This window comes from Eptesicus fuscus, chromosome 1, assembly GCF_027574615.1.
Source record: "Eptesicus fuscus isolate TK198812 chromosome 1, DD_ASM_mEF_20220401, whole genome shotgun sequence".
Lineage (NCBI taxonomy): Eukaryota > Metazoa > Chordata > Mammalia > Chiroptera > Vespertilionidae > Eptesicus > Eptesicus fuscus.
Genome location: NC_072473.1, coordinates 17,965,577 through 18,037,665, shown reverse-complemented (window position 1 = coordinate 18,037,665; position 72,089 = coordinate 17,965,577). Strand labels below are relative to the sequence as shown.

The window sequence follows — 72,089 nt, the reverse complement described above, 5'->3', positions numbered from 1 at the left end:
CTCAGAAACAAATGTTTGATTAGGGTCTACAGAGAACTCCCCCCCTCCCCCATCCTCTCAGGTGATCTCTGATGAGATTCAGAGAAATCCCTAGAGAGCAACCCAGCACAATTTGCTATTCATTGCCCTAGGTGATCTGGTTCAATATTATTTGTATGCAAATTTCCCTCTAGTTTACATGTTTGTCAAATTCTGAGCTGACAAATTTAAATTCCCTGTACATCACAGCAGAGTTTTCCTACCACAGCTATTTGAAGTTTAGCTGAAAGAGGCAGAATGGGTGAAGTTATGCTGTTGTAACAAACATTCCAAGCCTCAGTGGCTTAACACAGCAAAAATTTAGTTTTCACTTATGCTATATGACACAGGGAACTAAAGGCTCTGCTCATTGTAAATGCTCGGGAACCCAGACTGATAAAAGTACCTTCTACATAACTTCTTCCATGATAGTCTTGATAGAGAAAACATGTAGGAAATCAATCATTGGCCTCCTATGTCTGCTGCAGAAGAGGAATATTTTATTTCCATTTCATACTTTATTGGCCAAATAAATTCATGCATCTATGACAAACTTAACCAGTGTCAGGGAAATGTAATCTTATCATGTACCTGAGAGTACAGAAACACTTAGCAAACCACACTAATGACTTCTATGCTACCCATGCCTATTCTTCCTGCTGATGAACTTCCTCCTTAGTTACAAATATATTTAATTGATATCACTTTTTTGGTTAAGAAAGACCTCATGGTTTTCTTTTTGAAAGAAGAGGCTCATAGTTCAATAGATAGCTAAATGGTTGACTTGGCCTGCCTTGGCTATGACTTAAAAGCAGTCAGATTGATGTATGGTAGATGATGACTGGACAGCAGGAAACGAATCGAGCCTAGCTGGCATGGCTCAGTGGTTGAGCATCAACCTATGAATCAGGAGGTCAGGGTTTAATTCCTGGTCAGGGCACATGCCTGGATTGCAGCTTGATCCCCAGTTGGTGGAGGGGCGGGGGGAAAGAGCATGCAGGAGGCAGCTGATCAATGATTCTCTCTCATCGTTGATGTTTCTATCTCTGCCTTCCTCTCTGAAATCAATAATAATAATAAAAAGAATCCAGCATATGTAGCGGGAACATAAAACAAGAAACAAAACTAGAGGGGAAGCTAGTCAATATAACTGTAGGATGCCTTTTTGTCAGTGTTGTACTTCCTAGTCTATTCTATTTAACACCAGATGTTATATGTACTTGGGTTCATCTGTTTAAACTGTATCTCTCTAACAATGCCTGAAGGCAATCCTTTCAATATGTATTTGAAAATAAAATTGTTAAAAGTTTTGCTGAGAGAATGCACATTGTGTGTGTATATATTTATCTGCATGTATACACAGGTATACAGTATACCAGTAGTTAACTAGTAAAGTTGGTCATAATTAAGTGCAGAATATTAGACAATCTATGTTTGGTGTAAAGCTTGAATTAATTCCTTACTTGCTTGTTTGTTTGTTTCTTAACAGAATGTTGAGGCTGCCTTATCCAGAAGGCATTAGAGCGTCTTCATCTAGATTGAGGTCTCAATCTTCAGTTGAGGTCTGTATCTCTCAAATGTTGTAACCTCTATGTTCCACATTTTTTCATCCTGTGCTAGTTGCTTTAGGCTATCAGAAATGTTAATTGCGGTAATTTATCAGTGTCCCTCTGTTTGCAGTAGCTTTCATTTCAGTCCTTAAATCTCTCTTCCTGGATACAGAATTAATCAACTGTACTACCAGGTCAGTCAGTGTTACTACTTCTTTTCCTAATTGCTGCCATGTTCATCTGTATGATATTGGAACTGCCACCGCCACTGGAATGCAAGTACCTCTCCTCTGTCACATCTTTCAATTACTCCTGTCCTTTTACTGTGGCCTTTTTACTGCTGCAGGAAGGATATTTTATAGCACTCTTATTTTGGGTTGAATAGCAGATATTTTTTTCCAAAACGTACCCCCCGCCTTAAACAGCAAATTCAATAAACATTTACAGAACCTCTATTTTGGCAGATACTAGATGCTAGAGATTCAGAAATGGATTGAATATGACCCCTGCCTATATGCCCCCAAGTACCTCTTAGGGGTCCCAAATAACATTACCTAAAGCAGTCCAGCAAATAAGAGAAGTCGGTTGGATGTAAGACGATAATAAGTAACCAGGACTATGGCACATCAGGAGACATTTATCCATTGTTGTCATGAGGGTAAATAATCAGAGATCTTCCAATTTATCATCTTGAATTTGAATTTTCAGGTGTTAGCAATTGGTCCAAAATTTTAAAATTGCTTTTGCTTGGAATGTCTTTCCCCACCTGAAATATTCATACACATAATCATTGATCAGCTTCATTGACTACCTCCTTTGTGAAGTCTATGCCAATCCCTCCTTACTCACTTTTTACTCCCCACTGTTTCCATGGAATTCAAACACTATTTCCATTACAGTATTCTGCATGCCTTTTTGTGTACTTGGCTGTCTCCTCCACTAATTTTTTTTAAAAAAATATATTTTTGATAGACATTTCAATAAACATTTACTCTTGTAATTACCGTATTTTCTGGCGTATAAAACAACTGGGCGTATAAGATTTTCCTGGGTTAAAAAGTCGTTTTATATGCTGGAAAATACAGTAGTCCAATATATCTAATCCATTATATCTAATCCCATCAACATAGTCCAATATAGCGTATTTTTCTGGTGTATAAAATGACTTTTTGACCCAGGAAAATCTTATACGCCCAGTCGTCTTATACGCCGCAAAGTACGGTACTGTATGAAGCCAATAAAACATAATCATGGGTTGGATAAAATGTTAAGACCACCAAAGTCAACTTTTTATGTAAGACAGTTACAAGGTAATGGTTTCTTTACTCTTCTGTATTTCCTAAAACAATGTTCTCTTATATGCAACTTACATGTTGAGCACATAATCCAGATAGCTCTGGACCTCACTGATAGAGGAAGAGTTAAGAAACTCATGAATTCAAAACCTAAGAAGGAAAAGTATGGCTTGGGATCTCAAAGATCGATAAGATAGCTTCAACTGAATCTAAGTATTTGCCAGGAACCCATGGAGGCCTCACCATTTTCTCAGGATCAGGAATTGAGAGAGAGAAACCAGGCAGCATGGCAATAAAACAGGAAAGACACAAATAATCAAATATATTCAATTGAATTACTCAATTCCTTTCCCTAAGTAAACATTTCTTCAGTTCCCTATGCCTTAACAGCACTAAGTTAGGTCCAGGGTTTACAAATATTTGCTGATGAAAATACCTGAGTCTCAGCTCAATAGCAATGGGTTTTCTTCAGCAAAATGACTTGTAAGGGAGAAAGGGAAGCAGAATGTGTCAGATAAAGAAACTAGGCAAGGACATGGTTTTAGGACAAGTTTAGTCTCAGTTTGATCTCATGAGGATTATGAGTTGTACCATAGGAGTTTTCCAGTGTACAGACAAGGGGTGGAGGGAGTAGTCAATTATGCGCACACCTTAGAGAGATTGTGGGTTCCAGACCACTGTAATAAAGTGAGTATCACAATAAAGTGAGTCATAATCATTTTGCTGGTGCAGGTGTTACCAAAGAATCAGATTTCTCCTTTGCTAGTGGGAGTGGGGTGGTTCTTGGGGTACGACTGAAATAAGCATTTTCAGAAGCCCCCAGGGGAGAATGAGATGTGGTAAAAGGCTCCATTTGTGTGCAGTTACATTTGTCAGGTTCCAAAGTCCCCTGTCCCTTAAGCCAGTCCTGAAAGAGATGCAGCTGGGGTTCCAGTAGAGCCAGAAGCAAGGCCAGTGTCCAGAGCTTCCTTCCATGTTGCAGCCGGGTGTGGTTCAGCATTCGGGCTAATTAAAGTCCATTAGTCCATGTGCGGAGCCCCACATGGCTGTGAGCCACGTGGGTGTAGGGGAGCACAACCCCTGCAAAAGGAGAGCCAGGAGCCCAATATGCGAGAGAGAGAGAGAGAGAGAGAGAGAGAGAGAGAGAGAGAGAGAGAGAACTTCCTTTGTTCAGAAGTTTAAATGTTCAAGATTTGAGCCCTTGCAGTGGCCATGCCTATTCTGGCCACTGACTCATTTCCAGGTGTGACTGACAGACAGGTTGGCACCTTCCCAGGTCACTCAGACCTCACTGGGCATGCGCCCAAACTGCCTTTGTCCAGTGCATTCCCCCACTGATCAGCAGGGAACAGACTTGGAGAGCATTACATTAGCAAAGCTGTATAAATGGCAGGCTGATATTATCTAGTCTTCCATTTACTCCTTTCCTGTTAGTAGTAACCAGATTATTGCAACAGTATCAGAGAGTTTTGCCTTCAGTTCGTAAAACACACAACACTCGTGGGATGCAATAAAGTGAAGTGCAATAAAACCAGGTCTGGCTGTATCTCCCTTGTTAGAGCTGCTGGAATGGGGACTATAACCTCCTTGTGCCAAGAGCAATCTCCCTGTGAAGAGTAACAATGGAAGTCAATAGCAACACCATAGCTACATGCCTGGCTCTATAGAGGCAATCCAGACAACAATAGAATATGTTACACCAAGTGTTCGAAGAGATTATAAATTAGTGGAGGAGCCTTGACGGTTTGGATCGGTGGATAGAGTGTCTGCCTGTGGACTGAAGGGTCCAGAGTTCGATTCCGGTCAGGGCATATACCTGGGTTGCAGGCTCGATCCCCATTGGGGGGGCATGCAGGAGGCAGCCAATCAATGATTCTCTCTCATCATTGATGTTTCTATCTCTCTCCCTCTTCCTCTCTGAAATCAATAAAAAATATATATATATTTAAAAAAATTAGTGGAGGAGACAGCCAAATACACAAAAAGGCATGCAGAATGCTGTAATGGAAATAGTGTTTGAATTCTGTGGAAACAGTGGGGAGTAAAAAGTAAGTAAGGAGGGATTGGCATAGACTTCACAAAGGAGGTAGTCAATGAAGCTGATCATTGAATATGTGTATGAATATTTCAGGTGGGGAAAGACATTCCAAGCAAAAGCAATAATGTGTGTAGAGGCCTAAAGGACTGAGAGCATATTCAGGGCCTAAGAGTCACTGAAATCAAGAATGTGTCTTGAGGAGCTCAATGTGAAAAGGTTGCCTTCACTAAAAATAATCTTTCTTTTTATTATTATGCCTAGGTATTTGGACTCTTTCTTCAAAGTGGTACATAAAAATAAAGGATTTTAGCCACAGAAGAGTAATTACATAAAGAAGAGTGATAAATACCCTCTGTATATGCACCATAAGAGATCCAAAACAGAAGCAAAACTCAAGGCCGCGGCTTCCTGTTTGCTGTGTGAAAGGCATCCTACTCCTCTGGGTGATGGCAGAAAAGTTCCAGCAGTAAAAACAGGTAATTATTTTTATTATACAACCAGTGGGAGGAAGCCTTATGTAGTGGACACTGCATTAATTAGTATATAAGAGAAATAGCTCTAATTTATCTCCTTTGCATTCCAAAATAAATCATTCTTTTTAAAAAATATTTTTAAATATCACATGATCTCACTTATAGGTGGGATATAATGATCAACATAATTTGATGAATAAGATTAGCTCCAGAGACAAATGGCAGGGGAAGGGGGGTTAGAGAGCAACCAAAGGATTTGTATGCATGCATATTAGCATAACCAATGGACACAGACATTTGGGCAGTGGGGGCTTGCCCGGGGTGGGAATGGCTGTGGGGGCAGTGGGCAATTGGGGAAAAAGGAGATATATGTAAAACTTTAGACAATAAATAAATAAATATATTTTTATTGATTTTTAAGAGGAAGGGAGAGGAAGAAAGAGATAGAAACATCAATGATGAGATAGAATCATGGATTGACTGCCTCTTGCACGCCCCTACTAGGGATCAAGCCTGAAACCTGAGTATGTGCCCTGACCAGAAATTGAACTGATGACCTCTTGGTTCATAGGTCAATGCTAAACCTCTGAGCCACACCAGCCGGGCATTCTTTTTTGTAAAAAAGTTCTCCTTAATCTAAAAAGTAGATGAATAGGCCACTTCCAATGCACAAGGAATAGGTAGTGATTACTTTTTCAGTTTGTGAAAAAAAGATTATTGATCACAAGCATCTTGAAAATATCTTCATGATGATATTTGGATAATCTCCATTCATGCCAGTAAAATAATAGTGGATAGCAGCATACTTACTATAGGAAGGATGATTTTAAGGAAAGAAATGTCAGTGAAAGTTTATTGTGAAATGTAAGGATTGCCAAGGCAAAGAATATTTGGATTGATAATTATTAATATCTTAATTAAACTTTAATACATTCCATATTGAGGCCAGAGATTTCAATGGCAACTCCAATAAATAAGAGGAAGCTTGAAAAAATATCACTGAGAGCAATAATTAAAGTCCCATTAATATAACTTTGTAAAAGTGGGTATACATATTGTACCATTCAGATAGCTTCTTAACACTAATGTATTGATAAATGGTTGTATTGGCCACTTCGGAGAGCCACTCAGATTCTCCCTTTAGAACTGAAGCACTCATTTCCCCAGGGGCTGGAAGTGTTATAGAGATATCCAAGAATTACTTTTAGCCAAATAAAGCTTCCTCACTAAAGGTCATGACCTTATTAACTTATTTCTTCTCAGCTCCAAATTCACCCTTCAATAATTTTTCCTTTACAATGAACACAATAGTAACCTTTCTCATTAGAGATCATTGTAGTAACATTGCAGGAAGAATAAAATCTACTCATTCCAGCTGCTGCGCCATTGGTCAGAGGTGTGAGTTTGAGGACATCTGGTGATGTTCTGCCCCAGCCATGTGCCAAGAATGTGTGGTCCCTTTGTTGACCTCACTGCTCTGGCCCCGACAGGTGATCGCTTTCTCCCAGCCCTCACAACACTAACATCACATGTTCCAGGCCTCCTTTCAGTACCGATGGCCCACTCTCTGCACACCCGTGGACTCATCCACCAGATGTTGCTTGGCTACTTGACCCAGTGAATATGGACCCAGCTCTGGACCAGAGAAACCAGAAAACTTTTTTGCCATCCAGTGAGCTGCAACTTCAACTTCTCCAATGCAGTCTGCTTGCCTGTCTTGGAAAGAAGGTCCCCTTTCAAGTATGTATGTACTTGAGTACTCTCCCCAGCCCTAGGTTGCCATAAAAAGTTCTCTTACATCTTATATTTATTCTTATATCATAGCTTAATATTTATTTGTGCTGCCCTAGCCGGCTTGGCTCAGTGGATAGAGCAGGCATCCTCAAACTACAACCCGCGGGCCACATGTGGGTGTTTTTGCCGTTTTGTTTTTTTACTTCAAAATAAGATATGTGCAGTGTGCATAGGAATTTGTTCATAGTTTTTTTTAAACTATAGTCTGGCCCTCCAATGGCCTGAGGGACAGTGAACTGGCCCCCTGTTTAAAAAGTTTGAGGACCCCTGGGATAGAGCATCAGTCTGTGGACTGAGGGTCCCAGGTTCAACTCCGGCCAAGGGCACATGCCTGGGTTGTGGGCTTGATCCCCAGTAGCGGGTGTGCAGGAGGCAGCCAATCAATGATTCTCTCTCATCATTGATGCTTCTATCTCTCTCTCCTTCTCCCTTCCTCTCTGAAATCAATAAAGAAATATATTTTAAAAAATATTTATATGTGCTAAATTTCCCCTGTTTAATTTCTGTGGTCCCCAGTATCTATATATATAAAAGCCGAGGCGACCATCCAACCATTCAACTGGTAGCTATGACATTCACTGACCACCAGGGGACAGACGCTTAACGCAGGAGCTGCTGAGCTGCAGTGACTTGGCAGCTGTGGTTCTCAGGTGATGCACTGGAACCAGAGAGGAGGGAGCCCAATTCTGGGGTGTGTCACCAGAGAACCACCCTCTTGCAATTGAGGACCCCTTGGGGGATGACAGAGAGCTGGTTTTGGCCCAATCCCCACAGGCCAGGCCAAGGGACCCCACTGATGCATGAATCTGTGCACCAGACCTCTAGTCTCTTATGAAACAGATATTAAAAACTGCCAAACATTATCACATGTTATTTCTGAGAATCAACTGATATGATGTATGTACAAACATTTTGTTATGTGTAATGTGCAATATAAATGCAAGCTATTTTATTTTTGTATCAATAATGGTAAATTATTGACTTTGAAAATTTAATATCTGATTATTAATATATATGTTTGGTTATTATGCCACCACCATTCCTGCTTCTGAAAAATGGTCTAGTTGTTTGTGGATTATTTCCAAATTACCATTCTTACTCATGCAGAAAAGTTGAAAATGCAAGCTGTGATATGATAAAACATCCCTTTCTCTATCATAAAATTTTACTTAGAGGAAGAATTCTGACTGAAGTGCCATAAGAACATGATAAAGAGCTGAAGCCTAGAAGTGCAAAATCACCCAAGCAACTTTATAAAGCTTCGAAATCCCAGGCAGTTGATATTTATCACACTGCCAAATGCTAATGCATCCAGGAAAATCACATCAACTCCAGATGCAGCTATTAGGCATGCGCCGTGGGACAGGTCATCTGTGCTTTTCATCTGCCAAGCATCCTTTAAAGAGAGTTCATGATGAACTTTGGTGAGAAGAGAAATAGGGAGGTGGGGGTAAGCTTCAATATTAACTTTGCCTTATCTCTGAAAATACTCAGACCTACCTAATAACCTAACTTAGGGTTGTTTTTCAGTTGGTAAATGGCTTTGAAATATTTTCAAGTATTCAGATCAGTAGTATAGAAAAAGATAAAGTAACAAACTGAAATGTAAATCTTTGAATTGTGCAAGTGATTTTGAAATATTGTTAAGTATTCAATTCAAAGGTATAGAAAACAGTAAAAATAGTCCAAAAACCCAAACATAAATTCTTGTATACCAAAGCTATTCTATCAACTTGAATGGTCAAAATAGCTTTTTTTTTTTAGTTAGATTATCTTGTTATTACACAACTTTCAATATTATTGTTTTTTTATATCAAACATGGTAAAAATGTGAAAGTTGAATTATTTAGCTTTGGTAACATTATACTTATTAAAAATTCCCATTAAAGCTTAATTTAGGCTAAGTAATAATTATATTTTCAGATATTAGGGGTATTTCACCAATTGAAAGGAATATAATGGTGCGCATTACTACTACATGTATTTCTGAATCTGAATAAAAATTACTATTAAATTTGTTGTCCCAGGTTGAATTCTCTAGGAGAAGATGTTGAAGAAAGAGTTTGGGGACAGGATGTTTGTTAGAGAAGAGGAGAGGCAGCAAAGGAACTATGATGTAGGAAGCTCTGGACTGAGTAATGCCTTTCAGAAACCTCATGTTGTTTTGTATTGGTTAGACCTTTATATTCCTGCTTTGCTTAGTGAGAGATGAGGGATATTCTAGGAAAAATGTGACCTCTGATGAAGAAGTTCTCTGCAAGTGAGAGAGACCCTAGGGGGTGATGGGGGGAGGCTGACAGCTGGAGGCCATCCTGTGTTGCTCCCCACAGCTGAACAGCAAGTCTTTCCTTGAAAGTGTATCTGGGTGTTGCATCTCCATGTTCATCTTCCACAGTTACATGCTATGCCACATAGATCCACACCTCTATGCATGCTGTGGTATAGCTCCTAGAAAATTCCAATGGGCATCTCTTTCTGAGGAGAAACATAGAAGAAGGAGGTTAGTGAAACAAACTACAGTCCCTGATGTTGCACTTGGGCCCTGGGATCACAGTTGCTATTCATCTCTCTTTTCCATTTTCAGTCTAGACAACCCCACCATCAGCTACCAAGCATGTTGTCCTTAGTGGCTGACCTGTTGACATGACCCAGCTCCTAACCCCTGAGGTCCCTGAGTACCTGGTCACTCTGCCATTCGCACATCAGGGTGGTCCTATGTGTCTCTTCACAGTCATGAATGGGCAAGGAGCACTCACGTGGATCACTTGGATTCTACACACAATTCTCTGTGCTCCCATGTGTAAGCAACCCTACTTTCTCCTAATAAGAGTCAATTGCTCCTGCCAAGACAGTGGCACCCTTTTCTCGAGTAGTTTATAATTCAACTAGAGGCCCAGTGCACAAAATTTGTGCATTGGGGACGGAGTCCCTCAGCCCGACCTGTGCTCTCTCACAGTCTGGGAGCTCTTGGGGGATGTCCAACTGCCAGCTTAGGCAGGCCTCAGCCATCAGTCGGACATCCTTAATGCTGCCGCGGGGGCAGGAGAGGCTCCCACCACCGCCACTGCTTTCGCCACTACCCTTGCCAGCCATGAGCCAGCTTTTGACTGAGCATCACTCCTTCTGTGGGAGCACACTGACCACCAGGGGGAAGCTTCTGCGTTGAGCATCTGCCCCCTGGTGGTCAGTGAGTGTCATAGTGACCGGTCATTCTGCCCTTTGGTAGATTTGCATATTAGCCTATTATTATATAGGATAGGATTTTGCTGTGTCTTGGAAAATTGTGCCCTCTTATGAGAAAAGAATTGCTCACTAAACAGAGCCTGGAGTTGCAGAAATGGGAGCACAAGAGACCCCAGTTGTTCATTGGAAATAATGGTGAGTGGAAACTCCTGATTCCACTCCTTGGTTCCCAGGTATTTACTTACTGGTGACACTGTATCATACAAAGATTGTTCATTTATGGTGTACACATCATCCTACGGCACGGCTTCTGAAGGAGAGATAAATTTGGGGCAAAGTAGGCCTCTTTGGGGGTATTGATTATTTTAGGCTGGTTATTTTAAGAAACAGCAGACAAGGGAGAAGCTCTAAAAGCCAATTAGAAGTTCCCTTTTATAAGAGACATTTATATTTGTAAGCTAAATCTCCATTTGTAAGGATGTCTCCTTCTCTATGGCAGGAGGAGGAGGATGACTCTGCATCTCTAGAAACTTACAATGGGGAAAGCCAGGGTTTAAATCTGCGTAACAATCTTACCCTTGTTTACTGTGCTTTTTCTTCCCAACCTCCCATAACTGACTCCCTATACCAACATTTTTTTTTTCCTTTAAGCTGCAAATAGTATTTAAGGTGATGACTTTGCCATTTGGGCCAGTTATTCAGTTTTCCTGGGTCTCTCCCAGGTAGACATGTTATTAAAATTTAATATTTTTCTTCTCCTAATCTGTCTCATATCAATTTGATTATTAGTTCAGCTAGAACCTTGAAGGGTAAAAGACAATCCCCCCCACCCCGACACTTCTGCAGTGGTGCTTAAAGTATTCATTTAGCAAGTTGTACCAACACTATCAAGCCTTCAGAATCTGAGTCATAAAATATGTGATATGATCAGTGGATTCCATGATCAAGGGCCCATCCCCATATCACATTTGCTGTAAAGAGACCACTGGTCTACCACTGTGTTATGTGGACTCACGTACCAGGAGATAAAACACTGCATAAACCCTTGGACAATGGTGCTGGCTGAGGCCTACAGGCAGTAAAGGCAAACTCATACCCGAAATAAGCATCTTTCTTTCTTCCTTCCTTCCTTTCTTTCTTTCTTTCTTTCTTTCTTTCTTTCTTCCTTTCTTTCTTTCTTCCTTCCTTCCTTCCTTCCTTCCTTCCTTCCTTCCTTTCTTTCTTTCTTTCTTTCTTTCTTCCTTTTTCTTTCTTCCTTCCTCTTCCTTCCTTCCTTCCTTCCTTCCTTCCTTCCTTCCTTCCTTCCTTTCTCTTTTATGTCTTCATTACTTTCTTGTTTATTTTAGCTTTTCTTCTTTCAAATTCCATTTTCTTTGTTAAGTAACCCAGGGCTTCTCCAGCCTTCTGAGATCTTGTTTCCTGTAGACTCCAATAATGCTCCTGTCTATACCATTGATTAGATGGTAAAAGTATCTGTAAATGCACTGTCATATCTATACTAATAAAAGCCTATGTGGTCATCATGCCCTCACGCCATGATGCCCTTATGCTGCAATGAGCAATCTCCAGGAGGCTGTGTGCGCAGTGGGCACGCATGGGTGGGCAGGGCTGCATGAGCTGCGAGGTGCACGTGGGTGGGTGGGGACTTGATGCTGCGTACCCAGCGGGGACTTGACCAGGAGGTGCATCAGGGGAACGGATGGTGGCTGCCACTGCCCAGGGCTGGCCCAAGGCTCAGGCAAGCTGCCGATGGCAACTGCTGCTGCGAGGGCCCGAGGCTCAGGCAACAAGGGTTGGGCCAAGGCTCAGGCAAGCCTCAGTGGCTGCAAGGGCCGAGGCTCAGGCAGCCTCATGGCTCGCAGTGGCAGCAGCTGAGTTGTGATGGGGGCATCACCTTCCCCTGATTGCCGGTTCACCTCCCGCAGAGGGAGGCCAGACTGTGGCTTAGGCCCGCTCCAGGCATGAAGCGGACCTAAGCCATTAGTAACACATCCCCTGGAGGGCTCCCGGATTGTGAGAGGGGTAGGCCGGGCTGAGGGACCCATTTATAATAAAGGAATGTATTAGGTAAGGTAGGCTAACTGTTGTAATAAGCAACCTCTAAATCACAATAGCTTTACAAAATATAAGTTTAAGTGTTGCTCACATAACAATCCATAGACAGAATTTTTTTTATTTGTTAATTTTATTTCAATTTATTGTTGACAGTATTACAGATGTCCCCCAATTCTCCCCTTTATGCCCCTGCCCCACCCCAGGCCTTTACCACACTATTGTCTGTGTCCATTGGTTATGTATATATGTATGTGAGTTCTTGGTTTAATCTCTTTCTTTCCCCTTCCCACCCCAAGATATGTCAGTCTGTTTCATGCCTCCATGTCTCTGGACCTATTTTGTTCTATTTCCATGAAAACAGGCCACTGGCATTTATAGCTAGAAGTGGCCCAATGTAGTCAACATGCCACCAAGTAGTCAGCTGTGCTCTTTGAATTAAATCATATTAAGGATAATAACTATCGTTTTGTTGCCACCAAGTTGAACAATCATTCATTACAGTTGCAAGATCATTTTTGGGCAGTGAGAGTCTACATTATTAGAAAAATGCATAATCTCCATCTCTGTCCCATGGTTACATTTTTGTTCAGTACTGGGATGGCTGAGGATAAGGACTGGCTGACATCGCCGGCTGAGTAGGTCACTGTCTATTTTGCTGTTTAGTGCCTCTCCCATGGCAGACGATTGCTGTTGAGCAGGCATCCTCAAACTACAGCCCACGGGCCACATGCGGGTGTTTTTGCTGTTTTGTTTTTTTACTTCAAAGTAAGATATGTGCAGTGTGCATAGGAAGTTGTCCATAGTTTTTTTTAAACTATAGTCCGGCCCTCCAACGGTCTGAGGGACAGTGAACTGGCCCCCTGTTTAAAAAGTTTGAGGACCCCTGCTGGTGAGTGTTCACATATGATACAAAGACCTTCTATGCACACTTCTTGCCCACCCTTGTATATACATCCATATACCTCTACCCCAGAATGACCTTTCCCTAACCTTCCAATCTTTCTGCTTCCAGGTCACTAAGGAGTTGGCCAGACTATTTGCCAACTTCCATGAGACTGTATATATTTTAAATGTGGAATACTTCTCTTTGAACACAAAAAAAGATAATCAGGTGAACTGCCTTAAGATCTGACCATTGGGAGGATGATTCTTTACCACTGTCTGCCAAGGTCATTGCTATGTGAGGCTTATAATTCAGCTACCATTCATCCACTTTTCAACTTGCGCCCACATACGAAGCCAATTCATGTGGAAACCAATCTTGAATCTTTTTCCCTCCTTCAACTGGTAGTATAGCCTTCTCTTGTGTAGCCATAGGAGTGAGTTGAGAGAGTGGTACTGACCGTGATGGCTATCATGCGGCGGCGGGGGGGGTGGCTGTGCTACCTGTCCTGCAGCTTACTTTCGGCCACTACTTCTATTCATGCTCAATCCTGGTTGTACCACAGCAATTTTATATTGCATTTTTGCTAGATTTATCCAACCTTATAATTTAGTGACTTTCACAGGCTCTAAATCATGATGAACAGTATGAGCAATCATTCCATCTCCATCAAGGTCAGTAGCATACCAGAAGTTGTTGTTTGTTTTAAATATATATTTTCATTGATCTTAGAGAGGAAGGAAGAGGGAGAGAGAGATAAAAAACATCAATAATGAGAATCAATTATCAGCTGCCTCCTGCATGCCTCCCACTGGGGATCGAGCTCACAACCTGGGCATGTGCCCCTGACCGGAATCTAACCCGGGACCCTTCAGTCTGCAGGCTGAACTCTATCCACCGAGCCAAACCAGCTGGGGCCAGAAGTTGTTTTTCAGAAAGAATATAATCATTTATTGTCGATTATTTATTGTTTGTTCTAGAACCTCAGGAGATTGTGTTGTGATTCTCTTACCAGGGCTTGCTGCAATATGCATCCAGCATCTTTTCCCATTATTGATATTTCCAACATGATAGTGTCTGCCAAATCTTTTTTTAAAATATATTTAATTGATTTCAGAGAAGGAGTGAAAGGGAGAGAGATAGAAACATCAATGGTGAAAGAGAATCATTGATAGGCTACCTCCTGCACGTCCCCCACTGGAGATCGAGCCTGCAACCTGGGCATATGCCCTGACCAGGAATTGAACCATGACCTCCTGGTTCATAGATCAATGCTCAATCACTGAGCCATGCTGGTCAGGCTGCCAAGTCTGTATGGCCTAAGCAGAAAGGCTGCTTGAACTGCACTATGGAACTGATGCAGAACCCTATTCTCTGGTTCCTGTTCAAAGCTGGCAGCCTTTCATGCCACAAGCTTTTTGTGTGGGAGCAGTATTCAGAAGTGAGGAATATGCTTCTTTTAGAACCCAAAGAGAACCACTTGTCTTTGACTTTTGAGGGCATGTCTCAGCATGCCCTATCTAGAAGACTCCTAAAATTTTAAGGATGTGGTTAGCCCTGGATATTTGTAGGGTTTATCTCCTATCTCTGGAGCTTGTGTGCCTTTCCAAGGCCTCTGTGTGCTAGACATCTCTTGCTTCTTTAGATGTTACCAAAGAAGTATGTGGGCTTTCACGCCTGGCCTTCAATTACCTGCTACACTTCCTGAATTGTTTCATATAATTTTGTACTGCAACCCTTCCATTTAGCTATAGCCACCTGATTCCATTTTTTTTCCATGAGGGAAACCCCTGTATTTTCAGGTTAGAATAGATTTAATCTTTTACTAACTTTATTGAGATGTAATTCACATACCATATAATTCACCAATTTAAAGTCTATATTAAATATTGTTTAGTAGATAGTGTTGTGCGACTGTCACTATAATCTAACATAATGTTTTTGTCCCTCTGAAAGAAACCCATGTTAATTTGCGGTAAACCTAACCCCCTACTTTCTACTCCTAGCCCTGAGAAACCATTAATTCTTTTGTTTCTATAAATTTGCCTATTCTGGACATTCAATATAAATGGATAAATACAACATGCAGGGTTTTGTGACTGGCTTCTTTCATTTAGCATAAATTTTCAAGGTTCTTTTATATGGTAGCTCATATCAGTACTTCATTCCTTTTTATTCTCGAATAATATTTAATTATATGGACACATTACTTTTTGTCTATCCATTCACCAGTTGTTGGACATTTAAGTTGGTTGTGCTTTTGGCTGTATGAATAATGTTGCTTTGAACATTTCCACACAAGTTTTTATGTAGACATATTGTTTTACTAGAGGCCCGATGCATGAAATTCTTGCAAGAGTAGACCTGCCTTCCCCCGGCTGCTGGCACCAGCTTCCCTCTGGCACCTGCATGCCTCCCACTGTGAAAGTCACTTGCAGCCCTGGCTTTGTCGGGAAGGTCCTCTGGTCTAATTAGCATATTACACTTTTATTATTATAGATTGTTCTTAGGTTACATACCGTGGAGTATCATTGCAGGATCAGATAGTAACTCTGTGACTAACTTTCTGAGGAACAGTTTTCCTAAGATACTGGACCATTAAACATTTCCACCAGCAAAGTATGAGGATTCCAATTTTTCCACATCCCTGTCAACACTAATTATTATCTGTCTTTTTCATTAGAACCATCCTACTTGATGTGAAATAGTATCTCATTGTGGTTTTGATTTTCAATTACTGTAATGACTGATAATATTCTGTCCTCCTTTATCCTTTTATCTACTTTTTCCATAACTATCACATTCTTAGTAAATTGCTTTGGCTAGGATGTTTCCTTCCACTGGTACATCCTCCTAACTCCTCACCAGTGAAAGTTTTAACAATTTAACAGCTACTTTGTGCCAACAGCTCACCATGCTCCACTTGCTGCCAGGAATCTTCAGAGCAAGTTGGGTGGGAAGTGAACTAGTTCCAGAACACCATCTTATTGCCTGTTTTCTCAGATCACTCTTGGTGCCAACTATTACTGATTGAGGTTTTTCAGAAGCAGATGTGAGACAGGGTTTATGGTACAAGATATTTATTAGGAATCAAATCTGTTCAGGGAGATAGAAGGAGGAGAATTGAGCAGAGGAAGAAGTCAAACTGAGATGTAGGCTTGACAGACTTGGCTAAGCTGGTGGAGAGCTCTGGAACAAACTTGCTCATCATAGTATTTGATGTCAAAATGGTCAGGTCTTTATACCTTTGCCTGACTCAGCCACCAGAAGGTTGTTCTCAGAAGGGTGTAACTCATATAAGGCCATACTCTTCAGATGAGGCAAAACCAGAAGGAGCTGACAGCTGTCTGGTGACTTCCTTCCCAGAAGCTTGGCATCACATCTTTCCTTCCAGAGCAATCTGGGTTATCACAGCATCATGTCTACCACATTTGTTCTACTTAGATGCAATTTAGAGGCCTTCCTAATGATTGTTATATTTTATTAAGTAGCTTTTGGTCATGTTGAATAATCTCCAAACATTAAACAATTAAGGGATGAATATGAAGTGCTAATAGATAACGTATGCAGGGGTTAATTTCCTCTTTTCAGTTATTTGTAAATATTTATGTTTTACTGCCTATTTATCATTCTGTAGAAATATATGTACAAACTGGTTTCTCCTGATGAAGCACATAAAATTGTATAGCTGAAAAGATTTACCTAGTCTTGAGTGAAAAATGAATTAATCTCTCATATATATATATATATATATATATATATATATGTCTTAAAATGTTTTTCTTTCATTGAAAACTCTTGTCTCCAACACACTTAATTTCATGTCAAAGAAGTTTATTATGAAATGAAAGGTAATATTTCATCCAGAGTTTCACTGGCCTTCAGAGAGAACCATAGACACATTTCTCACAGGTTTTTTTTAGCTTTTTCTGTAATTTGACATTTTGATATTAGGACAAGACTCTCAATATTCAATTGTTACATTGTAAATGCACTGATCTTTCATGTCTTGGACATTTACTCTTTGGTGTAGAATTGACTGAAATAAAATGTAATACAATTATACTTTGAAGAACCTAAATCAATTTAGGCAATTTTGCAACAGAGAAAGAAATTTACTTATAAAAGGCAAATTGTATTGGAATTCCTATCTTAAGTGGCAGGTACACTACCAATTTAAACTTAATACAAAGTAATTTCAAATATGCTGTGTAGAGGTGAATAACAAGAAGAAATCCTTTTTATATGCATTTTTATATCCCTATCTAGGCAATGACTTTCTCATGCAATAAGTATTTTATTTTTTCTCAACAAGTAGACATTTCATTCGATTTGCTCTAATGGCTTCTGTATTTTAATAGCCTGTATATTTATTTAGCTAAAGAGGGTCCAGTGGATGTCTCTTATTCTAAGTAATTTACACTGGTCTATGCTTTCAAACTTTAATTTCAATGTATCTATTTTTTGCCTGAAAATTTTAAATTTCCAATGAGTTGGAATGAAAGGCAAATGAAAGTGAACTTCAAGTATGAGAAAGAATGATTACGTTCTTATCACAATTGAAGCATACTCACAGATACACACAAAGACACAGGGACAACCATAGCATGGGCTTCTGTGCCACATGAGGATACTTGGGAGTTTATTTTTCTTGTCCTGTATAGAACTAATCACAGTGAATAAGGGAGAGACTGAAAATGGGTTGATGGGCCCATCTCAGCTATCAGAATAACAGGATTACTTTTAACCCAAAAGGCTGGAACCAAATTGTTGCCAAGGAACAGAATGGTGAAATTTCTTCTGTAGGAACACAAATGTCCATACAACTAGTAATTTTGGGACACGCTTCCTTTAAAAGCCTTTTTATACCTGGAAAAATCTTGTTTAGAGGTGACTTCTGTTCAGTGAAATCTTATAACTTCCTACTATTTCTTCAACCTTGATGTTGAGATAAAAAGTAGGGCACAACTGAAATAGGAAGAATAAGATATTGAGATATTGTCAAATTACCTGTCACTCATTCTTCCCCCTGTTGTCATGTCTGAATTTGTTTGTATTAGCATTAGAGGACAGCGTTGGTAGTAGAAATCATTGTTTTATGTCTCACCTATCAACAGGACACCTAGAAAACTCAGGAATATATATTTGGTTATGGAAAAAAACCTGCTTTCATTTACCAAGTCATGCTTCATGAACAACCATCATATATGTTAGGCATGTATATATGAAATCAGATAACTTAGAAAGCTTTCTTTGAAACTGTGATTTATGTCATAAAAAGGAGCAGTACGCTCCCTAAAGCGATCTAATAATCTTGCTTGAAGTTTTTTCAGATATAGATTTTCCTTCCATAAAACTCATTTCTTCAAATCAACCTTCAAAGCTTTTAGCAGAACTGGTTTACTTCTGCCCATGGCACTATTTTTAAGAACCATAACTTGCCCTTAAAAATTAATTTTAAATACTAAATTATCTAAACACATAAGTCATTTTTTTGTGAGTGATAACACTACAAATCTTTCTCTTTACCCAGTACTGTGCTTAAACTGAAACTCAGTAATAACAGCCAGAAACTGGATTTTCTATGTCTTTGTCCTCATGACATTTTTAGTTAATTAAGAGTCATGTGGAGCAAGGACAAGATACATGAATTAGTTGGCACTCAGCTCCTAATTTTTCTCTCTTTTCTTCATATCTCACCTCTTCTCTGGAACTTTAAATGTATGTACAGGGTAGTGCATTTTTAGCCTCTGCTGTCACGAACAGTTTGCTGCCTGGAAACCAATTCAATTCATCATGCACGTATGAAGTACGCATTATGAATAAACCATTGTGTTAGGGATTTCAAAATGAAAAAGACATTGCCTTATCCTAATGAAATTATATCTAACTGGAATTCCACATACTGCCTACAGTTAAAATGACTCCCTTACCACCATCAACCTCAAAGATGTGTTTTTTAATATTAAGAACTAGATGTATTCGTATGGGTCCCTGCTACTGCTGCTACTGCCTGCTCTCAGATCTCTTTGAAGTCATTTTCTGTTGCCTAAAGCTTGGATCTCTCTCCATTCTTTCTGAATGCCAGAGCCCAGCTACCTACTGTTAACATGAGAAACATTTAAACCTGTGAAAATTTTTTGTGAGTTTATTTGTGCCAAACTGTCGGCAAATGCCACGAAGCAGAATCTCAACGGCTTGAGCTAATACTCTGGAGAATGGCAGTTTTGCACCTTGTTTTATAAATTACCATCAAAGGAGGAGATGTTAGTGAAGTACATGAAATCCATTGGTGATAGATTAGGGAGGTGGGAGAAAGCAAAGTGGGGAAACCACTGGGATTGGATAAAAAGTAAAATGTTAGACACATGCTTCTTTAACGTAGGTGGATTCAGGATACTTAACAGTCAACAATGAACTCAATAACAATGAGGGGATTTGCGGTCTCCACAGAGTGGTGCTGTGCTTTGAGGGGTCTGGAAAAGGGAAAATTACTTTGACATTCCAACGATATGTTATCATAGATGCAAAAAGACAATAGAGAGGATCAGTTAAGGTAAAGATTGACCTTTCTCAGGGGAGATACAGCCTAGGACATGACTGTCCACCATAAACTGCTTTTAGTTTAGAAAGTTTTAATTTCAGACTGTTCTATGTGGTTACTTTAGGTCTCTGAGTGTTCAAGGCTGCCATGCAGGCCTTCCCTGAGCTAGTCAGGTTAGCATGTCGCCCCTTTTGGTCCACACTACAGGCACCATTTTGACTAAATGAATGAACTTGCTCTGAGTCCCAGTAGACAGGATGCATATCTATACTAATAAAAGGGTAATATGCTAATTAGACTGGACATCTTCTGGACGTCCTTCCGGAAAAAGCCATGGTGATGGGGCCTAGGCAGAGGTGGTTAGGGGTGGTCAGGCTGGCAGGGGAGGGCAGTTAGGAGCGATCAGGCCAGTAGGGGGGGGGCGCAGTTAGGGGGTGATCAGGCCAGCAGGAGAGCAGATAGGGGGCAATCAGCCCAGCAGGCAGAGGCAGTTAGGGGTGATCAGGCAGGCAGGTGATCAGTTAGGAGCCAACAGTCCTGGATTACGAGAGGGATGTCCAACTGCTGGTTTAGGTGGATCGGGCCTAAATCAGCAGTTGGACAAACCCTGAGGGGTCCCAGATTGGAGAGGGTGTAGGCCAGGCTGAGGGACCCCCCCTCCCCTGTGCATGAATTCTGTGCACCAGGCCTCTAGTCTATTATATATAATCACTAAAGGCCTGGTGCACAGAATTCGTGCACTCAGCGGAGTGGGTCCCTCAGCCCAGCCTGTGACCTCTCACAGTCCAGGAGCCCTCGTGGGATATCCAACTGCTGCGAAGGCAGAAGAGGCTCCCACCACCACCGCTGTGCTACCCAGCCTTGAGCCTGGCTTCTGGCTGAGCGGCACTCTCCCTGTGGGAGTGCACTGACCACCAGAGGGCAGCTCTTGCATTGAACGTCTGCCCCCTGGTGGTCAGTGTGTGTCATAGTGACTGGTCATTCCACCATTCGGTTGATTTACATATCAGATGTGTTCCAAATCAGTCAGGAATCCAAGTTTTAAATATATATGGCCAATATTTTTTCTTTCATTGACTTTATTGTTGTTTGGACTCTTTTGGCAGGATCCTTATACTTCCTTGTATAAGGGAGTGTCTAACTTCAGGAGGTTACATTCAAAGAGACTTAAGAATGTAAATGTTTAACTCTGGTAAGATTCTCTATTTAAAAATAGTGTATAAATTAGGCTTAACACAGGAGGAAGCCTTTCCAAAAGTATGCAAAATAAAACACACTTGATATAAAAATACCAATGTCTATCAACAAGATACAAGGTATAAGTATAATGGATAGTAGACAAGGTTTTGGAATTGAGTAAAACTATGTTAAAAGACTGGCTCCTTGTCTTACAACCTGTGTGATATTCAGCAGATTATCTGAACTCTCAGGGCCTTGATGTTGTTAAATGTGTTATGTATAAGAAGTAAATAATACCCTCTTCTGAGAGTTAATATAAGGATTGAAGCATAATATTTTTAGTTTAAACCTTATTAAAACTGCCATAATTCAATTTTTGGAACTCAAAAAATTGACAATTTTCTTATGGTTCACTGCAAAATATACAGGGCGGGGGGGAAAGTAGGTTTACAGTTGTGAGTATGCAAAACACAGAGTTTATGCTTGTATTATTATTTATTATTATATTATTTTCCATATGAACAACTGTAAGCCTACTTTTGCCCCACCCCATTTATAAAGCCCTTTGTACACAGAAACTACTAAATTGCTTAAAGCTCTTGCTCTTTCTGTGGGAAAGTGGTATGTTCAGAACCTCCCTTTCTACCACACTTACCCCTGCATCTCCAGAAGCTCGGTATTGGAAGCAGAATTAAGAGTAGAGAAGAGGTTTGTTGTCTTCCTTACCTCTAAAAAGTTATTGTTTCCAGAACACAAGTTTTTGGCTGGTGGGTCAAGTGTCTCTGTAGGGGAGGGGCCAAGGGAGAAGTAAGGGGCAAAGTAGGTGACACTTCTATAACTTAGAAACTTAGAAACACGATGTGAGCTAGTGTGTGTCAATAGTGAGAAGAGACTGGGATTGAGGGAGGAGAGGTTTGGGGCTTCTTTTATATAGAATTTTTAAAAATATATATTTTTATTGATTTCAGAGAGGAAGGGAGAGGAAGAAAGAGATAGAAACATCAATGATGAGAGAGAGTCATTGATTGGCTGCCTCGTGCACACCCCCCACTTGGGATCAAGCCCACAACCTGGGCATGTGCCCTTGACGGGAATCAACCTAGGACCCTTCAGTCTGAAGGTCGATGCTCTATCCACTGAGCAAAACCAGCTAGGGCAAGTTTAGGGCTTCTTCGTATGTGAAGATGCAACCAATTCAGCAGGTTGGGAGGAGGAATACCTATTAGCCATCTCTACCCTGATTTTTCCATATTGATTCTCTCCATAACTGCTTTAATGACTGACAGTCCCTCTCTTCTACAATTCCTCTCTTGCCCATGAGTGTTTAGTTGTCCAGTAAAGTAATGGAGAGGATTTGTGAAGAGTTCAAGAGAAACTCTCTCCCTTTTTCCCCTTTCTGTAATTCTTCCTATAACTAAAGGAAAGGGAAGCCTCTGAAGCAACCAAAAAGGAAGACAGAATGAATACTCCATAGAGTAGAAATAAATATGGGCCTGGGGTAGCCCATTCAGGGCAGCTCTTCCTAGGCTGGGGCTCAGATACGTTTATAAATTTTCTCTGTTACTTTTAATTATTCACTTAACAAGCATTTGTTGTCTTCCCAAATACACTGTCAGCAACCTAATTTCAGGGGGCACATCATGTTTGTGTGCATTTTACTTTCTCCCCTTTCATCCTGCTACTTTATTTTTCTCATAAATTTAAAGCAGTCAAGTTCAATAACAATATACAAACTCCAAAACCCAGTCAAGCCTCTTTTACTTGTAAAATATCTGGTTTCAAGCTCTTTAGTTCTCTAATAGACAGGAAGATCCTACCCCTGTTTTATCTGTTTTGATGTCACTTCCTCTTGCTTCAGCACTTTCTAAGTGGAGCAACTGCTTAATTTCCTTCTGAAAATATCCTCTCATACACTTGAAGACACCTATTAAACTTGGATAGCTTCCTTTGTTGTAGCTCAATAGCCTGAACACCTTCATTTTTGTTCAGAGATATAATTTCTTATCTTTTAATCTTTTCAATTGACCTTGTCTGAATCCTATCTAGTTTCTCCCATATATTTATACAAATGAGAAGATTTAAACTTTGTTTCCAAAGATTCCCAGGAAAAATTAATCATAATTAATCACTCCCTCCATCGAAGTTCAATTCCCCTTAGAACAACTAGAACAAGGCCATTGTTTATAGGTACAAGTTGACTCTTTAACAACAGGGGGAATGGAGAGCAAACCCTCTCCCTATCCCACACAGTCCGAATTCCAAGTATAACTATTAAATCCTCCAAAACGTAAGTACTTATATCCTGCTGTTGACCAGAAGCCTTACATATAGCATAAACAGTCTATTAACATATATTTATATATTATATGTATTATATACTGTATTCTTACAATAAAATAAGCTAGAGAAAAGAAAATACAAAATCATAAGGAAGTAAAAAATCCGTTTACAGTATTTATTGAAAAATATCCACACAATTCAAACCCATGTTGTTTAAGGGTCAATTATTTCTGGGTGCGGTGCAGTTCATGGTCAACCAGAGTGTACCTAAGGTTTTTATAATTAGTGCTAGAGTTCTCAAGTCTTTGGTGAGAGAGTCATCCTCAAGAATTCCAGCTTTGTGAAGGATTCTGACATTACAACTCCAAGTGCTAGGGCTAACGTTAGGCCTTGAGCAATCTCTACCAAAGATGGGGAGTTAAAGATGGACACACATTTTTTTGTTGTTGCTGCACTTGAAGAGGTTGAGTCTACATTTCCTCCCCTTAAATGTGGACTGGCTTGTGACTGCTTTGACCAATAGAATATGGAAGAAGTAATATAATGCCCAGTTGCAGGTTGCTTTGCTCAGTCTGGGCTGCTGTAACAAAATACCATGCACTGGCTGACTTCAACAATGTTTATTTCTCATAGTTCTGAAGTCTGGGAAGTCCAAGGTTAGGGTTCAGTAGATTCAGTTCTTGGGGAGGACTCTCTTCTGGGATTGCAGACAGCCATCTTTTCACTATATTCTCACATGATAGAGAGAGAATTCTTCCTCATTATTAAGGGTATTAATTCCATCATAAGGGCTCCACCCTTGTGACTTAATCTAATCTTAATTGCCTCCTCAAGGCCCCACTTCCAAATACCATTACACTGGGGACTGGGACTTCAACATAGGATTTGGGGGAACACAAGCATTCAGTTTATAGCATAGGCCTAACCTTGTAGAGGATTAGCAGTTACCACTTCTATCCTCTGGGAACCCAGAGTTGTCAAGCAAGAAACTCAACTTTTCTGTTGGAGAGAACTCATGCAGAGAAAACAAAGATAGGAAAATAGACACAGCTGAGCCCAGCATTACAGTTGTCCCTGCCAAGTTGGTAAGAATGTGAGGGAAGCCATCTTGGATCCTCTAGTTCAGTCCAACCACAAGCAAAATATCATGGATTGACCATGTCAATGCCACATGGAGCATTGTGGCATTGTCCTGTCTAAATTCTTGACCTACGATATTGTAAAAGATAAATTGTTTTAGCGAGTCAATAGTTTTGAAATGATTTATTATCTATACATACAAAAGCCTAAGTGACCATTATGACTGATGGACCGAACGACTGGTCACTATGATGTGCACTGACCACCAGGGGGCAGATGCTCAATGCAGGAGCTGGCCCCTGGTGGTCAGTGGGCTCCCACAGCCACCCTCCCATGGCCAGCCAACCTCCCACAGTCCCTCCCCCCAGCTGGCTGGCTTGATCGGCCCCAATTGGGGACTAGGTGACACAGCCCCAATCACAGGCCAGGCCGAGGGACCCCCACCTGTGCACAAATTCGTGCACCAGGCCTCTAGTATAACAATAGATAGCCAGCACAAGGAAGAAACAACATTTTCTCTCTTCACATTGCTACCTTTTCTCTATGCCTCTCAATATTCTCTTAACCTGTAAATATTGAGTACTCTGACTAAGTGGCTGTGGTTGCAGCTGTGACATATGGGGGTAATGTAGAGGGTTTGATTATCATACAAACAATTCTTAAGTATTTCTCTAAGAACTTAGATTTCTATACTTCTTCGCTACCACAGTTAGCTCATCCAGGGACACTGGGAAAGACCAAAATACTAAATAGGCAATTTTATCTCTTTACGGCAGTTTCTGATTATTTCATCTTGGAGCCCTGAGCTTCCATGTGAGAAGAATGACCACTGCTACAAAGACCACAGGGAGATAAAACATAACTTATTCATCATCAGAGGATAAATACAAAGGCTCTGCTCTAAACCGTTCTAATAAAAAATGTGTTTTGTCTCATATTTCTTCATGCAAGAATGATTCTTAATTTAGTTTTATTACAGAAATATGATGGAGAAGTTGGTTAAACATGCATGTACAGGAGGAAGAGAGGCAAAACTGCAGTGCATCCTAATATTCCTTAGTCTATCCATATGGGTCATGAAAACTGATTCCTAAATATCAAGGTCCTAAAACATATCTATTTATGGGGCCAGAGGGGTTGCTGTGGACATGTTATTCTCTTTCCTCATGGCTTGTCTACCTAGAGTCCCACTTCGGTTACATTTTCTGAAATCTTGCAAGTATGAAAGCATGATCTGAACAAGCTGATTAGGTGCTGCATTATTTCTAACTGATAAACAGGACTCAATCCTCCTAGAAAGATCTTCCTCTTCAAGGATTGATTTTTACAGGCATATGTCCCTCACTGTTACTGCATCAGACATAGAGGCTTATTTCTTTTTGGTTCACTTGTCTAAGGTGGGGGAATCAAATGATTTAGTTTACATGGATCCAATTATTTTATAAACTATTTCAAGGTATGTCATTATAGCCAACGACACACTTCCATTCGCAGCAGTTACCAATGCAAGATGATTTTCACTTTAACTACCAAAAATATAGTTGATATCTGCACTCTTTCCCCATTTCTTAAGGTGTGAAAATGATAGATATTTAAGAAATCACACACATACATATACACACAAAAGCAGACCTACACACACACCAGCAGTTAGTGGGGCTGGGAAATTGGTGTAAATTTCTCAGTGTTTCAATCCACTCTCTCTTTTAAAAAATACATTTTTATTGGTTTCAGAGAAGGGAGAGGGAGCGAGAGATTAAAACATCAATGGTGAGAGAGAATCATTGATCGGCTGCCTCCTGCAAGCGCCCCGCCCCCACCTCCTCTGGAGATTGAGCCCGCAACCCAGGCATGTGCCCTGACAGGGAATCGAACTGTGACCTCCTGGTTCATAGGTTGTTGCTCAACCACTGAGACACACTAGCTGGGCTCAATCCACTCTCTTATGCTGGCCTCTGGCTACTCAGAGGTATTTCAGGTATAACAGGAACAATGATGCCCTGGCTGAGGAACACATTTGAAGCCAATCTCGTGGAGGCACCAAAGTAAGTGAATCCTGAAAGGCAAGACAAAGACATAGAGAATGTATTAAACTTAGACCCTTGATGAATAAACAGATGGCTGGGACTGTGCTCAGGGCCTGCAGATCTGGTTATTAGAAAAGTCAGCAAGGGCTGTCTGGTTGAATTTTTGGTGACAAAGGTCAGAGGCTGGTTGAAATTTAGACAACCTTTGGGCTTTTCTGAATTAGAATAGATTTTGACCAACTTTTGAACTTTTTTGTGTATTTTTATTATTGATTCTGGAGAGGAAGGGAGAGGAAGAGAGAGAGAGAAACATCAATGATGAGAGAGAATCATTGATTGGCTGCTTCCTGCACACCCCACACTGGGGATGGAGTCCGCAACCCGGGCATGTGCCCTGACCAGGGAATCGAACTGTGACCTTCTGGTTCACAGGTTGACGCTCAACCACTGAGCCACGCCAGCTGGGCCAACCCTTGACATTTTAAAATGCAATATGCAGGGGATACATTGGACTGAGGAAAACACATTTGGAATGGAAACTAATTACTGCATTTCAGGAATCAGGGATCTCTGAGATATCCTTAACTGAGGAGGGTTCTCTGAAGCTTAGGTCACCTGAGTGCATGTAGCTTAACCCTTGTGATTGCTTAATTATTGGATTCTGTGGACTTGATGAGCCAATAGATTGGTATAAAGAAACTTTTAAGTCAATAGAAGATAGAATATGAAAATTACAGTCATGGTCATTATATATATTTTAGAGGCCCGGTGCATGAATTCGTGCATGGGTGGGGTCCAGCCAGCCTGGTCAGGGGGAGGGGACATGGGCGGTTGGCCGGACTGTCTGCTCCTCGAACTCCTGGTCGAGGATACAATTTGCATATTAGCCTTTTATTATATAGGATATACACTGAGTGGCCAGATTATTATGCATTCAGAAATCATAATAATCTGGCCACTCAGTGTATATGGGCATCCGGCAGAAGCAGATGTCCTATGAAGGCAAGGAAGCTCCAACTTCAAGATCCTGGTGACTTTTTCAATGGCCTCAAGCAATGTGTCCACATGTGTGTTTTGTTTTATAAAATTCACAAATTAAGATGACTTTTCACACTGTTTCTTTCGATTGTGCCATGCTCTCTGTCACATTTTCCTTCTGTCAGGTGCCATGAATGTAGCCAAAGGAACATTTGGTATTTGACTAAGGTGAAAGAGAGTTGGGAAATATTGACTTTAGATTTACTGGAGTATATTTATGTGGCTTTCAGCCATAAAAAAAAGTTATTTCTAGCCATCCAGGCAGCAATGGCTTCCAGGAAAACTTCTATAGTTTTCCATTTTGTCTGAGCCAGTGTTGTGACAGGGATATGCGAGACCAGGGGTATTACTATGATAAGAATGTGCTTTAAGAAACTTAGCACTGAAGGTTTGTGGATAGCGGAGGAGAAATAAGATTTGAAATATATGAAGCCAGGAGCTGGTCCATGGGAAATTCTTTCACTCATTTGTCATATTGCAATGGGAAGATTTGGTGTTCTTTGATGCTTGTTAAATCAGACATTCTTTCCAGTTAGAAATATATTTGCTACCACTGTGTGTACTATTATAAACGCACCATATTTTTTTCTGTTTTAATGGGAGTCATGTAAAAAGGAGCTCATCTGAATTCCTTTTGGTGCCTGTGGAAGGAGGGGAAAGAACCTGTAGTGTTTTTGCCAACACTTAGTGATGTTTGGAAAGTTGCATGCTTTAAGCGTCCAAGGCATTGGACTATGCCTTAATGTACTCATTCTAATGAAGCAAAAAAGCACCCCCACTTTGTTGGAACAAATTCTGGGCGATCTAGATAAAATAGTACACAAACACACCCGACCACCATGGCTCAGTGGTTGAGCCATTGACCTATGAACCAGGAGGTCACAGTTCAATTCTTGGTCAGGGTACATGCCTGGGTTACGGGCTCAATCCCTAGTGTGGGGGATGCAGGAGGCAGCCAATCAATGATTCTCTCTCATCATTGATGTTTTTCTCTCTCTCCCTTTCTCTCTGAAATAAAATTATTTAAAAAAAAATAGTACACAAACTTGCCACACTTTCAGCAAAACAACAAGGTAAAAACAAGTATTCTAGTGACAATTCACTTTTTTCATTAACAAATTAAAGTATGTACATGCAGTAAGAGTAATTATCTAATATATAAAAGGCCAGGGTTGTAACGACTGATCACGAGGGAAGGCTGACCAACCCGGAAGTCCTTCAGTCAGGACTGGGTTGCTGGGGTGACCCAGCACTGACTACCCAGGGGGCTGAGACCCAGAGAGAGAAGCAGGGTCTGATCCACAGCCTCAGTGGCAGCTGTTGATCAGTACTTGCCTCTCTCTTTCTCTCCCTCTTTCTTTCTGAGCTTTGCCAGCAGCTGGGTTTTTCTTTCTCTCCCAGCCCCAGGGGGCTGCTGTTAAGCCCCGTCTCTCTGATCAGGCCCAGTGATAGGCCCGGAGATGCTGACTGGCATAGGAACCAACCAATCAGAACCAAATGTAGGTGCTGTGAAGAACCAATGGCGGTCTAGGAGGTAGAGCTTTTGACGCTGACATAGAAACTGACCAATCAGAACCAAATTGGCCAGCAGAGGAGGGCAGTTGGGGGCAAGATCAGGCCTGCAGGGGAGGGCCGTTGGGGGCAGCCAGGCTGGGAGGGGAGGAAGTTGGGGGCGAGATCAGGCTGGAAGGGGAGGGCCATTGGGGGTGAGATCAGGCCAGCAGGGGAGGACAGTTAGGGGTGATAAGGGAGGCAGGCAGGATAGAGCAGTTAGGAGCCAGCGGTCCCAGATTGTGAGAGGAATGTCTGACTGCCAGTTTAGGCCCGATCCCACAGGAATCCCCAGTTGGAGAGGGTGCAGGCTGAGCTGAGGGAACCCTCCCTACATGCACGAATTTCGTGCATGAGTTTCATGCACTGGGCCTCTAGCATTACATATTAGTTTAATACACTACAATGTAGTAGCAATTTATAATGCATTTGAATTGTTAACCTGTGGCTTCTTCCTTCACAAACATAGACACAGTTCAACTTGGATCTTACTAGCTTGTGTGAACTTGGGAATCTCATGGAACCACTTTGGGCTTCTCTTTCCTTACCTCTAGAATGGAAACAGTATTTCTGTTCCTATTGTTAGGCTGTGTTAAGGGAAATCTGGCACAATATTTATTATGAGTATTTGCATGCTGCAATGTGCGATCCAGTGTTTATAGTAAGTATTTAGTGGTGATAGTTTGAAAAGGAAAACATTTCCTCATTCTGTTTACCTCCTGAATTATCCCCCCTTCTGGAAAACCTGACTATATTTTGTCTCAGCACAAATAATCACTGCAGGTTTATTTCTCAAAACAAAGTTTAAAATTGACCTCAAATCACCAGTGCAAAAATACAGAAAGAAAAACAAAACTTAAAATTTCATAATGCATCAGGCATGAGATTTTTTGAAACTCTTCCTGGGGAATACCATTTAAGTCTGCTTCCTGGTTCTACTGAAGATACATTAAGCCTATTCAAAGTGGCTTTATCTAAAGTAAAATACTGTCCATTATAAGGAAAGAGTGATTTTTCTACATAAAATTGAACTCGAGCCATCTCTTGCATCTCAACAATGGATAATATCTCAAAGATAAGTGAAAAGTGCCAAATGGCATTTTTACATAAAGTGTGTTATCCAAAAAACAAAACACAAATGCACCAAAAAACACACAAAACAAACAAAAAAACCTGGCTGCTAAGGGCTCTCACCCAGTGGAAATTCCTTATCATGATTTATCATGATCCAGGTCTAGAAACTCAATATTTTAAGTGCTTTAGTGATCAAATTTAGGGATGTTGGCCCTGGCTAAACCACTCCCAGGGTATTTCAGAGTAAAATGGGAATGTCAATCTAGTAATTTACAATGAGAAATACAACTGTCAACTTGATTGGAAAGTCAGGTCAGCCAGATCAGCACATTCTGTCTTTGTGGAAAAACACCAAAGGAAGTCAACTACAATTAGAAAATCCTGGTGAGAGAGTTACCTGACTGACTCAAATACGATAGCCCAAAGAAGCTGTATCTCTTGGTGTAGCTAACCTGTAGCAGGCTTAGAGTGGACCTTGCACAAATCTTAGAAAAAATTCACTAAGAGTTGTGCCTGGCACAATGACCAGCTGGAAAAAAGAATTGGGTCTGCACTCTTCCATCTCCTAGAAAATGTGGAGAAAGAAGGCTAATGTAAATTTTAAAATTACTGCATAATATAAAATCGTAAAACAATTAACAGCACAAATTTTATGCCAATAAAAAAGATACCCAATCAGAATTGAGGAAGCGTACTGAGTAAATTCATTAACTAGATACTCATGATGTCATTAAATGAATTCATTTATGAACTCATTTATGGATAGAAGGCTACCTATAAATCAAAGTTCTTGGTGTGGAAAGGGACTCATACATAAATAAGGTATGGTCATCTTACCATATTAAAATTCATCATCAGTAAATAAACACAATATTTTTACTTTATAACATCTATAATCAAGAGATAGGGAATTCATTATTTACTGACCACTTGTACTAAGGCCTTCTTCTTTTTTGGCACCTTAAGGAGTTGTTCTTCCTGTTTTCTCCACTGTCTGATCATACACAGTGGGATGAGGTCCAAATGGTCTCTCTGCAGCTCTATGTCCATGCTCTTTTGCATAGCTGATTACATTCAGTTTGAATTTTGCAGAGTAAGACAATCACTTACCGGTATTTACCTTTTTATTTTTTTTACATCTTTATGGGCTCAGAACAATTGGGTCCCTGTTGCAGCTGTGCACTCTCCACCTCCACCTCCAAATACGGTATCAGCTGATGTCAGTAGCAATAAGGCTCATGATTGGAAGAAGCCTATTCGACAAGGAATGAGCAGGTACGCACCCACGGGGCTCCCTCCTCAGCTGACTTCCGTGTATAAGACTCCCCTGGATTTTCTCTCTAATGATTTTATAAAAAAATAGCATCTTATACATAGGAAAATACAATAACAAAGAATGAAAAAACCATTGATAATGGTTTCAAATTCCTCACGGCAAGTAACGTTTGAGAAACTACCGTTTGCACATTTGGCGTAGTTTTGAAAAGTACACATGCAAATATAAAGACTATTAAACTAATCCTCCATTTTCAAAATCAATACCTATGTGAGGCCAGATTCATATATATCAGCCAAAACTATACACTGCACCAGTTTAAATGCAGTAGAAAATATGACATTCCAGTTGTCTTCTATTAGGCCAGACTTAGAGATTTTCAAAAAATGTAAAGCAATGGCTTTCTTTTTTTTCTTTTAACTTTTGTTGTTGAAAGTATTACATATGTACCTTTTTTTCCCATTGACCCCTTCTAGCCCACACCTACCCTCTCCCCCAGGTCTTCACCACACTATTGTCTGTGTCCATGGTTATGCATATAAGTTCTCTGGTTAATCTCTTCCCACCCACCCACCCACCCCACCCCTGGATTCCTTCTGAGAGTCAACAGTCTGTTCCATGTTTCTGTGTCTCCAGATCTATTTTGTTCATCATTTTATTTTGTTCATTAGATTCCACATATATGTGAGATCATGTGAGACTTGTCATTCTCTGACTGGCTTATTTCACTTAGCTTTGTACTTTCCAGGCCCATCCATGCTGTCTCAAAGGGTAAGAGACCCTTCTTTTTTATAAAATATATATTTCTTTATTGATTTCAGAGAGGAAGGGAGAAGAAGAGAGAGACAGAAACATCAATGATGAGAGAGAACCATTGATCGGCTGCCCGCTGCACGCCCCCAAATGGGGATCAAGCCCACAACCCAGGCATGTGCCCTTGGCTAGAATTGAACCAGGGACCCTTCAGTCTGCAGGCTGACGTGCTATCCACTGAGCCAAGTCAGCTAGGGCAAGACCCTTCTTTTTTTACTGCTGTATAGTATTCCATGGTATACATATACCATAGCTTTTTTAGCCACTCATCTACTGATGGGCACTTGGGTTAGCTTTTGAAGAAAAGAAATAGGAAGCCTATGGGGTGGTTTCTAATATACTCTCCATCCTAAAAATTTAATATAACTTTTGGTATATTTCCTATACTTTCAATTTGATTTATCAGTACACTACCAAATATAAGGTGAAATGTTGTCGTTTTTAAATGTGGACATAAATGGTTTAAAATATTTTCATTTTATTAATGTGTACAATATTGTTGGAAAACTTCCACTCAGGAATCCAAAATTGAAATAATATGTAAAAGAATATGTAACAAGAAGCTAGTTAATAGGTTGACAAAGCAACTGCCCCAAAGGGACTTAAGTATTTTGCTTTTTCATGGTGGTCAAATCCACAGATGAAAGTAAGAATTAGTTGGATAATGTCGGGTTCTTGATCCAGCATCTAGAAGGGTTCAGGAATCTGGAGAAGCACTGTGTGTAAATTAACAAAGAGTCCAGAGATGAAACATAATTTTGGAAGGCATTATGGGGAGCCAGAGAAGACTTAGCTAAAGAAACTACACTGAGTGGCCAGATTACTATGCGTTCAGAGGTCATAATAATCTGGTCACTCATATATATATTAGAGGCCCGGTGCATGAATTCATGCATGGGTGGGGTCTGGCCACCCTGGCCAGGGGGAGGGGACATGGGCAGTTGGCCAGCCTGCCTGCTGGTAGAACTCCTGGTTGAGGGGACAATTTGCATATTAGCCTTTTATTATATAGGATATGAACTGAGTGGCCAGATTATTATGCGTTCAGAGGTCATAATAATCCGGCCACTCAGTGTAAATTCTCCTTGTCTCAGGACCCCTTGCTTTTTATTAACACAAATTGTCCTAAGGGAAAGTAGATATACACTTCAAAGGCCAGGGTTTGGTACACAGAATCCATTGTCAGATTGGAAGAATTACCTCCAGCTGTTCAGGTGTTTGGCCAGGAGGAGGCAATAACATGTAGATTAAGATGCCCTTAGCTGTCTGGTAGCAAACGATCAATTTATGCATCCTTTTCAGGTTTGGGGAAATGCCCTCAGCCATCTCCAGATGATTCAGCCCTGCTGACATGCTGGAATTGGCTTCCGGCAGTTGGAAACTCCTGTCTTCCCAAAGTGGTGCTAAGTCAGTAAATGAATCTTGACAATATGGGGTTTCTCCCTTTCCCCATTCATCCAGCATGGCCTCAGTGTCCTCTTTAGATAACCAGTCAGCAGGGCTTTATGTGCTCTGGGACAATCTATGAAACACAAATGATGTCATTACCAAAGTGACTTCAGTCGTGCTTACAACCAGTAGAAAGAGACATCAGGAGAAATACTGAAAGAGTGATTCACACATGAAGTGACAAAAATTCATCTGAGAGAGTGAGAATGGGGAAGAGGAGTTTATTGAATGCCATCCCCATTCCACCCCACCCCCAGTTTCTGGGGCACTGGAACCAGTGATGCCCATTTACAAAGACTCATAATGATTTAGATTTCTAAATATTAGGTAAACAAATAAAAAAGTCTTATCTATCTCTAAGGCAACTAGTAGAACAAATCCTAAACCATTACTGGAATCCAAGAAGAAATTGAATTAATGTACTGGGTTTTTTCCTAAAGGTAGTGGAAACTGTAAGGTCCTATTACCAAAAATGTATTAGGATGAAAGTAGAGAGCTCCAACTGTAGCCACACATTTACAAAACATATTGTTTCCAGAGGTCATAATAATCTGGTCACTCATATATATAGGAAGCTTAATAAAATGGTGTGTATGGATTTTTACTGGTATGGCATGGGGAGGACTTAGATTAATGACAAGAAGGAGGATTAAAGGCAATTTATGCCTAAAGAATGATTAAAAAAATATCAATAAAGTTATTTGGAAGACATCTTGTACTGTCCACAGGAAGGATGAATGATTTGATGGTATAATAAATGCATTGATTTCAACACTTAGCTGTGGAAGGCACTTCTTTTATTTCTAGAACAATAAACACCCTTTTTACATGAGCTAAGATAGGAGGGAGGAAGGTTTATTTGCCTTTCTGGGCCTTGGTTTTCCTCAGATAGAACTCCTGTTCCTTGCCCTCGAGCACATAACCATCTGCTGGGCTGCATTGGCCTGGTCTGGAATCAATGCACTCAAGAAGCTTGCCCTGTTGGAACTGCTCCTCTAGAAGAAGACAGATTTAAGCCTTCTTATTCCTTTCATCATATTTCTTCTGAAGTTTCTTTGATCATTTTTTGTTTAAAATCTTTCCTCCTCAGGAGTCAGCTTGGCCCCCTTCTTGTGGCCCAGGGGCAGTGCACAGTGGGCCTCGTACCACTGTCGGTATGGTGTGCTGTCAGTAAGGACAATGTAGTTCTTTACTCGGTATGGACCAGTTTGTGGTTTGATGCATTGTAGACAACATCAATAATCCTTATTTTCTGTGTATAACACTCCAAGTCCCAGGAGAAGCTGCCCACATCCAGCTTGAAGGCATGGTAGTGCTTGTTGCCTCCCTGCATGTAGACTGTTTGTGGGCTGTAGGGCCAATCCTAGTGTTGGCAGGGCATCCCAGCTCATTTTTCTGCTTTTTGGGGTAGGGTTTCTCTTGACCCCAGTCCTGTGGCACTTGTGCCAATTGTCCAGAGAGATGCCATGGCTTGGCGCCAGCTGGAAAGAAAGAAAGGCACTTTTTTTTTTTTAATTCTGGGAAAGGAGGGATTAATTTCTACTTGTGAAGACATCCTTCCAGTATGAAGACAAGTCATTGGATTCATCCCACAATATTTTAAAGTTGCCTCAAAAAATATTGTGGGAGAACTAGTCTTGTTTATTAGTTTTAGAGAGAATTTTGCAATTACCTAGGGCAAAATAGTATAAGAAATCTTAATTATTTTTCTCTTTTCATGCATCAAAGTTCATTTCTAATAAAGTACATTGTGCCCCAGAAGTACCTATTACATTAATGTAAAAATATTTCAACAATATACAGAACATTAACATTGAATAGAAATAATTCAAATAATAAAGTTAGGTCTATATAAAATCAGCAATAATTAAGAAGTATTTATAAAAGCTTTCACATTATATACATATATCATTTAATAGGCTATGATATATTTCATAAAATATTTTAACACATAAGCATTTAAATAGGGATATGCTTGGGTTATTATAAATGTTGATTTTTGGATCCAGAATTTAAAAATACAAGTACTACTATATAACTCAACTTAGTTATTTCAGATATAAAAAATGTTTTTCAATAATCTTTTCTTGGTATAGCTATTGGCATTCTGAGTAAGATAATTCTTTGTTGGGCACTACCTGCAGGCTGCAGAAAGTGTAGCCTCTCAGCTACTCACTCTCAAAAACACATTGGCACTTTCCAGATATTGTGACAACCAAACACTCCACGTTTTCAACCTCCTCCTAACCCCCCTTTTTCTCCATTTAAAGTAGTGATTTAGAGGATTATGATGCTCTCTAATATCTATAATAATAAAAGCATAATATGCTAATTAAATTGGATGACTTTCTGGATGAAACAAGGGCTGCAAGGGAAGCCCGGGTCCCAGGTGCCAGAGGGAAGCCAGTGCTGGCAGCCAGGGAGAGGAAGGCCTACTCTTGCACGAATTTCATGCATTGGGCCTCTAGTTATAAAAATAAAGGAATAAGTTATTTCTTCTCTCTCTTTCTCTATCTCTATCTCTATCTATACCTCTATCTCTACCTCTGCCTCTACCTCTCCTTTCTTTTTAGAAACTGCTATTGGAAACAATAACCAAACAACATTTTTTTCATGATATTTTAGAGCTAGAAAAATTCTTTTATATGTATTATGTTATTCAATTGTTGCATTATCTATATTAGGAAAGCAGAACATATATAATATTTTTCTTTTGATGTGTTAAAAAAAACCCACTAAGGCTCAGGGAAGTTAGATTCTCTAAGTATCATACTGTAGTGAAGTTGAAATTGGTGTCTTGGTTATAACATTTAGATTAGTGACCTTTCAACTGCATCTGACTGAAATGTTAACATGTCCCCTGTCCTCAAGAAAACAATAGTTTAAGTGGGGGGAAAATATCAATCAACATAACTTAAGTCATGAATTTCATGATGCAGACTAATGCACACATCGCCTACAGAAAAAATGTTAATGGTTTAATGATTAACTGTTAAAGATAAACACTGGGTAATCTGGTTTTACCACTTATTAATAACAATGTATTGAAACCTGGTTTTTGTTTGGTGCTCAGCTTGATGCAGACACTACTGCACATAAGAAATAACTTAAAATGGTGTCTATAGTAAATAGAGTGCATTTGAAATACCAAGCTACTAGGGGCCTGGATTTGTCAAAGGGAGAAGGGCATGTAGAGGAAAAAGAAATACTTTCAAATTTCTTTTATTATGATGAAATCACATGCTTATGCTCAACATTTAAACAAATCATTTTTTAAAATTATTAATGCATCTTACAAATTTACAACTATAGCATTTCAGTACTACAAAGTTAGGCAACTTTGTAGGGGTTGTTTTGATGAATGTAACTTACAAAATTGATATCATGATTGACAATTGCAGTCACTTTAACTTCATAATTTACCTTTATTTCTCAGTTTTATTTTTGTTACACAATCTTAAGAGAATAAAATTCATATAGATAAGATGATGCTAATTGCACATATCATTTCATAGTTTATCTTTATTTTTTAAGCTTTAATTATGTGACTGTTTTTTAATCAAATCTTTATTGTTCAGATTATTACAGTTGTTCCTCTTTCCCCCCCCCCATAGCTCCCCTCCACACGGTTCCCACCCCACCCCATGCCCTTGCCCCCCCACTGTCTTTATCCATGGTGTATGATTTTTGTCCAGTCTCTTCCCACACCCACCACAACCCTGTCCCCCTGAAGATTGTCCATCCACTCCCTTTCTATGCCCCTGATTCTATTATATTCACCAGATTATTCTGTTCATCAGATTTTTTATTCACTTGATTTTTAGATTCACTTGTTGATAGGTATGTATTTGTTGTCACTTTGTTCATAATTTTATCTTTACCTTTTTCTTCTTCTTCCTCTTCTTAAAGAATACCTTTCAGCATTTCATATAATACTGGTTTGCCGGTGATGAACTCCTTTATCTTTTTCTTATCTGTGAAGTTCTTTATCTGACCTTCAATTCTGAATGATAACTTTGCTGGGTAGAGTAATCTTGGTTGTAGGTTCTTGCTATTCATCACTTTGAATATTTCTTGCCACTCCCGTCTGGCCTGCATAGTTTCTGTTGAGAAATCAGCTGACAATCATATGGGTGCTCCCTTGTAGGTAACTAACTGTTTTTCTCTTGCTGCTTTTAATATTCTCTCTTTGTCTCTTGCTCTTGGCATTTTAATTATGATGTGTCTTGGTGTGTTCCTCTTTGGATTCCTTTTGTTTGGGGTTCTCTGTGCTTCCTGGACTTGTAAGTCTATTTCTTTCACCAGGTGGGGGAAGTTTTCTGTCATTATTTCTTCAAATAGATTTTCAATATCTTGCTCTCTCTCTTCTTCTGGCACCCCCATAATTCGGATGTTGGTACTCTTGAAGTTGTTACAGAGGCTCCTTAAACTATCTTCATATTTTTGGATTCTTTTTTCTTTTTTCTTTTCCGGTTGGGTATTTTTTGCTTCTTTGTATTTCAAATCTTTGACTCAATTCTTATGAACCTCCAGTCTGCTGTTGGATCTCTGTATATTATTCTTTATTTCAGTCAGTATATGCTTAATTTCTAGTTGGTCCTTTTTCATATCCTCGAGGGTCTTCCTAAATTTATTGGCCTTTTCTAGAAAATCTTGAAAAACCTTATAACTGTGGTTTTGAACTCTATATCCAATAGTTTGCTTTCCTCCATTTCTTTCATTTGTGACCTGTTTCTTTGTCTCTGCATTTTGGCTGCTTCCCTGTGTTGATAGAGTGGCTTTGTGTGCTAGGTGTCCTATAGGGCCCAGTGGCTCAGCCTCCCCAATTACCTGAGGTGGACACTCTTGGTGCACCCCTTTATGGGCTGTGTGCACAGTTGTGTTGTAGTTAAGCCTTGATTGTTGTTGGTATCACTGGGAGGAATTGACCTCCAAGACAATTGGCTGTGAGGATCAACTGTGTCTACGATGGGAGAACTTCTGTGCTGGAGACACCCTTATGAGGCAAGACTTGCTTCAATGGGGCTTTGGTGCTCACTGAGTCTGCCTCTTGAGTGTGTCCCTTATGGATCTGAGGAGTTGTAATCTGGATGGTCCTACTCTGACCCCTGGGTACACTGGCTCTTGGATCTCCAAGGAGGTGTTAATTTAGCCTCTCCCTGAGGCCACCCAGCAGGAGCTACAGAGAGATCTGCAGATTCTTCTTCTTTGTTTGGGTTTTGGAGGTGCCCAGATGAGGCCCAGCTGTGAAGCAATGCAAGCTGCTGTGGGGCCTTGGGCCTTCTTTTGGATGTTCTGGGTCTCCTGACTCAGCTTCAGTTTGTTAGGTAAGTTTAGATTTCAAAGGACCAGACCATTCATATGCACAAGCCTCTGTGCACAGCTTGGATGCGGCGGAGTCTCAGGGTGGAGCAAACAGCATGGCTTCCCATCAGCCCTGCCCTAAGAGGCCCCCGGGTCTCAGTGTCCCTTGGTAATCATTGCAAGCACCTCTGAGAGAAAGCCACCCTCGAGTTTCGCCCACTGCCAGACAGTCCAGTTTCTTCCCGTATGAGTATGGGTCCCCAGAGTCTAGCTCAGAACTGGAGTTCAGAGCAGTCGGGAGCTGGTGTCTCCCTGCTGATTGAGAAAGCCAGCTTCGTACTCAGTTGCCAGCCCTCTCCGCGCACGCCTCTGTACCTCTGCACTTTACTTCCGCAGTTCCTCTGAGTCTCAGTGTGCTTTTGTCTTCCCTTCTAGTTGTAGAATTTCCACTTAGCTAGCCTTCCTTTGGTTCTGGATGATGTCCGTTTTGTCTTTTAGTAGTTTTGAAGTGGTTGTGTGAGGCAGCAAGTTCAGGTGTTTACCTATGCCACAATCTTAGTTTCTCCCCTATGTGACTGTTTGAACGAAGATTCACAGTTTATCTTTAAATTTCAATATGTTCTTTAATTGAATGTATTTAGAATATTGAAAGAATAGCAAGGATATATTTGTATATATGCTAGTTCATGTATATGTGTGTATATACCTAAATCGCTAAAAACTGACTGTATTCTTTGATTAGATACTGGCTTAACTTTATCAATAAATAAGTTTCTAGACCAACTAAAAGTATTATTTCTTGGTAGAAAAATTTTAAATGTTTCTTGTAAATTTATGAGCTATTCAAAAATTTCTTTGTTAAAAAAATGAGAATGTCTAATTACTAGTTACTATTATTAGCTGCTAATAATTTCTAAGTATTCAAATTTATTTTGTTTTGCTCATCAAACCTAAAATTTAATTTGTATTTCCATTTGGTCTCTAATCCAAAGTTGTATTATGGTCTCATGAGCAGGAATTTTTAATTTAAATATTTAGGCCTATTTCAAAGTCAGATAGAAAGCCCCTAAACTCACAGTTATGACTAAAATGATATGCCATACAATATTATAATGATAAACTAACCTATGTATTTACTTATTATTTTACAACTGATTTCTAACTTCTTGCCAAAATGTGGCAAGCAATTATGGCCACTAAGTCCCTGGTCTGTAAGTGTGGAACACATGTGCTTAATTATTGTGCTTGCTTATACAATATTTTATGAAGGGATATTAATAGTTTTCAATTTTTAAAAGGACCAGAGCACATATAAACTTTCTAATCAATCTTACTTTTATGAGTTGTACAAACATGATGAACAAAGATAGTATTCGAAAAGATTTTCTTTGTTTACTTGTGCTAAAAGGACAGAAACAAATGAGGGAGAAAGATTGAAGTCTCAAAGGAAAAGATATAAAATGTGCTTAATAAAATGTTCAGTTTTTAAAAACATGAGTCAATTCCTAACATATTAGATGGAAATTCATAATAATTAATAGGACACCAGAGACTGTAATTATGGTCTCTAACAACAAAGCAAATTGCAATAGGAATAAAATTTTGACCTCTTGTTCAATTTGTTTATCACCCCAGAACAGAAAGGGAGATGGCTAGGTATAACTGCTTTCTTTTTCACATAAAGATGACCCAAGTGTTTTATTTGACTAGATGCTCAATGTGAAACCAAACCAAAATATCTCACTACAGTTTAAACTTTTGAAAGTTAGACATCATAAGTTGAAGTGACCAAGTAAAGAAATGAAATATGGCCCTAACCGGTTTAGCTTAGTGGCTAGAGCATCAGCCTGCGGACTGAAGGGTCCTGGGTTTGATTCTGGTCAAGGGCACATACTTCAGTTGTAGGCTCCTCCCTGGCCAGGGCTCTGGTCAGAGTTCGTGCAGGAGACAACCAATCCATGTGTTTCTCTTACATCGATATTTCCCTCTGTCTTTCCCTCTGTCTTCTACTCTCTCTAAAAATCAATGGAAAAATATCCTTGGGTCAGGATTAAAAATAAAATAAAATACAATTCCCTGGTTCTTGAACATGGGGGGATTTTTACAGGTGTGGTACCAAATTAGAGAACAAAAAACAAATGAATGCTTTCAGATGAAAAACATGATGATGAAGAATATTGAAATCTGCTCGGCTGGTGTGGCTCAGTGGTTGTGCATCGACCCATAAACTGAGAGGTCCCAGGTTTGATTCCTGGTCAGGGCACGTGCTTGGGTTATGGGCTCGATTCCCAGTAGGGGGCGTGCACGAGGCAACCAATCAATGTTTCTCTCTCACCGATGATGTTTCCATTTCTCTATCCCTCTCCCATCCTCTCTCTCTAAAGAAAAATAATTTTTAAAAAAAGAAACTAGAAATTCAATGATTATTACCAAAATGTTGTGTCAGGTACACCAAGGGATGAGATGTGATGAGCAGTTCTAGATCCCAAAAGATGGATCATTGAAGATCAAATTGTGAAGCAAGATTGTCAGGAGCATTTCCTATGTGGAATAACATAAGAGGGGTAATAATAAGACAGAATGTGATATGCACCCCAAAAGTAGACTGAACACTATGTAGGTTCAAAGGAAGAAAAGTAATCATGATTATTTAGAAGAATAAGGAAAAGATGTCCTTGTTTTCTTCAATCAGGCACTGATTAAGCTCATGCTAAGAGAGTCTGATTTTAGTTGTGCATGTATCAAGAAGTTTGAAACATGGACAGTGAATTCCACTCTGCACAGGATGTAAAATAATGCATAATATCTTTGCTACAAGAGTATAAGATAAATCCAGGTAAAATAGAATCGATACTTTTCTAAAGGACTATCAGAGTAGTGAAGGAACTGAAGCCTAAATTAGATGATTTCCAGAGGGGGAAAAAAACCCTTCTTCAGATAATAGTGAGCCAAGGATGCTATTTGAGGGCAATTGCTGGGTTTAGCTATCAAGCTATTGATCAAAGTGTTAGCAGACAGGACAAACTGAAGTCTGAAGTACTCATAAGTTCAATGATAATTCACTCATCCTGACAATGCTCCCCACCCCAGTTTTCCTGAGAAGATGACAACAAAGGCAAGACTTAAAAGCAGAACGAATTTGCACCGTCTTATGGAGTCTTCAATGTGAAATCAAACCAAAATCTCTCATTACAGTTTAAACTTTTGAAAGTTAGACATCATAGCCCTAGCCAGTTTGGCTCAGTGCATAGAGCGTCGGCCTGAGGACTGAAGAGTCCCAGGTTCGATTCTGGTCAAGGGGACATGGCTGGGTTGCGGGCTCAGTCCCCAGTAGGGGTCATGCAGGAGGCAGCCAATCAATGATTACCTGTCATCATTGATGTTTCTATCTCTCTCTTCCTCTCCCTTCCTCTCTGAAATCAATAAAAATATATTTAAAAAAAAGAGAAAGTTAGACATCATAAATTGAAGTGACCAGTTAAAGAAATGAAATATGGCCCTACCCGGTTTGGCTCAGTGGATAGAGCATCGGCCTGCAGACTGAAGGGTCCCAGGTTTGATTCCGGTCAAGGGCACATACTTGTAGTGCCTTTGTACCAATAAATCCAATGCTGAACCATGACCCAAACATCTCCTGGCTCAAATACAAAGATCAATAAGGCAGTCTGTTCTTTTTCTCTGATACCTGTTATAATTGATATCTATACTCCATAATTTCATTCCCATGCATTCACTCTGATCACTGGCCCTTTTCTATCCAATTTCTTCCATCTTATAAACCGACCTTTATTATTCAACTGCATAGAATCACCAATCAATTGATCTTCATGTTTTCCCTCTCTCAACCCCTCAATTGTCACTTTCAACCTTATCCAGCCCAGCTACATTCACATACACTTTCTGTTTCCTTGCTTCTCCTCTCTTCATTTTACTTGCCTGACAAAATCCCAACCACAACTAAATATAACTCTCTGCCTATTTTATATCTGCATCTAAGCAGCTGAATTTGAATGGAAAAACACAGGATCTCATTGTAAATGCATGAGTCCTGATGGATTTATACCATATTTCCCTAACGCATTTGTTCTCCTACTATACCAGATTTCATACCTTCATCTCTCTTCACACAGTATGAATATTTCCTCTCCTTATTTATTTTCAGTTCTTGACCTTTCTTATTTCCTAATGAAATAAAATAGAACTGATAAAAGAGTCCACTCTTGCCACCACATCTACCAGTCTGCTTTCATCTGGATCTATATACCCTTTCTCTTCTTCTATTTCTCTCAAAGAATGATTACAGATGCTATCCAAGGCTAACCCTCACACATGTGAAGTGAGTCCTATTCTCTCTTGTCTACTCAAAGACGTAACTCTTTCTTTTCTTTTTCTTGAGCTTTTTTTTACTCCGATATTTCTTAACAGCACATGAATGCCTGTTCTCTCTCCTTCCCAAAGTAAAACTCCTATAACTACATATCCTTCCTCTCCATTTCTTTACTTCTCTTTACATTAAAATTCTCAAAAAAAAAAAAGCTATTTGCACACTGTCTCCAATTATTTCCTATTGTCCTCTCTTTAACCCACTCCAATCAAGCTTTTACCCAAACTACATGAAACAGGTTTAATGACATTCTCTCATGACTTCCATTTTGTGAGTTCCAATGATCAATTCACAATCTTCATTTTATTTGACCAGTTAACATCTGACACAATTGTTCGTTCTCTCTTAGTTCAACCATTTTCTTCACTTGGCTTCCAGTACAACATTTTTTCTTGGTTTTCCTCTGATCACATGAGTGTTCTTTCTCAGTCTCTATTACTATATTCTCCTTCTCTTCTCAACTTCAGCAACTGAAAGGCTCAGGGCTCAGTCTTCTTCTCAATATTTACCCAGTCCCTCATCTTATATAATAAAAGCCTAATATGCAAATTGTCCCCTCTGGGAGTTCAGCCGCTCGCTATAATGTGCACTGATCACCAGGGGGTGGCACAGAACATGGTGGGTGTCAATGATGCACTGTGACCTCTTGCTGGCTACTGGGTTGATGGGGATGGAGGTGCGGTGAGAATGCAGGGTGTCTGCTGTGCTCTCTCTCACTCCCCCTGCTACACTCCCCTGGGACACCAGGGCTCGCGTGCCAGGGATGCCCCCCCCTCAGGTGCAGGGCGCCTGCGAGTAGCCTGCCCTGCACCCACATGGCCTCTTCCAGGTGAGCTGGGCCGCAGCTGCCAGGACCGCAGGGGCCAGTTGGGCTCCCCATGGGTTCACGCAGGAGCCAGTCCGTGAGGCCGACCGGGAGAGAGCACACTGCCTGCCCAGCTTCCTTGTGGGCACTGCTGGGAAGCCCAGAGGCCTATGCTGCGCCCCAGCTCCGCGATGTCTGGCCACACTCACTGCATCATCTCCACGTGGGGACTCGGGCACTGTGACTCAGGTGGAGGGGGGCACATGGGGACTCAGGGGCCTAGGTGCTACCCAGGGCCCAGAGGTCAACTGGGATTGCCCTTCCAAGCTAGACACTTGTGCTTCGATCGCTGGCCAGGCCTAGGGACCGCACCGTGCCTCTAGTTATTACAGTGGTCGCCAAATTTTCAGACCTCACGGACCACCAGTGGTCCACGGACCACCGGTTGGCAACCACTGCTCCAAAGGTTTCCTTAAACCAGGAGTCACCAATCTTTTGGACCTCACGGACCACCGGTTGATGACCACTGAGTTATTACATAAAGACACATGGCTTCAGATATCATCTATATGTTGATAATTACCAAATTTATAATCCAATATAGATTTCTCACTAGAACACTAGTCTGATGAAACTATCTACATGATGTCTCCCTTTGGATCTTTAAAAAATATATTTTATTGATTTCAGAGAGGAAAGGAGAGGGAGAGAGATAGAAACATCAATAATGAGAGGGAACATTGATCAGCTGCCTCCTGCACACCTCCTACTGGGGATCGAGCAAGAAACCTGGGCATGTGCCCTGACCAGGAATTTAACCATGACCTCCTGGTTCATAGGCTGATGCTCAACCACTGAGCCACGCTGCCCGGGCGATATACATGTTTTACTTCTTTACTACAGCTCACTGCTCCACTTTCTTGTAAGAAGAGAAGTTGTTTCCTGATTTCCCTTGGTTTTCTTCCTCATTCACTCCCTCCATTACCCCATTTCCTTTTTTTCATACCACTTTCAACTGTCTGATATATTACATATCATATTGCTATATATTTACTTTCTGTCCCTCTCCTTAGCATGTAAAATGTAATCAGACAAAAACAGGGGCTTTGTGTTTTTAGTTCAGTGTTATAGCCCCAAGTTTAGAATAGTACCTAACATATATGGTACTTTAAAGATGTTTGTTGAAAAAATAAATATATTTTAATGAAGACTGAAATTTGTTTTGTTTCAGAAATTTGTAAAATAATTTTTTAAACTAATTTTCTTTCAACTATACTTTGATAACCCTAAGGATTGTTAGTATTTATTTTCTTGACAGCAAGGGTTTTTCACTACTTGTCTTACTTTCCATAGTTAAGATTCTGTATTTTCTTTTTGATGTACATTCTACAAGAAGGCAGCTATGTGGTTAATAGAGGTAAGAGAGAAATATTTTAGAGATATTCTTATCCCTTAACTCTTTCAAAATGAGAGACTACACTAATTTACATACTGTCTGAATATGAAAAGGCCTAGAGGTGGTAGGAAGATAATTAAAACCTAGATCTGACAGGCTTGTTGAGGAACAAAGCAATTCTTGTTAAATTACTATATCATTGTAGTCTGGAGGGGTTAGAGATCTTGATATGATTATTAATATACTCACATTTGATTTGTTTAAGCAATTACATTGTTTAATGGGTGTAAAGCAACATACTTTCTATGAAAAGTTCACCTAACAGCCTTCTATATTTAATAGCCATACAATTGTCTACAAGAAGAGAGATTAAGGCAAGCATGTCTGAACTAATATATGAAGAGTCTCATAAGAAACAATTATATACAAAGTAATAAACTCAATATCATTTAAACGTATGTGCAAATATTGAATAGTCAAATTAATGTTCATAAAAATCTATAGCCATTTTATTCTATTGAGTATTAATATGGTTATGGATGCTGTTCATCAATTGTGTTTTGTCTCTTATTTTCAACCCTTTTTTAAAAAAATTTTTCTCTTGGCATTATGTATAAAAAGTATTTTAAGATGTGCATAAACCATTGGTTTGACAATCAGTATTCAAAGGATAATACTATTGCAAACAATTTTTCTGGGGAGCCAAAAGAATTATATTCGTTTCCTGTTGGTATTAGAACAGTGTTCTTGCAACACTTTCATGGGCAGAAATGCTAACTCGAAACATCTTTACAAAGAAACTCACTATGAGGGCATTTAGATTGGTTTAACATGAACATATTTGCAGCAATTTTCACATATCTTACCTTATAATAGACAAATATGCAAATTGACCGCACCTTCGCTACGCCCAAGCCACGCCCACCAAACAAGCCATGCCCATCAACCACGCCCACCAGGAAACCGTTGCAGGGACGTTGGGGTGTGGTGGAGCCCAAGGCCGGGAAAGCCACCCGAGGCTTTCCCGGCCTTGGGCGCCAGCGGGGAGCCTGCTCCGATCTCAGGAGACCACTGGGGGTCGGCTCCTGCGATTGGTCGCAGGGACGTTGGGGTGCAGCCGAGCCCAAGGCCACCGCCTGGGGCCAAGCCCAGACCCTGAAAGAAGGCAGAAGGCGGTGGCCACAGCCAAGGCCTGGGTCCCCGGTGCCGGCAGAAAACTGGTGCAGGCAGCCAGGTGAATGAAGGTCTATTGCACGAATCTTCGTGCAAACGGGCTACTAGTGTAAAAAATAATTACCTAAGAATTATTTCAATGTTGATTATATATAAGTACTTTTAATGAGATAAATTTAATGTAATTAAACTGGTATAAGAAAGCATTTTCTACTTTTCTAGCAGATAGAAGAAAAGACACTGGAGCATTCCTAGGAGCTGCACTTAAAAATTGTGTATTTTCAATTCTGATTTATTCCTAACTGTATAATGCTGATGTCTTTTCCTTGCAGTGTTTGCAGATTTCTTTTGAGCATCAGTTTCACTCAGTAGTCAATTTATAATGAAGATTATGTAAAAGGTGACAGGTTAAAATCAGGCCAAATGTTAATGCCAGGTAAAAAGGCCAAAATAATAAGAGAATTATGTCTGAGAGGAACTATAGTGTGATTTACTTAGTAAACTATGATAAGGAGAAACCACTGTAAAAGTAATGAATGTTTTACTGAAAACATAAGGTGTTTTCTCCTCTAATTTGCATCCCATGGAAAGAAGCTGACTTTCAATGCGAATGAATCACATTCCACTTTAGACTGATGAACAATACAATTCTTTATGCAGAACACAATCAAGCTGTGGAATTCAATTCTGCAATATATCATTGTGGTAAATAGTTTAGCAAAATCCAGGAAAGCATTAAATGTTGCTATGAATAAGAATGACATTTACAGCCATGCTAAGTAGGTCACAAGGTTTAAAGGGCTCTCTGCCCTCTAGCAATGGGGCACAGGAGAATTTGTTTGAAGGTCAGAAAGTAATGTTTCAAAGGAAAATAAACAAAATATTCTCCCAACAGAGGAGTGGAGGAATGGGGAAATTTGACAGATGTGGGAATTAGGTAAGGCAAAAATGGCTGAAAAACAATATATTTTGGATGAAAAAATATTTCCTTCTGTAACAGCAATGTTCAGTCATCAGATTGCTTAATGCTTACTTACATTTGCTCCTCCCATGCACTAAGATATGTAAGAGAATGGTCTTAACATTATTTATAAACCCCAATTACAGCTAACCCAAATTTCAAATCACAAGTCATATGGGAAATAATTGTATATTGTTGCCAAGAAAAGTATACAGCAATGAAAATGGGTAAAGAGAGCTGCATGCAGTAAATTTGACACATCTAAAAGATACAACATGAAAACTAAAGATCCTGTTAACGTAAAAAAACAAAAAACATTCAAACCTGGAAGGAACTTTTGTAAGTCTATTTGAGCCAAACTGTTGACAATTGCCAGGAAGCAGAATCTCAACGTATTGAAATAGTGCTCCGGAGAATGGTGGGTTTTTTGGTGTTGTTTTTTGGGTGTTTTTTTTAGCTTGTTTTATACATTACCGTCAAAGGAGGAAATGTTATTAGTAAGTGGGTTACATGAAATCCATTAGTGATAGACTAGGGAGGCAGGAGAAAGTACAGTGGATGTGTGTGGGAAAAACCTCTGGGACTGGATAAAAACTAAAATGTTAGACACATGCTTTTTTTATACAAGTGGGTACAGGACAGTTAACAGTCGACAATTAACATGATTACAATAACAATGAGGGAATCTGTGGTCTGCTCCCTGGCACCATTTGTTGTGCCCTGAAGGGTCCTGAAAAGGGGAAGTTACAGGTTACCCTGACATTCCATAGGTAACTTACCTTAGATGCAAAAAGACAATAGGCTCAGTAAAGATCAAAGTTGATCCTTGTCAGGGACTATACTGGCCTAGGACAAGACTACCCACTATTTACTGCTTTTTAATGAAAAAAGTTTAATTTCAGACCATCCTTTGTGGTTACTTTAGGTCTTTGAGTTTGCAAGACCGCCACACAGACCTTCTCTAAGTTAGTCCGGTTAGCATGTCACCCCTTTTCATCCACAATCCCTTACAATAACATCTTTACAAAAAGAAAACACAACATTAAACTTAAGTATTTAAGAAAGCTTACTTATGTGATAAAACCATATGGGAAAGTGAGCGGTTGATTACTATAAATGACAGGAGCATGGTTATTTTTATGAGAGAAGATGATTGTAACAAGGAGGTGGCCAAAGAGAGACTCATACAGTGCTGAAATGTGTTGTTCTACCTTAGTATTTACACTCATTCCCCCCTCAGCCACACATTGTCATCTCTCTCTGTGAAGCTGATGCCTATAAACTTCATCGCCTGGGCTACCTAGGCCTCTGGATTCTGGTTGGGTTTGGCTAGTGGAAGGCACCAGCCAGAAATCCAGTGCTCTAAGAGAGATTTATTTTTCCTACTCTTCATTCCTGTTCTTTTTTTACCCCACTCTCAACTAATACCTATGTTTTCATGGAGAATTCCTGATGACCAAATAACAGAGGTGGAAAATATGTAGGTCTGATTTCAAGATGGGTCTGCAAGAAATGCTGACAGCAGACATAATGTAACCGGACAATCAATGGGTCCATGCTGCTTGTCACTACTTGAGCCAATTCAGCAGAGACAGGGTTGAATCATATGTGAGCGTTTATTCCCATACTGCCAGCAGTATGGGAGAGCAGCAGGTCATCCACAAAAATCTGCTCTGCAGCGCCCCCTGTAAGCCAGCTGTTTATGTTGGGCAGAAAGACAAAGATTACATGGGGAAGTAGGCAAAAGGGTATGGCAAATGGGCAGTTTACAGGTCTAGAGATTTGCAAAGGCCTGCAGGAATGCAAAGGTTGGGGGTCTTCAAGGTCTTGTGATATGCAAAGGGCTGGGGATCTTCAAAGGGCTGGCGATATTCAAAGGGAAGGGAGGGTCTTCAAAGGGCTGGTAGCTCTGTGGTTTCTGCAACAAGGTTGTTAATCTTTCCATGATAATAAGCAGCTCCTGGATAAGGTGGATGGGCTGCATTTTCAGGAGAGCTTCCAGGTCCCATACAACTCCCAGACAGGTTAGAATGTGCCTTCTTTAATCAGAACAAAACACTCATGGTTAACAGAGCATGGTTAATATTTCTTAGAATTCTACGTGGTCCTCAATATTCTATTTCTACCCCTATCAATAAGTAAAGATTGCTGTCGCATTTGCTAAGTGGCAAAAGTGGTAGCCTGTGAGAGTTATTCTACATTGTCAACCCCCCACACACATAAATACATTCTCTGTCCTTATCTGCACTAATTAGTGGCCTGGTAGGCTAAGCTCTGCTGACAAAATCTTCTGAAAGGAAATTTTAGGGGTGAAATAGGCAGGTTTAGGACATTTTAAAAAAAATAAAGGGTCCATGGATAAAGCACAGTGCTACAGAATTGCAAAAGGGTACATTTCCATAAGACAAGGGAGCTGAGAGTGGCAGAAGTTACATTTCCATAAGATAAGGGAGCTGGGAGTAGCAAAAGGCACACATTTACAGAATAAAGGGAAGGAAACCCCTCATTCAAAGAGGGAGGAAGAAAAGCCCAGAGGGAATAGGAGAACAATAAGGGAGAAGAAGGAGGGAACCTCAAGTACCTCACTTGAGGCTGGAGCTCAGGAGTTGCTATAGTGACCAAATCAAAGGGGAATAGTGACCAATCAGAGGGGATATTGAGGCACAAAAACTGCAGCCTTTGTAAACCCTGGAAAAAGGGACTCTCCCCCTCCCCACGTGGTAGTCTGTGCTTGTTTCTCAATAAATTTCCACCTTTGCTCTACCATCTTCCATCTGTGGTTTCATTCTTTGACTCCAACAGACAAAGAGCCTGGTATGCCATCCTGCCCAGGGGACAACTCGTGTTTCCAGTCCAAATTTCCCGTTTCACTTGCATGCTCCCTTTCCAGCTGCATGTTTATTGGATTCAGGCAACAAGAGTCCCCATCTCAATCAGTGATCATGGAGTGGGACTAGAGAGATGCAGGGCATTTCTTTCCAATCCCAAACTCACTAGGGCTACATTTCTAACTTCCTCCTCCACAACCACAGCTCCTGCTGAGTGCCTTCTCCTTGGCACTAGGTGTCTTTGGGATCCAATAACACAATTTCCTTCCCTTTCTGCTCCAGACTTTGGAGTGATAAAAACTTTGTTGTGTTGTGTTAATATAAGAAACATCCAAACCTGTAAAGAACTTTTGTAAGTTTATTTGAGCCAAACTGTCATCCATTTCCCAGAAGAATCTCAATGGATTGAGATAGTGCTCCAGAGAAGGCAGTTTTGCATCTTATCCTATATAATAAAAGGCTAATATGCAAATTGTCCCCTGGACCAGGAGTTCCACCCCAGTTCAACCCAGTTCAACCAAATTTGACCAGGGGGCGGGGCCAGCCGGCCAACCGCCTGAGGCCCTTCCCCCCAGCCAGCCTGGCCCAATCGGCCCAGATTGGAGCAGGCCAGCCGGACCCCACCCATGCACGAATTCATGCACCAGGTCTCTAGTTTTATAATATTACAAACAAAGGAGGAGATGTAGGTGGGTTACAAGAAATCCATTGGTGATCGATTAGGGAGGTGGAGAAAGCAAAGGTGGAGGGAGTAGTAACCTCTGGGATTGGATAAAAAGTAAAATGATAGTGCTAGTTTTAAGTAGATGGTTACAGTCTAGTTAATAGTCAACAATTAACAAGATAACAATAACAATGAAGGAATTCATGGTCTCTGCCCTGGTGCATTGGTTGTGCCCTAGGGGTCCACAAAAAGGGAAGGTATAAGTTACCCTGACATTCCAAAGGTATGTTATCTAGATGCATAAAGACAATAGGCTCAGTTAAGATCAAACTTGATCTTTGTCAGGGAAGATACTGGCCTAGAACATGACTACCCACTATAGACTGCTTTTTTACTTAAAAAGTTTTTTTAAATATATTTTTATTGATTTCAGAGAGGAAGGGAGGGAGAGAGAGAGAGAGAGAGAGAGAGAGAGAAACATCAGTGATGCGAGAGAATCATTGATCAGCTGCCTCCTGCATGCCTTACACTGGGGATCATGCTGGCAACCCAGGCTTGTGCCCTGACCTGGAATAGAATTGTGACCTCCTGGTTCATAGGTCGAAGCTCAACCACTGAGCCATGCCAGCTGGGATAAAAAGTTTTAATTTCAGATCATCCTTTGTGGTTACTTTAGGCCTCTGAGTTTGCAAGGCCATCACACAGGCCTTCCTTGAGCTTGTCAGGTTAGCACGTGGCCCCTTTTTATCCATAGTTGCTAATTTGTGGGCACTGTCTCCATCCCTTGCTTGCTATTTTAAATCTCTTCACACCAGAATATGGAGGTTCCTCAAAGAATTAAAAATGGAATTGCTTTATGACCTAGAAATTCTACTTCTGGGTATACACTGAGTGGCCAGATTATAATGATCTCTGAACGCATAATAATCTGGCCACTCAGTATGTGTATGTGTATATATATATTAGAGGCCCGGTGCATGAATTCATGCATGGGTGGGGTCCGGCCAGCCTGGCCAGCGGGAGGGGACATGGACGGTTGGCCAGCCTGCCTGCTGGTCGAACTCCTGGTCGAGGGGACAATTTGCACATTAGCCTTTTATTATATAGGATATACACTGAGTGGCCAGACTATTATGCGTTCAGAGATCATAATAATCTGGCCACTCAGTGTTTATCCAAAGAAAACTGAAGCAATGTGTGCACCCTCATGTTCACTGCAGCATTATTTACAATAGCCAAGACCTGAAAGCAATCCAAGTGCTGATCGATAGATGACTGGGTAAAAAAAGTGGTGGTACATATATACAATGGGAAATTACTGCCTATAAAGAAGAATGAAATCTTACCTTTTGCAATGGCATGGATGGACCTGGAGAGTATTATGCTAAGTGGAATGTCAGTCAGAGAAAGATTAGTAGCATATGATCTCACTTATATATGGGATCTAAAGAACAATATAAATGAACAAACAAAACAGAAACAGACTCAGACTGATTGTTGCCAGAGGGGAAGGAGGTAGTGGGACTGGGAGAAAGAGATGAAGGAATTAAGAAGTATAGATTGTAGTTAAAAAATAGTCATGGGAGGTAAAGTACAGCATAAGAAATCCTATCTAATAAAAGAGCAATATGCAAATTGACCACACCTCTGCTACACCCACAAGCCATGCCCACCAGCCAATCAGGGGCGAATATGCAAATAAACCCAACCAAGATGGCTGCGGCCACAGAGAGAGCAGGAGGGAGGGTTGGGTTTCCCCAGCAATGGAGGAAGCCAAGATTTCTGCCTGCCCTTGCCGGCCTAGGCCTCTACTCAATGCTACAAAGTTTCAATGATAGAAGATAAATAAATCCCAACAAAAATGGCGGCAGCCACGGAGCTGGAGAGACCAGGAGGCTAGGGTTGCCCCCGGCGATGGAGGAAGCCAAGCTTCTGCAGCCCTGGCCGGCCTAGGCCTCCACGCCAGGCTACAAAGTTTCAATTATAGATGATAAATAAACCCAAACAGAAATGGCTGCTGCCATGAGCGAGCAGAAGACTTGGCTCTGCTCTAGGCTACAAAGTTTCAATTGTAGAAGATAAATAAATCCCAGATACCAGGGCCTCCGCTTGGGTCACTGGGGGGCATGGCTGGCCTGCAAACCACCACAGGCCCCTCACCCAGGCCACCCCACACCCCTAGGGAACCCCCACCCTGATCTGGTACACCCTTCAGGGCAAACCAGCTGGACCCCACCCATGCACCAGGCCTCTATCCTATCTAATAAAAGAGTAATATGTAGATTGACCATCACTCCAATATACAAGATGGCTGCCCCTGTGTGGACACAAGATGGCCACCACAAGATGGCCAGGAGGGGAGGGCAGTTGGGAGGGACTAGGCCTGCAAAGGAGGGCAGTTGTGGGTGATCAGGCCAGCAGGGGAGGGTAGTTGGGAGGGACCAAGCCTGCAAGGGTGGGCAGTTGGGGGTGATCAAGCCTGCAGGGGAGAGCAGTTAGGGGTGACCAGGCCAGCAGAGGAGGGAAGTTGGGGGTGACCAGGCCTGCAGGGAAGGGCAGTTGGGGGGGACCTAGGAATGTAGGGGAGAGCAGTTGTTGGGGGGGGCAGGCCTGCAGGGGAGGGCAGTTAGGGGTGAACATGCCTGCAGGGGAGGGCAGTTAGTGGTGACCAGGCCTGCAGGGGAGGGCAGTTAGGAGCAAACAGGCTGGCAGGGGAGCAGTTAGGCATCAATTAGGCTTGCAGAGGAGTGGTTAGGGGGTGATCAGGCTGGCAGGCAGAAGTGGTTAGGGGCAATCAGGAAGGCAGGCAGGCGAGCAGTTGGGAGGCAGCAGTCCTGGATTGTGAGAGGGATCCCAGATTGGAGAGGGTGCAGGCTGGGCTGAGGGACACCCGCCCCCCCCGCCCCATGCATGAATTTCTTGTACCAGGCCTCTAGTCTATATCATAAAAGGCTAAGCGACAGTCTGACCGGCAGGTAGGTATGACATGCACTTACCACCAGGGGGCAGACACTCAATGCAGGAGCTGCCAAGCTGCAGTGACTTGGCAATGGCAATTCTTGGGTGACGTGCCCTGGAACCAGAGAGGAGGGAGCCCAATTCTGGGGTGCATCACCCAAGAACCGCCCTCTCACAATCCAGGACCCCTTGGGGGATGTCGGAAAGCCAGTTTCAGCCCGATCCCCGCAGGCCAGGCCAAGGGACCCCACCTGCCAGAGGGACCCTGCTCACTCTGCAGACACCCTTTGAGCCACAGTGCTGCCCCAGGTGCAGCTGGCAAGGGAGGGACTGCGGGAGGTTGGCTCCAGGGTGTGTCTGGCCCTTCTCACCCAGTCCCGCCCCACTGGCCACCTTCTAATTAATTTCCTTTCAATGTGCACAAATCAGTGCACCAGGGCACTAGTATAGTCAATAATAGAGATATGGGAACCCCGAGCTCTTTGTCTGCTGGAGTCGAAGAATGAAACCAGGGACTGAGGATGGCATAGCAAAGATGGAAATTTATTGAGAAACAAGCATAGACTCCCACATGGGGAGGGGGAAAGAGTCCCACTGAGTCCCTTTTCCCTACAGTTTATAAAGGCTGCAGTTTTTTTGTACCTCAATATCCCCTCTGATTGGTCACTATTCCCCTTTGATTTGGTCACTATAGCAACTCCTGAGCTCCAGCCTCAAGTGAGGTACTTGAGGTTCCCTCCTTCTTCTCCCTTATTGTTCTCCTATTCCCTCTGGGCTTTTCTTCCTCCCTCTGAATGAGGGGCTTCCTTCCCTTTATTCTGTAAATGTGTACCTTTTGCTACTCTCAGTTCTCAGTACCTTCTGCCGGTCCCAGCTCCCTTTTCTTATGGAAATGTACCCTTTGCAGCTCTGTAGCCCTTAATTTCTAAAATTTCCTAAACCTGACTATTTCACCCCTAAAAACTCCTCTCAATATTGTAATAACTATGTATACTTCCAGGTGAGTACTTGAAATATTGGGGGACCACTTTGTCAAGTTTATGATTATCTAACCCCAATGCTGTACACATCCAACTGATACAAAATAATATTGAGTGTAAAATGTAATTGAAAAAAAAAACATTTAAATCTCTTCACACCTCCATAAGGAGACTTTTATCTACTGTTGCTTCATTTGAGCCACACTAGGCAGGTTCTGTGTCCTTCAGGACATTTACTGAAACAGAATCTTCAAGGTTTGGGGCATATGACCAATACATTAATTGTTAATGTAAATCATTGAGAATGCTTTAGTAGTAATAATCTGTAATAATAAAAGTGTAATATGTTAATTAGACCAGACAACCTTCTGGATGAAGCTAGGGCTGCAAGGGAAGCCTGGGTCCCAGATGCCAGAGGGAAGCGGTGCCGGCAGCTGGGGGAAGGAAGGCCTACTCTTGCACAAATTTCGTGCATCGGGCCTCTAGTAATAATAATAATAATAATAATAATGATGATGATGATGATGATGAAGGTCTGTCTGCACTTTTAGAGGCTTGACTCTCTCAGTCACCAATATGAGAAGCATGAGAAATTTTTGTACCACAGAGATCTGCAGGAGCCAGATAATTACTATAGTCAGTGATTACACAATGACCATCATTCTATCTGTATTTTGATGCTCAAAAATATTATACTATTCAGTGAGTTTTCAAAAAAGATGAGCCATTAAAAATACCTAAAATTGGGTGTTGTAATAGAGAAGAGGGAGGAAATGGAGGAAAAAGACACAAGAGGATAATATTCTTGTGCATAATAGGAAATACTAGACTTTTATAAAGAAATGAAGGACTAAAGGTAATTATATAAAATATTATTACAAAGCTAACCACTGGAACAAAAACAGAAATGTTCCTAAATATCAGATGGCTCTATTAAGAGATGAAATTTACATACAGTAGAGGAAAATTTATTTCTAAGAGATTTTATCATTTTTTTCTTAATATGAAAATTTCTATCAGAAGTTTGTGAAACAGGAAAATTAGACTGGAACGCACGGTGTTCCCCTGGGCAGGATGATTTCTCAAGCTCTTTGTCTGGTGGAGTCAAAGAATGAAACCACAGACGAAAGATGGTAGAGCAAAAGGTGGAAATTTATTGAGAAACAAGCACAGACTCCCACGTGAGGAGGGGGAAAGAGTCCCACTGAGTCCCTTTTTCCGGAGTTTATGAAGGCTGCAGGTTTTTTTTGTGCCTCAATATCCCCTCTGGTTGGTGACTATTTCCCTTTGATGTGATCACTACAGCAACTCCCAAGCTCAAGTCTCACATGAAGTACATGAGGTTCCCTCCTTCTTCTCCCTTATTGTTCTCCTATTCCCTCTGGGCTTTTCTTCCTCCCTCTTTGAATGAAGCTTTTCCTTCCCTTTATTCTGTAAATGTGTACCTTTTGCTACTCCTAGCTCCCTTATCTTACGGAAATTTACCTTCTGCCACTCCCAGCTCCCTTGTCTTATGGAAATGTACCCTTTGCCACACTGTAGCCCTGTGTTTTTTCCATGGGCCCCTTAATTTCTAAAATTTCCTAAACCTGACTTTTTCACCCCTAAAAATTCCTTTCATTTGGAAGCACAAAAAAGCCTAAAAATTATCTCTCATAAGCTCACTTCTTAGTGAGAAATCATATTAAAATGCTGTACATTTTTCTTTACTATTTATGTATTATACATATATACATACACACACTAACATTACCACACTTATAATCTTGCCATCTTCACTTAATGTTTTATCTAGAACATTTTACCATGTTATTAGATATTCTTAATAGTAACATATGCTTCTTAATGGTTGTAGAAATTTCATCAGATTTATTATACTGTCTTTTTATTGAATACTAGGTTCTTCCCATATTTGCAAATCTTGCAATATAGATTAAGAATCTCAAGTGTGTGAATATGAGAGGAGTTAGAAATAGGGCTAGGCAGACAGGGTAAGGGGTGGGTGAAGAAGAAAGTACAGACTTAACTGCAGGACCAAGCATGGCCGAGCTCCAAACCGCAAGGTTGTTTATCTTGCAGGTGCAGAATGTTACAGGATTCCAAAGTAGGAAGAATAGGGAAACTGAGGCAGGCAAGTTAGAACAAGGCCAAACACTGTGGGCAATTTGCAGCCAGCTTGTAACTAACAAACAATTATCTTCCCCAGCCCAGGATGCAGCCGAACATCCCTAATGAGAGAATGCAGAAAGGGAGGGGGAAAGGGGAAAGGAAAAACAAAAAAGGGCCGTTTGTACTCCCTAAGCAGAGCAGCCAGCAGTCTCAAGGCTTGGCAAGATAAAGTTGCCAGGTGCTTTTCATGAATTCTTGGAAGGCCACAACAAATTAACAGGGACCTTGAGAATTAATCTGTACCAAAATAGTCAGCAGAGGAATTTTGACGCCTATAGACAGGAGGGTATATAATGCCTCAGACCCCCACCCCACTTGCTCTTCAGATTAGCTGAGAGCCCGTCTGTGCTGCTTAAGTCAGATGTATAGGTTTGCTTGCTTTGCTTTTGCTTTTTCAATAAAGATGCATGCTTTAATTGCTTTAATATATTGGCTTTTCACCACACAGTCAAGGTCTCTCCTATAAATTCACTTATATGAGAAGAGAAGAATCAGGGTGCGGACAGCCCTCTCCCACTGACTCAGGGGGCTGTCCTGTCCCAGAACACCTCTCTGATATCAGTATGAGGTGCCTATAACAACTGTTCTTGGTACCAATATGATTTTTATTTCATTTTGAGTCATTTTTCGTTTTGATAAACTTTAATAGAATAGGAAAATACAAAAGCTCATATCCCTACTACAGATAGTCCTTGGGTTACATCGGACTCGACATATGTCATTTCATGGTTACATTGCCATTTCCCATTGTCCCAAGTAGATCCTGGGAAAGGATCTGGGGTGTTTATCTAAGTCGTCCCTTGAGATAAGCTTAGCCGTGCAGGTGTTGGGACATTCAAGTAGTTGTTAGTGAAGAGGCTACTCTATGCAAGCAGGACCAAGGACAGGCCTAGGACCGAAAAGACCAGAAGCTTTAATTTCAATTTTAAGCGTATGCAAAATGATTCAATTAACTGCCAGAGGGATTACACCACATGAAACATATGCAGTTGCAAATCACACAGCGTTTTATTACTCACACGAGTTCCTGATGCTGCGGGTACAGGGTTGGTGGGATCCCAGTGGTGATGTCCTCTGGGGACTGGCAGCTGGGCTGGTTCGGTCCAGATGCAAGGGGCCGGCGTTCCTCACCCGAGAGCTTGGTTGTGTCTCCATTGGGAGGTACTAGCCATTCTTCTGTGGTCTGGAAGAGAGAGGAGCGTGGAGCGGTGTCGCTTGCCGGACTGACTAAAGGATGTGCCTTTGTGGCGGTCTTGGGTCTTGACAGGCGAGCACCGTTAGCTGGCCAGGACCTATTTTTTTAAAATATATTTTATTGATTTTTACAGAGAGGAAGGGAGAGGGATAGAGAGTTAGAAACATCAATGTGAGAGAAACATCGATCAGCTGCCTCCTGCACACTCCCCACTGAGGATGTGCCCGCAACCAAGGTACATGCCCTTGACCGGAATCGAACCTGGGACCTTTCAGTCCCCAGGCCGACGCTCTATCCACTGAGCCAAACCGGTTTCAGCCAGGACCTATACTTAAAGCCTCTTTCGTACCCGCAGCAGTTCAGGTGGCTATCAATGCACACATGTTAATCTCAAATGGGGCGAGGGGCTACATGTGGTGATCTAGGGAGAGTACATCACTCACACATATGGTTATCTTGGCAAGTCACTCTGAGTCAGTAACTGAAGTTCAAATCCTTATCTATAGGGTACACACGCTTCAGGGCAGTGGGAAATGTGTCCTTAATATCGCACTTTAAGTTTCAGGAAACATTACAAAACCTTCCTAATGTTTTTAGACATTCTTTAAGCATTTTTAAATATTTCTATGTTTTACTACAACACCTGTTTATAAAAAAAAAAAGTTCTGTCATTTCGACATATGTACATATGTGCTTTGTGTTTTTATTTACCACAAGTAAAGGTCAGAAATTGTTATCTTTCTTTTAATTTTTTTTTTTTTTTACTGTTTCACTTCATTACTGCTGTGTATGTGCTCCATGTGAGTGATGTAGGTGCTTGTGTAGGTGGGTTACCATTTATGGCGAAAATCGCGTTACGTGGTGCTGTAGGAACGGATCTCTGATGTAAACTGAGGACCTACTGTATACAAAATTAACCACTAATTATAATTTTTTGTGTTCACTTTATCTATTTTTAATGTAATAAAACAATAAATTTATAGAAAAAAATTCTATACAATAATTATGTCCTGCCCATTTCTCTCCAGATATTTCCAATGATATCTGTTTGCTCATTTATTTAAAAACTAGAGGCCCAGTGCATGAATGTGTGCACAGGTGGGGTCCCTCGGCTTGGCTGGCTATCAGGCCGATCAGGGCCAGCTGGCCAGGGGGAGAGACCACAGGAAGTTGGTTGGCTGTGGGAGGTTAGCTGTGGGAGTGCAATGACCACTAGGGGGAAACTCTTGCATTGAGTGTCTGCCCCCTGGTGGTCAGTGTGTGTCATAGCAACCAGTCTTAAAGATTGCTTAGGCTTTTATATATATAGATGTATCGAGGTACTGCCAGGCTCTGTCTTTGGTGCTAAAGACATGGGGATAAACAACATAAAGAACATCTGCTCTCATGGAGCTTATCTCCTTGTGGCAGGCTGTGGAAGTTTGAAAAGAGAAAATAAAAATATAAAAACTAAAATAGATAAAATGTCAGATTGTGATACTTGCTATAGAGATAAGTATAGCAAGGGATAGGAAGAGATGGAAGGATTTAATTTTTAATTTTTTAAGATTTTAGTTATATTGAGGAATAATTGACATATGTAATAGCATGTATTGAAGGTATTTCACATGTTGATTTGGTGTAATTAACATTGTAGAATGATTATAAAGATCAAAATAATTATATCCATCACCGCAGATAGTTAACAGTTACTTTTTTTTTAGTGAAAATGCTTAAGATCTACTTTCAACAACTTTTAAGAATAGAGTACAGTATTGCCTTAGCTAGTTTGGCTCAGTGGATAGAGCATTAGCCTGTGGATTGAAGGGTCCTGGGTTCGATTCTGGTCAAGGGCACATGCCCGGGTTGCAGGCTGGAAACCAAGTAAAGGGTGTGCAGGAAACGGCTGATCAATGATTCTCTCTCACCATTGATGTTTCTAGCTCTCTCTCCTTCTCCCTTCCTCTCTGAAATCAATAAAAAAATATTTTTTAAAAATAATAGAGTACAGTATTATTACCTGTTATTCTGCACATTAGATCAGAGGTCCTCAAACTTTTTAAACAGGGGGCCAGTTCACTGTCCCTCAGACCGTTGGAGGGCCAGACTATAGTTTAAAAAAAAACTATGAACAAATTCCTATGCACACGGCACATATCTTATATTGAAGTAAAAAAACAAAACGGCAAAAACACACACATGTGGCCCGCGGGCCGTAGTTTGAGGACGCCTGCATTAGATCCTCAGAACTTACACTACTTCTAACTGATAATTTGTACCCTTTTACCTACATAACTCCATTTCTTCCCATTGTTTAAGTACATCACATTTTGTTTAACCATCTATCAGGTGATGGAAATTTTCATTGTTTCTAGCTTTTATTTGTTTTTAAACATTTTATTGAATTTATTTGGTTTACATAATTTTATTGGTTAATAAAATTATATAGGTTTCAAGTGTACAATTCTATTATATATCATCTGTATATTGTATTGTGTGTTCACTATCCAAAGTCAAGTCACATTGTTTCTAGTTTTTAAATAGTCTGCACAGCATAACCACATTTAGTTCAATGATGGCCCATATGTACAGTGCATAATACTTGATAATGATAATAAATGTCTATATTAGGATTAAAAACATACAATATATATGATGTCTTAGTGACAGTAGGAGTCTGATAAAGTAAACATAGATGAAGAAATAAGGATATAATGTTTATTTGGCATAGTCTCGGGACTATTAGAACTGAAAAGAAATTACCCATCCTAACCAGTTTATTTTATTTATGCTGATGGATTATTTACCATAATAAAAAGGAGATGTATTTGTAATATGGAAAATGTTCAGAAAATAAAGAAAGGAAACATTACATATAGTTATATCATCTAAAATTATTTTTGGTAATATTTCAATCTAGATTTATTCATTCTCTATGTGTTTATGTTTTTTTTTTTAAAAGGAACAAAATTTGTATATTTATGTATACATCGATCTATCTATATATACTATATATAAAATGTGTTTACATTATTTTTTCTTTTTAATTTATCTTTATTGTTCAAAGTATTACATATAACCCCCGCCCCCTCCCCCTTTTAGTTCATCCACCCCACCCCCAGGCCTACCAACCGCACTATTGCCTGTGTCTATGGCTCCCTGGTACCTCTCTCACTTTATCTCCTATTATTGTCCCACACACACTATCGATTCCTGCCACAGTGACATCCACAATTAGAGCCATCCTCAACTCAATGTCATTGTAGTTCATGTCCTCTATCTCCTCCTTCTCTCTCGCTGCCCTCTGCCCAGATATCCACATGACTCATTTCCCTTATCTCTTTCAGATAGTTGACTTTTTGTGATATTTGTTCTTTCATTAGTTGCCTTTCTTGGCAACTCTATTTAAAACATCTCTTGGCTATTTTGATTTCGGTCCCTTCAGATATATAGCCAGGAGTGAGATTGATGGAGCATAAGGCAGTTCCATATTTAATTTTTTGAGGATCCTCCATGCTGTTTTCCGCTGTACCAATTGACATTCCCACCAACAGCGTATAAGGGTTCCCTTTTCTCCTCATCCTGACATTTGTTATCTCTTGTCTTTTTGATAATAAGAAGGAATGAAATTCTTATATATTAAACAAGATAAATAAAAGTTGGACACATTATTGTAAGTGAAAGACCTGGTCACAAAAGGCCAGATGTTGTATTGCTGCAAATAAACAAAAAAGGCAATTGCATTAAAAATGTAAATAATTTGGCCGAAACTGGTTTGGCTCAGTGGATAGAGCGTCGGCCTGGGGACTCAAGGGTCCCGGATTTGATTCCAGTCAAGGGCATGTACCTTGGTTGCGGGCACATCCCCAGTGGGGGGTGTGCAGGAGGCAGCTGATTGATGTTTCTCTCTCATCGATGTTTCTAACTCTCTATCCCTCTCTCTTCCTCTCTGTAAAAAACCAATAAAATATATTTTTAAAAAAATGTAAATAATTTGAATTTTTTTACTAAAAACATGAAAGATATGAAATATAAAAATAATTAAAATTATTTCCTTATGATTAAAATATTTTCTCCTAATATATTCAATGTTATCTACTAAAATAAAAGACAATACACACTTCATATTTAATGAAACTAAAAATTATTTAAAACAACTAAAATTTTAGATTTATATTTGAAAACATAATTACATTTATAAGATTTTTAGGCCCGGGCCAGGTAGCTCAGTTGGTTAGAGTGTTGTCCTGATATGCCAAGGTTTTGGGTTTGATCCTTGGTTAACCAATGAATGCATAAATGAGTGAAACAACAAATCGATGCTTCTCTCTCTCTCTCTCTCTCTCTCTCTCTCTCTCTCTCTCTCTTTCTCTCTCATCTCTTTCTCTCAACTGAATAAATAAAAATTTTAAGGAAAAAAAAATTTATAATAACAAAATTACAAGTGACAGACACACTTAGGTGTCCTCTAAATTTTTTTTGGTAATATTTGTGACTGTACAGAACCCAAGACAGCAGTCTTTTTTATTTGGTTTAAGGGAAGTCTTTTTGTTTTAATTTTGTACGTTTTCTCTTGGAGTGGTTGCTCCCTGTTTAATCACTTTGTGATTATATTTGAGATCTGGATGACAGCCTTTCAAACCTTAGCGTACCATTTTAAACTATTTTTAACCTACAAGACAGCTTAGGAATTTAAAGTGCCCTGGGACCATATTTAAACTGCATCATTCTAGGGTTCACTTATTCACCTTTAGATGCTTTTTATTCAACACAAGTGAATTATTCATAGCCTGCATTATAACGTTCAAAATGATATAAAATAACCCAAAATACATTTGGAGGCTTTTAATTCAAGAAATAGGACACCAATCATACATAGTGGCAATTTATCCAAGAAGTTTTCATAGAACTAGAAGCAGAAATCATAAAACAAGAACTGATATCACAGACTTACAACAGGAATAAAGTGTATTTTTGAAGTACATTGTACTAGAACACAACTCTTTCAACAATGTATCAGTCAACACGGATAGCCACAAGTACTGAGTTTTATTTTGTCACTAGTGGTCATGAAATGTATGCTCTTATCAGCTGGGGGCTTAGAGGGTTAGCTAGCTTTAAAGGCTGTAAGAATTTAAAGCCACCCTGTGACCACTTGCAATTTATTTGTTATATTCATTGCCATGTTGGGAGATTTACTTCGAAACTTTTTCCATATAATAACACAAAAACAACTAGGCACTGTTTACTGGCATTCACCCTTTCTACAAAGCTACAGAATGTTGCTATTTCCCAGATTTTCATTAATTGATGAAATTTTGAATAAGTGTACACAGTGATGTTTTATGAGTCTCTGATATCTTGTATTTGACAGCAGTAGTACAATTTTACTGAACCCTCCCAGCAGAGATTCAAACATACTCTTCTTCATATTCTTACACAGGCAACAAATTTTTTTGTACCCTCAGCTTTTTATATTCTCACAATAACATCAACTATGAAGATACTGTTGTTCAGGGTTTGATCTTCCTAAAGCATGACCTTGTATCTTTAATTGCCATGCATAGTTGACTGTTCCTCCATTCTACATTTAGAAATGAAATTCAATGCATAATAATAATTTGCAAAAGTTGTTAGGGCATTAAGGTGCTAGCCAAGTAGAAAACTTTCTAAGTGCACATGATCTTATATCATGTTCATACTCTGTACCGCAGTGTCACTTACCCTTATAGTTAACATTGTTTGTTTCTTTTTAAAAAAGTATATTTTGATTGATTTCAGAGAAGACGGGAGAGGGAGAGAGAGAGAGAAACATCAATGATGAGAGAGAATCATTGACCCCGGCATGTGCCCTGACCGGGAATCAAACCGTGACCTCCTGGTTCATAGATCAATGCTCAACCACTGAGCAACACTGGCTGAGCAGCATTGTTTCTTCACTTTAGTAATATGCTCGTGAAGAATGCAGACCACACCACATCTTTCATTTTATTGTATCTGTCTTCTTCAGTGTTGTAAATAGCTTGTGAATGAATTCATTTAAGAATACCTTCTATGTGAGATAACTTGAGGAACACAAGAAAAATCACTTAACACAAATCTTTGTCTCTAACTGGTATAACAAAGTGGAGAATGTTATTCACCAAGTTTTCACACATTAGTATTAATTATAAGATAACTTGTAGGTGTTACTGCAGGGACCTATCTTGACTGCCCTCCGTAAATATTCCTTCCACCATGATATTACATGCCTGGTGAGCAGAGGTAGAAAGTCTAGACATGCTTTGTGAGATAATGAATAATGGAGGAAGAAATAAGAAGATAAGAAGCAGTCTGATCATGAACAAATTCCATGGAGAGTGTTGAAGCATAGATCCTAATGTTAGGAGGTTGTTTTTTGTTTGTCTTAGCAGCTTGGATGAGTAGGGAGAGGGAAGATGTTTCACCAATATTTGTAGGATATTTATTTGTGAAGCATTATGGGAAACTCCTGCACAGCTTCCTTTAAGATTTAGAGTAGAGCTACATATTGGGTCAAAGTGTCTAGAGTTGGTTGACTATAAGGCTGGACCTGTTTCTATTTGTGTTATATTTGGGAGTGTCTCGTCTGGGATTTTTTTCATAATGTGCAAAACCTCATTGCACATCCTATCTAATAAAGAGTAATATGCAAATTGACCATCACTCCAACACACAAGATGGCTGCCCCCATGTGGTCAAAGATGGCTGCCCCCATGTGGACACAAGATGGCCACCACCAGATGGCCACCAGGGGAGGGCAGTTGTGAGGGATCAGGCCAGCAGGGGAGGGCAGTTGGGAAGGACCGGGCCTGCAAGGGAGGACAGTTGGGGGCAATCAAGCCTGCAGGGGAGGGCAGTTAGGGGTGATCAGGCAGGCAGAGGAGGGAAGTTGGGGGTGACTGGGTCTGTAGGGAAGGGCAGTTGGGGGGGACCCAGGCCTGCAGGGGAGAGCAGTTGGGGGAGACCAGGCCTGCAGGGAAGGGCAGTTAGGGGTGACCAGGCCTGCAGGGGAAGGCAGTTAAGGGCAATCAGGCTGGCAGGGGAGCAATTAGGCATCAATCAGGCTGGCAGGGGAGTGGTTAGGGGGTGATCAGGCTGGCAGGCAGAAGCGGTTAGGGGCAATCAGGAAGGCAGGCAGGTGAGTAGTTGGGAGCCAGCAGTCCTACATTCCATATAGGATCAGGCCTAAACGGGTGGTCGGACATCCCTCGAGGGGTCCCAGATTGGAGAGGGTTCAGGCTGGGCTGAGGGAAACACAACCCATGCACGAATTTCATGCACCGGGCCTCTAGTATATAATGATCATTGAAATGAGCCAAGGCTGCATTATTCACTCTTAGTGTCCCACTCTTGCAAGGAAATTATTGTAAGACTTGTGTTTATCACACTTACAATATTCTTTCATAGGATACAACCAATATGTAAAAGATGGTATAACTCAGTGGTCGCAGTTTGCCGCTCTGTTGAGTAATGAGTTTGCCGACCACTGGTATAACTGATAGAGGAGAACATTTAGCCCTAGATAAAAAAAATTTAGCTGTATAGAGGCTACTAAATTAAAGAAGCCTTTGTGAATGTCTTCATGAAAGTGAAAATTAGTTATTTTTTCTCTTAAAGCCACATGATACATATATATAGACATATATATAAACATAAAATTTTTTAAATATACATTTATAATTTTACATATTGTACTTTATATGCTGTATTTTATTGTGTTATATTTCAAGATTTAGGGATTTTGGAAACATTGTAGCATATCATTCTTTATGGAAAGATCTTCACTGAAGCCAGAGTGTGTGGGTTAAATTTATCCTTGTACATCTATCAAAATAGCAAAAGGGCTACCCTCATCTATTCTGATCAGAGTCACTCTACACTAAGACATTTGCCCTGGGGCATTAGAAAGGAGGTCCTAAAGGACCAGGTTACTGCAGGCATATTTTATAATGAAAACTTACTGAATAATCTTGTACCCATTTCAAACAGGGGACATATAGCTGAATTCTCACCAGGGGTGGAGCTAATCACAAGTGACAAATGAAAGAGACTAAAGTAGTGGTGCCTGACAAGCAATGAGATGACAGGGGAGACTAAGCACAGAAAATGGCCCTGGCCAGTTTGGCTCAGTGGATAGAACGTAAGCCTGTGGACCAAAGGGTCCCCGGTTTGATTCTGGTCAAGAGCACTTACCTTGGTTGCAGGCTCCTCACCAGCTCGGGCTTTGGTCAGGCTCATGCAGGAGGCAACCAATCGACGTGTTTCTCTCACATCTATGTTTCTCTCTGTCTTTCCCTCTCTCTTCCACTCTTCCTAAAAATCAATGGAAAAATATCCTTTAGTGAGGAGTAACAAAACAAAACAAAAAAGAGAAAGTGTTCCACATCTATCTCAAACTTGTAAAATTGGATGAGGTCCCAGGGGCATGGAGTTAGGTGCATTTTCCAATACTTGTATTGATCTCTTAGATTTGGTAGAATTAACTTTGATGGACACAGACTGACTTAATTTTAGCACAGCCTTCTGTTCTTGAGGGAAATTCTCTGCCCAGTAGATGAAGAAAGGGAAGCATGACCTTGATAAAAGCTAAGTCACAAAGGGATAGTATGCTCTCTTTTTTGAAGAGATATAGAAGCATTAATTGTCCTAAAATTGTTATGAGCTTATGTTTATTACATACATTACTATGATGGAAGATAATCTTTAAGAAGTTCACAGATATGATCAAGGCCTGGGAGGGGCGGGTGTGGGATGGAGGGGATCAATAGGAAAAAAATACATCTGTAATACTTTCAACAATAAAGATAAATATTTTTTAAAAGTTCACAGATAAGAACTGTGCGCTCTTCCCATTCCCCAGTGATACATTTTTCTTAGTTCAAATGTTTTATGTGACTTTCTTCTCTACATTTTGGTACATTATTCTGTACACTAGTACATAATTTCTCTAGTGATTTTCCTGATCCAGCAATGATAGGGAAGATAAATTTAAACTTTTTCTTTAAAAAGTCAAAATACAGCCTTAGCCAGTTTCGCTCAGTGGATAGAGCATCTACCTGTGGACTGAAGGGTCCCTGGGTCGATTCTGGTCAAAGGCCCATGCCCATTGATGTTTCTATCTCTTTTCCTCTCTCTTCTTCTCTGAAAAAAAAAATATATATTTTTTAAAAAGTCAGAATACAGCCCTTTTACTTGTGTTCATGCACTTTAACTCAAGAAAACCTCTCGGATGCTGAAAGAGGCTCCATTTATTTACTCCTATCCTATCCAACATTCTAATAACAGTAGTTTGCTTTTCTGATTTCCCGTACTCTAGTATATTAGAAACATCAAGAGACTTTCAATAGCAGGAACACATGTATAAAAAGTTGGCAATATTAAATCTAGGATGGAGACCAGAAATATATTAAAGAAGAGATTAGAATATATACCCAGAAGTGGTATTGTTTGATCATATGGTAGTTCTATTTTTAGTTTATTGGGGAATCGCCACACTGTTTTTCATCGTGTCTGCACCAATTTACAATCCCACTAACAATGTACAAGGGTTCACTTTTCTCCACATCCTTCGCCAGCATTTGCTATCTCTCCTTTTTTTGTGAATAGCCATTCCAGCAAGTGTGAGACGATATCTCATTGTAGTTTTGATTTACATTTCCCTGATGATTAGTGATGTTGAGCACTTACTTTCTCATGTATGTTTTGGCTACTTAAATACCTTCTTTGGAAAAAAGTCTATTCAGTTCTTTTGTTGTTGTTTTTTGAAATTTTCAGGGGGGGGTATCTTTTATTATTTAAAAAAATATTTTAATTTTTCCATCACTCTTTATCCCCTCTATGTACTCCTCCACCCCCACAATCATCATACTGTCATCAATGTCCATGAGTTCCCTATTCTTTTTCTGGGGGAGGGGTTGCCACTGAGTTGTTTATTACAACATTATTTACATAACCAAGACATGGAGACAACATAAATATTCGCTGACATATGAATCAGATGAATGAATAAAGAAAATGTGGGAGATACATATATATCCATAAAAAAGAAGAAAATCACATAATTTGTGACAACATGGATGGACGTTGAGGGCATTATTCTAAGTGAAATTCATCAGACAGAGAAAGACAGATATTGTATTATATCACTTATAAGTAGAATCTTAGAAAAACGAAGTCATAGAAACAGAGAAAGGATTGGTGGTTGCTAGGCAGAGTGGAGGGTGGAGTAATTGAGTGAAGAGGGTCAAAAATTACAAACTACCAGTTACAAGATACTAAGTCCTGGGAATGTTATGGACAACATGGTGACTATAATTAAGAATACTGTACTGTCTATTTTCAAGTTTCTAAAGAGTAATCTTAAAAGTTATCATCACAAGGGAAAAAAATAACTATGTAAGGTAACGAATGTTAACTAAAGTTACTATGTGGTACACAAACTTATACAATGTTATATGTCAATTATATCTCAGTGAAACTAGAAAAAAGAGATTAGGAACTTGAAAACTAGAGCAATGTAAAATCAATACAACTGATAATATTTTAAATTATGACAAAATACTCTTGCTCACTGAGCTGTTTATAAAGGAAAGAGAATTAAACATTTCAGAACAGCTTACATCAGAATAGCAAACAAATAATGTGGTTTTTGTTTTTGTTTTCAATAAAGGCAAACTTCAATACTTCTAAAAATACAGTGTTGTACAGCCTGAATTACCACCTGATACCAGAAATAATGAAACATGAATTATCGTCATAAATTCTTTCCTGTACAAGATATACAATTTCCTTAGAGATTTGCTGTTATTTTCTAGAATAGAGCTTCAGTGGTCTCAGTGGTTGTCATTATTTTTCAGAGCCTTCTAAGATGGGCTGAGTCTCTTGAACAAGATCTATGATTATTTAACGGAGAATTATTTAATCTCCAACTGGGCTTCATAGAGTTTTCGCTTTGAATACTAACCTGGCATGACAGAGGCAAGATCCTGTATTCTTGCTGCATGTGAGCCACGATGTTTAGCTCAGTAGAAGTCTTCCTTTGCACGTGTTTTCCACAAATAACCATGGTTTTCTTTGCTACATCGAATTTAATTTTCTTTTGAAACCCTATCCCAGGATTTCTTTCACTGAATTATTTTTGGAAATCTTTCCCCAGCCCTATCTCTTTATTTCTTTAACTGTATTATTTGTGCGTTTTGTTCCATTCTTTCTCATTTGTGTTAACCACCATTTAAATACTTCAGTAACTATAGCAAGATAATGGCTATAATATGAAATACAATTCAGAAAAATACATTAGAACTTGAAGAAATAATTCAGCTCTTAACTTAATATGACTAAGAATCTCTTTGTTTCCAAAGAGAAAAATAACTTATATGTTGTATGTTATAAATAATAGTTTAATTTAAACCTTGTATATTTTCCACTAGTAAATATATAAAGTCATATTTCTGTTAACGTAAGTGCTAACATATTTTTGAAGTAATTCTAATTTAGTTTTATTTAGATTTCAAATTAAAGACTATTTGGTCTCAGACTTAATCATTTTTTTTCTGCAGAAAAAAAATGTTTTCAAGGTTGTTATTTTCTTGATAGAAAATACTAGTATAACCAACTAAGTAGGTGATGTTATTAAAATGTTTTTTTTAAGTCACTTACATACTGACCGTGTAGACCTTAATATTGTGAGAAAGTCAAATAGAAGGAATTTCAAATATTAATGCTGGTAAAAGATACGATCTAGGAAAACTGTTTCACTTTTTGCTTTAGTTAACTTTCTTTTGAATCCACATAGTGGGGAATAAATAAATCCAGTTCACTTCAACAACAATGTGCCTTTACAGGGTGGATACTGGGGTTTGTCATAAAATTCAAAGGAAGGCAGCCCTTAAGGGAAATTCAGAACCAGGAATTTAAAAAGTTATAGACATGTAGGTGACCCTCTTCCATTCCATTCTTTTTGCTTCTCTATCTGTTAAATTATTATGATCTTTTAAAATATATGTATATATATTTTATTAATTTTAGAGAGGAAGGAGCGGGAGAGAGAGAGAAACATCAATGATGAGAGAGAATCATTGATCTGCTGCCTTCTGCACACCCCACACTGGGGATCGACCCTAAAACCCGGGCATGTGCCCTGACCAGAAATCAAACTGTGACCTCCTGGTTCATAGGTCGACGCTCAATCACTGAGCCATGTCAGCCAGGCATGTTAAATTCTTACGATCTTGAACATCATTTTTCTCTACAGCTTTTTGAAAATAAGGCAGAAGAAGGCTCCTCCTCTAAGAATTGTGAGTCCCTAAGTTCCAACATTTACAGAACCTAACTGCATTGCAACTTCACATTCCTAAGAGAGAGAATCTGATTAAATCAGCTCATTCCAGTTTTCCAACACTGGTCCAATCAATAGTATATAGAATGACTCCTGTACTCTTACCATAGTTTCTACTGCCCACATGGCTAGGTACTGGGGGTGGGGCAATACTTCATTGGCAAAGGGGCTCCTCTTAAATTGAGATCTATATTATTACAGTTGTCAATCAGAAGAAGTAATGACACTGAATATTCAACAAGTATTGTACTCTTATCATGTACTAGGAACTATGGTCAAAGTGTCCCATTCATTATCTTGTGCTTTCCTCACACGGACCTTATCTCTATTTTATAGATGAATAAACTAAAAATTGGCTAAATATTGTGCCAAAACTCTCAGAATGATGTGGGGGAAATGACACAAATTTATAGGATATACATTTCTTTAATGGAGAAGAGATGGATGCTTATGAAAAAGAGAAGATAGTACATGATCCCAAGGAGGATTCACTCCCTAGATCTCCCAAAGTTCTTTTTTTTTTAAATGTGAAACATAGAGTTTGTTCTTGTATTATTATTTATTAATTGTTGTATTATTAACCATATTAACAACTGTGAACCTACTTTTGCCACACCCTGTATAATAAAAAAAGACTTTATATTTAGAATATAATAAAGAACATATATGAATTAATAAGGAAAAAATAAAGATAATACAAAGTTCTTGATAGGGAGGTATAGGTGTGGGAGATAACACAGGAATTAACCTTGTCTTTCTCATAGCAGTTTTATGTCCTCTGGATCCCCTAGCAACAATGGACTATTCTGCAAATTCTGACTACATGCCAACCTATTCACCAGCTAGAAAACAGCTGGTATGCAAAAACCCAAGTGTATTACTATGTGCAAGGTTAGGTAAAACAAAAACCAGTTTTCCAGGTGTGTCTCCTGGCAGGTCCCTCAAATGGTCCATCAGTGTTTCCATTCTCGGGTCACTGAATTCCTTGCCAAATGACTCTTGGTTTTAGTGCTAAAGCTTAATACATAAGTCTAATGTTTTAATTTCTTTTTAAACATTTATTTTTATTTTTAGAGAAAATAATTTTTAAGTACATATTTATTGATATCAGAGAGGAAGGGAGAGGGAGAGAGAGAGAGAGATAGAAACATCAATGATGAGAGAGAATCATTGATCGGCTGCCTCCTTCCTGCACACCCCACACTAGGGATCGAGCCCGCAACTTGGGCATGTGCCCTTGACTGGAATTGAACCAGGGACCTTTCAGTCCGCAGGCTGATGCTCTATCCACTAAGCCAAACCATCTAGGGCAGTCTAATGTTTTTAGAGAAATTT

The 72,089-nt window shown here is 40.1% G+C and overlaps 1 pseudogene; it reads right to left on the bottom strand.

Moving 5' to 3' along the window:
* Positions 1–34,455: 34,455 nt before the first annotated feature.
* Positions 34,456–69,482, bottom strand: LOC129148856 (40S ribosomal protein S8-like; annotated as a pseudogene).
* Positions 69,483–72,089: the final 2,607 nt, after the last annotated feature.